The 66350-nt window shown below is 41.3% G+C and overlaps 2 protein-coding genes across 2 annotated transcripts; one reads left to right on the top strand and one right to left on the bottom strand.

Moving 5' to 3' along the window:
• Positions 1-6519: 6519 nt before the first annotated feature.
• On the top strand, positions 6520-9281 carry igfbp1a (insulin-like growth factor binding protein 1a). Its single transcript, XM_029430432.1, has 4 exons — positions 6520-7058; positions 7205-7374; positions 7676-7804; positions 8087-9281. The coding sequence occupies exons 1-4, from the start codon at positions 6689-6691 to the stop codon at positions 8195-8197; spliced, it is 780 nt and encodes a 259-aa protein (XP_029286292.1). The 5' UTR covers positions 6520-6688; the 3' UTR covers positions 8198-9281.
• A 531-nt stretch (positions 9282-9812) lies between these two features.
• On the bottom strand, positions 9813-29796 carry igfbp3 (insulin-like growth factor binding protein 3). The gene is made up of 4 exons (XM_029430208.1): positions 29318-29796; positions 25597-25847; positions 23359-23478; positions 9813-13155 (listed from the first exon to the last, which is right to left on the bottom strand). The coding sequence occupies exons 1-4, from the start codon at positions 29679-29681 to the stop codon at positions 13030-13032; spliced, it is 861 nt and encodes a 286-aa protein (XP_029286068.1). The 5' UTR covers positions 29682-29796; the 3' UTR covers positions 9813-13029.
• Between the last annotated feature and the right edge of the window lie 36554 nt (positions 29797-66350).

The following is a 66350-nucleotide window of genomic DNA, read 5'->3' as shown; positions in this document are numbered from 1 at the left end:
AGCCACAACGAGAGAGAGAAACATTGCAGCTAAACACAGATCCACTCACACACACAGAGAGAGAGAGCGAGAGAGAGAGAGAGAGAGCGAGAGAGAGAGAGAGAGAGAGGAGAGAGAGAGAGAGAGAGAGAGAGAGAGAGAGAGAGAGAGAGAGAGAGAGAGGAGAGAGAGAGAGAGAGAGAGAAGGAGAGGGGAGAGAGAAGGAGAGGGGGAGAGAGAAGGAGAGAGAGGGAGAGAGAGAAGGGGGAGAGAGAGAGAGAGAGAGAGAGAGAGAGGAGGAAACTAAGCACAATGGATGCTTGCGCATGGGAGACTGGATTTCCTGGGTTTCCCACACACAAATGTACAATCACAAGCATGCAAACATTTACACTTATTCCAAAAACACACAGACGCTCACATGTGAACCGTCATGTAACATGCAAAGACGCTGGGCTCTAACAAATAAATCCATTTCACAATATCAAAGGGGTGAGAGTGTCCCGAGACTCCTCTGCTGTGATTGACCCCCCGGCCCTGTTTCAGTGTTTTTCTCCCAGACCTCAATCTGTGTTCTGCGTTGCCTGTTTAATAAGACATGGATTATCCGATTAAGGAAATCTTGTGAGGAGGAGAGGAGGAGAAAAAGAACAACTTTGCTGGGGATTAGCGTCATTGTGCCCACTCACATCACATTCCTGGCCGCTGATTCTTAGCCCTGGGAGAGGACAATAACAGACCACGCCACTGACGTGTCCTGGGACCAGAGACAACACTGGTTCACTCAACTGCAGTACATCAATCCCACTCATCTACATGATGCGTTTTAATGTCAATTAAATTAAATTAAAACCCTTAACCTTAGCTAAGTACAACTGAACACTGAACAAGATATTTTAAGGCAACCGAAATGTTACAATTAACTTTCATGAACTGAAAACTAACTGTGAAAGGGTTAAAGTTCTGAGACGAAAACACGGACAACACTCAAACTGAGCAATGCCATGGTAGGGATTTATCAATCAGAAGGTAGTCATGCCCTAAAGCATACCCTGCTTTGTCGTCTATTTTACTCTAAATTGGACCAGCATTTACAAAAACATCATGTTTACTGAGGTAATACATCAAGTTAGAAGTTATGGTAATTTTCTCCTAGACTTCTGTACAATATGACTTCTTTTTGTAACCCGAGAAGTAGCCCCCTGCAGGATATTAGAGAGAATGCAAGTTTAAGGGACTAACATTGGCTTTGGCATCTCTTTTTAGGTATAGAGGTTACTTGGTGTAGCCTGCAGTCTGTGGCTACAGATAACACACTCGACCCCTCTGCCCAGCTGGTTTCATAGTTTCCTCGACATCACCTGGATTATGAAACTGCTGGATTACACTGTTTCTGACCCCTCTACCACCAAACTCATCAAACGTTTCACATGGATTGCTCTTTGTTTTGTGTCTACACTTTATCTCTTGTTTTGTTTGTCTGCTCTCCCTTTCATTGTTTTGCTGTTTTTATCTCCTGTAGTCTGTACGGTGTCCTTGGGTGTCTTGAAAGGCGCCTCCAAATAAAATGTATTATTATTATTATTATTATTATTATTATTATTATTATTATTATTATTACTTGCTAGCAGTCTTTTTGGAGTATTTCTACGTTTACTGCCACCAAATGTGGATCAGTGGAGAAACATGAAATGTTAATTGTGCATGTGCACAATATAAACACATTAACACTTAAAAAGGGGTTACCCTTAAAATTATTCTTTTAATGAAAATGTGTTTTCTTTTAAGGTGTGTGGCTTACAAATTATTATTATTATTGTTCTGTCATTTTACTCCAAAAAATATTAACTTTAATGGTTTATTTACCAAGTCTCAGGCAAAATCAAGTCTTCAGGGTTCCATTCAGCCACATTTCTACTTTCCACTTTATTGCCATTCTCTACCTGTCCACCAGATGCCTTCAGACTTTTCCACCTGTCCCAATCACCTGACTCCCACCTCCAGCCACTCCCTGCCCTACTTTAACCTCCTTTCCTGCCATAGGCACTTTTCCAAAATACCTCTTTGACTTGTCACAGTAGGAAAAGCACAGGGGTTAATAATGAAACTAATGATGGGTAAATTCCATTTAGCTGCTTTGATACAATGACTGTCACCTGACTCATCACAGTCAGGTGTAGTATTAGAAGTTGAACCCCTCCTTACTAGTGATGGAGGCCCACATACATACGTTAACCTCAGAAAGCCTCTGGGCCTGTGTAGTATTAACACAGGTGTGCATTCTTTCTGTGGGCGTGATTTCAAACAACCCTGTTTTTCTGAGCTCATCTGTCGTAGATACCCCACTTTTGACGCCCTCCAAAGGGCAAGGTTTAAATCACCATACATGGAACCTGGAGGGTGTGTATTTGTGTGAGTGTGTTTGTGTGCAGGAGTGAGCAGCTCCTGAGACAACAAGACTGTTTTCCCCGGTGCTCTTGTCAAAGGTAAACATTCCAGTCTTGGGACGTTCAATGCCAAGCGCTGTTTGATCTCAATCACGTGACATCTGTAAGAGATGGAACCCCCTGGGTCTTGAGGCTGTGATTGATCCCGCTGTGTACATGTTTTTTTTTTTAAAAGTAGGTCTGTCCCTGACCTGAGATAACTCTGCCTCTCTGATCTGTGAGCAGAACATGTGGCTCTTCGATGTTTTAACGTCTCACGTCTTCTCGCCTTAAGTCAACCTGCTAATTACACAGATGATCCCGTGCTGTGCTTTACATCAGCATTCAGCCTTAGCCATATGAGGCCTTATCATAAGATACTTTACACAAGAGTGGAGATCAAAGTATATGTCCTGCCATGCAGCGTCCAATCCACGGTCCTCAAATCAGAGTTCAACTGAGGATAGACTGAGACAAAGCTACTGCATGTACATCAGGAAACACGTAAATGTAGTTGGAAAATTTGAACTTTAACTCTTCAATGACTCACTTCAATTCAGAATCAGAATCTGGAATGTGCTTTGGTGTATTAGTGCATAACAAAAACACAGAGAAAATAAAATTAATAATAATAATAAAGTCAGGTACAAAAATCATGAAACATTAACATAGAATAGGAAAAGAATTACAATAAAAAATGAAAGAAATACTATAAAAATATGTACAATATATCTGAATTAACATGACACTCCTTTACAGGTAAAAGTACTTGTGGATAAGTATTAACAGTAATATTAATTTCAATATTTTGTAAAAGTATGTAAACTACAGAGCACAGTGGTGGAAACTAACTTATGACATTTACTCAAGTACGGTTCCAACTAAAACTTAAGGCTACTTTCACTTTAATGGAGTATTACTATACAACTACATCACAATATTTCAGTGGGAAAATAATAGTACTATAAAATAATACTTCTTACTCAACTTCATTTGACAGCTCTAGTAATTTGCAAATTAAGATTTTACAAACAAAATGTATGATATAAGGATTGAACTATCCGATCATACATAAATGTATCAGTGATGAAATGATATCATACGTAATATTATAACACTCACGTGGGCTCTATTCTGCTGCATTACAAATACTTTTACTTTGAAATCTTTACGTAATATTTTGCTGTTACTACTTCCAAACTTTAACTTAACACAAATATTTTGAATGCAACCTTTTACTTTACTTTAACTTGAAATGGAGTATTTTTACACTGTTCTATTGCTACTTTTACTCAAGTAAAGGATCTTAATACTTCATCCACCACTGTCATAGAGTTATAACATTAATTTATACTAGAATGTAAGAAATTGTCTTATAAATTCAGTAAAAGGTACAATATTTCCATCCTTTTTTTAAATGTAATGGAGTATTTAAGTGAAATATAAGTACCTCTTCCTCCAGCTAAACTAGTGTTTTCATGATGAGAATGAGGCCGTTGTGGACTTCCTGTATAGTGAGAGTGAGGAAACATCCTGTTGGACATGTTATATTGGCTGCACGTGAGCATGCATCACATGCATCATTGAAAGAATGGATTAAATAAAACCCTTAAACCTCAGTTGGTAGGTCGGTCTTTCAAATTTGCATAAAAGGACATATGTATGTAGTAATAATTACCCAATGTGCAGAGTGCATATGGCAGAAAGTAGCAGGAAGTAAATGATAATCAAGTACTATACTTTTATATATATATTTTTACTTCACTTTCCATTTCCATTTTATGCATCCGTACAATTGTACTTCAGAGTTGTACACTACATTGTAATTCCTACTATATGTTTACCTGAGAGTTAGTTATTTGCTAAAGCATAAGTACTTATAATGCAGATTATTTGATTATGTCCATTGTATGCTACTTTACACTTCTACACTACTTAGTTTCAGAAGTAAATAGTGCAGTTTCTACTCCACTACATTTATCTGACAGCTAGTTATTTGCTGATTAAGTTTTCACAAACTAAAAGTATGATGAGCTTTTGAATATGAGATTGAACTGCCCAGCAGTAGTTATACCACCACTTTAAGGTACTTAAAGTATCGAATAAAAGGACTCCTTATGCAGAATGACTAATTATACTATATTATTTTATTATTATAATTATTGATGCATTGCATCATGCATGTAAGCAACATTTTAATGTTGTCTTTGATGCAGGTGGAATTCATTTGAACTACTATCGTTGGGTAGACATAGCTATAAAAATGTATTACATTTTATTTATCCATTTGTGCCCAAAGACTATATTTAGTATGATATAAAACAAATGTCACAACATTTGTTTTGATTAGTGGAAAGTCTTGAAATCTGGTAGGGACACACTCTGGGCACGTACCTAACAGTACCATTTAGACATTTTTAGATCACCTGAAAAATCCCACTTTTAGTCAGGATTCTTTTTTTTTTTAAATGTGGAAAAACGCTAACATTGTGTTTATTAAATGGCTTCCATATATAATATTTTTTTACACTGCATATGTGAGGATATCTTCGATGTTCAACTTGTTATGAGTCCATACAAATACTTGATTGTGCTCCTTGTAGAACACTTCCACCAAAAGAAATTCCATTTGAAATTAAAAGCATAATCTACAAAGTATCTGTAGCTGTCAGATACATGTGAAGACAATATATCCCTCTGAACTGTAATGAAATAGAAGTACAAAGTGGCAGAACATGGGAATACTCAAGTTACATTGGTATCTTAATGACACTACACCACCGTGAGTAACCTGCACAACCTGCACTAGTGTTGAGTATAATGGACTGAATTCACCTTAATGCACTAATGAAGATGTCAGCGTGCCATGGGGGGAGGGAAGGGGGGGCATTGTGCTTAGAAAACGCTCTCACGCCACATCAGATTACACTATAGGCTTGATTTAGCCCGGGGCTTTGACGAATACAAATCTTGGCATCACTTGAGAGTGACTGTTAACACCAGTTGACAGATGATGCAATACTATAAGGCAATTGCATGGAGTCGACCACACAGTATGCAGCATTATATCAGAAAAAAAAGTAGAGGTAATTAATGAAAATGTTTGAATAGAAGGAGGGGTTTGCAGTGAGATCAGAGTTTTCTGTCGGTTTTGAGTGATTTTGCAATTGAATGGATGGGGTCAGCAATGACAGGACACCAAATGCCTTGCAGCAAGCCGTAAAATCTTGCACGTTGTCCAGCGTGGGGGGACCATTAAAGCCCCCAGAGAGTGACGAGGCAGAGGGACGTGTCTGTGGCCATGTCCGCGAAGCCCCCATTCAAAGCTTTGGTATATTATTACCCCCGGAAATGGGTAATTACAACAGGACATCTCCTGGACTGAGCCCAAAGCCGGCTTCACTGCGCGCGCGGGGTACAGAGAGGCATCACTTACTACAGAGTTCAGATTGAGACCAGAGCCCTTTGACTCAATGGCGACCTTCATTTGAGCAGCCTTTTCTTAAAAAGTTGGTTTTATTCTCCCACTGCAATGCACGGATGCGTTCTCATGTCAAATCAGAGGCGCCGGTTTTGCTCACAGCGGACCCGCGCTGCGTGCGTAATTTGCGCTCATTACTAGTTTCCCCCAAAGTTGTGTAAGAAGTTCGGGAAGGACAAAACCCGTTATGAATAGACAACGTTGTTCCAAAAGAGAGGAGCTCGTTTGTGTCAGCACAGAAAAAAAGGAACTGCTTCACCTCTGAAATCGATTAAATCTCTCAATTGACGCTGTGTGGACGTATTCTCATTTCAACTGGTGAAAACAAACATAATTAAACTCTCAGTCTCAGTTGTTACTGTAAACTGGTAGTGCAGGGTAACGTAGTTTTGTGTAGCACCCGGGTGAGAAAAGGGGGGTCCTTGATTGCAACATCAAACACTGGTGTCGTCACTCGCCAGCGATACTTACAAGCACTGCCTGTTCCAAAATAAATATTGACGTGAGTGTTGTATTCAAATGAGCTGTCTGACCAGACATATGCAGGCCAATCAGAGCCCTTCGTATCATCACACCTTCTTTTCAGAAATCATTCATAACGCCGATGCGTCAAACACTCACAGAGGACCCGGCTATAAATACGGCTGCACGCAACGCACAGTTAGACATTTTCCCAAAATCAAACGAAAGACACAACTGAGCAAGAACCGTGGGAATCCGGCTTCTTTACCTTTGATTCATTTATCTATCTTGCTCTATATTTTTATATTCTATATTTAGTATCCAGCTCACTGTGTTGACCATGGGAGGATTATATTTGAAGCACGTCGTGGTGGCAGCGGTGTGCTCCGTGCTGGCCACAGGGACGCTGGGGTCCCCGGTGGGGCCAGAGCCGATTCGATGCGCCCCGTGTTCTCCGGAGAAGCTGAGCCAGTGTCCAGTGGTGGCGCCCGGATGCGCCGAGGTGTTGCGGGAACCCGGCTGTGGATGCTGCCTCGCCTGCGCCCTGAAGGCTGAGGAGCTGTGCGGGATCTACACGGCGCCGTGCGGCTCCGGACTGAGGTGCACCCCGAGACCCGGCGACCCCCGGCCTCTGCACTCCCTCACCAGGGGACAAGCCGTGTGCACGGAGAGCACTGAGCAGGAGCCGACCCCCGAGCCCCAGACACAAGGTAGGCCTATAAGATCCACATGTATACATCTGTAAACCACCACATCCAGCAAAATCCTCATTCTTACAACCCCCAAAACACTTGACCGGTCTAATTACAGTTACATCCAGTCAGTCCCGCTTCATTCATTCAATTTCCTTCCCCAGATCAGGGAGAGCCAGAGGCTGAGATGGAGAACACAGCCATCGTCTCGGACCTCGGCTCCAGCCACTACCTCCCCGGCCACAGTAAGCCCTTCGACCCGAGGGCTGCTGCCGACGCTCAGGAGAGCATGAAAGCCAAACTTGTCGCCATCCGCAAGAAACTGGTGGAACAGGTGAGACCCAAACAGTGTACCAGTATCATTGTGTGGATTCTGTGAAATCCTTCTGTGTGCAATATGTTGCTAAAAGTTTTTGGGGAGGTCTGGGGAGGGTGGGGGGTAGGACTCGTGCACCACAAGGGGGAGCTCGTGTGCTGTTTGAGTAGATGATGGAGACCGAGAGAATGGGGGATGCTTGTTATTACAAGTTTTATATTGATGTCAGCCCACGTGTTTGCTGATAATAAAGCAGAGTTCTTTATTATTTATGTGTGTTGGCACAGAGCTCAGTTAACCCTTTCCTTCCTCTTTACAGGGGCCCTGTCATGTTGAGCTGCAGAGAGCCTTGGATAAAATTGCCAAATCCCAGCAGAAATTAGGAGACAAATTAACCAGATTCTACCTCCCCAACTGTGACAAACACGGGCTTTACAAACCCAAACAGGTTGGTACATTCAGCAAAATGTGCTCTGAGCGTGTATGACTCCACTCAGCGTGAAATAATCTTACCAAGTTGTGTGTGTGTGTGTGAGAGCTAAGATTATGTCAACCAGTTTTATAAATGATTCTATGTGTGAGTGTGTGTTGCAGGTAGGGATTTGTTCAGCACCTCCACAATGTATGTTTTATTGGAGTGTGATGTCACCCAGTTAGTGCTGCATGTGTGTGTACATGTGTGTAAGACATATAGGCAGTTGAATAAGAGCATTTTGTGTTTCTCTTGCAGTGTGAATCCTCTCTAGACGGACAGAGGGGTCAATGCTGGTGTGTGAACTCCTGGAACGGCAAGAAGATTTTAGGTTCTACTGACCTGCCTGCAGACGCCGAGTGCCCTTAAAGAGATCCACCACTGATGCAGATCTAAAAAAAAAAAAACATAAAAGAAGAAGCAAGCCACTGATTTTTTTCCTTTTTTGAAAGCTGTTTATTTATTGATCTTGTCCATGGTGGTGTTTAATTCAGGTACACTGTCATTGCGGGGTTTTTGGGTTCAAGCCACCCGGAACCCCTCCCTCCCTCCTCTACACCCGTCCCAAAGAGAAAAAAAAAATCTATTTTTGTTTTTCTGTAAAAGAAGATTTTAATATTGATGCATTTACTTCTACTCTTCAGCCTTATTTATTTCAACTTTATTTCATTTTATTTGTAATTATTTTATGAGTATTTATATAATTTTGTTTGCCTTATTGTTATTATAATATTATTTTTATGGGTGTATAAAGTGTATATATGTATCTTGGCCCTGAGTAACTCCACTGCTGAGTTGAGCTCGCTCTACCCTTAAAGGAGTTGTCTGGAGGTTTGGTTTATGAAAAACCAAGCAAGAACAAAAGCACTGAGTGACCAAATGTCATTTAGAAGTATTTCTAAATGTTGTTTTTATGATTCTTTTTCACATTGTTGCCATTGTTATGGACTCTTTTTGTTAATGTCTTTTATTTTCTGATGTGACACATGATTAGCTCTTGTCAGTGAATGCAAAACTCTCAGTCCAGAATCCTTAAACAGTACTCAGAAAACATTTCCCATGGTTCCATGGGGTTGCAGTTAGCATGACAGACGGTGCTTCCCTGCGCCGCCTCTCAGACGGGTATTTCTACATTTACCTACCTCCAATATTTATGTGTCTGCCGTCAGTTGTGTTGATGTAAATGTAAAAAAAAAAGACTTGCTAATTATCTTTATATGTTGCTGTTCTCTCTGACCAAGAACACATGACCACAAAGAGCAAGTCTCACAGTGAACCACAATGTGCGACGCCTCTGCTCTATCTACATGCTGCTGTTGGAGAGAGAATAATTGTTTATGTGAGTCTATTCCAAAGTGACTAACTGCTCACACATGTGTATGTACACTTTTGTAATTGAGATGTAATGTAAGAAGAAAAAAAGGTGATATATTTAATAAAAACATTAACCTCAGCTATGCGCTCCTGGCCTCTCTTTCACATCAGGAAAGTTTACTTTGTGCACAAACATCCATCAACATAGGTGGCAAAACATCAGCATCATAACAGTTTCATCAGGACATGATTATGAAAGTCTGTGTGTAGATGCACCCCTGCACCACATTTTCTATATTGGGTGTGTGCAGTGTTATCACTGTGATCTAAAGTGGAGGTCCTTGTCTAACTTTAGACAGTTCGCGGGGACATGCAGCTCTACGCTGCCTTTTGACCCGCTCTCTGTTTACATTGGTCGGGCACAGGAATTCGCCTCAACCTCTCGTGCCCACTGCCAGCCTGCATGGCACCACCAGATTTATTTTTATTCTTTACAAATTGAACCTTTGCTTTATCCTTATTGACACATTCCAAGACTGAGGGGAGCCTGATTGCATTCAAGGACTTTCAACAGCAGCAAATGTGTGTCCTGATAATCGGGCTATTAGCAATTAGCCTGTTCTTTCCCAGAGAGAAAAAAGTCACAAAAGAGACATAAACAAACATCGGAGACGATATCTTAAAATGTGTTCACTTTTTATTTAAAAAAAGACATTAAATACAAATTATATTTTGAATCAAAATAATTTCCTTTCTCAGAGTGTGTGTGTGTGTGTGTGATTACTAGTTTAGTATCATGAAAAGCTTACACAAAAAAAACTCTTTGAAGGATAAACTTGAAATGAAAAACAAAAATACATTTACCCGTGAACAGAGAGATTCTTAACGTGACCAGCAGGGAAACAAAAAATGATGAAGAAATAAAAAGTGACATTACAGATGTGTGACCCTGGCTCTGCACTAACAGACTGCATGATGGCTGGGTGTGCATGGAGAGAATTGACTTACTGAGAAGTGAGAGGTTCACTGGCCTTAAGAAGCCGTGAACTAAGATGACCAGAGACCTGAGTGCCTGACTGAAACAGATTTCGCCCGAGGCTGAAACTCGCCTGCTGGGCACAGAGCTTACAAATGACCCTGCTGAGCAACAGAAGGAAAAGGTTCATTTAAAAATAAAACATTCATTAGTGATTATATTCCCCAAAATACACTGAATCAAATAGACTTTGCTGTGCAATCGGTGAGTCACTGAATTGTTCATAAGAAAACCTAGTTTGGATCAGCTTATAATTCTTTCTTAGATAAATAATTTTAATTTTTAAGTACTGTACATGATGTCTAGTCAGACACATAGCTGGTCAGGAAATAATAATAATAATAATAATAATAATATATGTGTATATATATATATACATATATATATATATATATATACATATAAAGACACACTTACAAATATTAGGGAGGGAATAGCTTAAACATATTTTATGTATGTTCCTCCCCTACATCAAGTCTTGAATAGATGGGATATAGCACCAACTGGTTGGTTGTTAAGTTGCTGCTCTCTATTAAAGGAAGTGTACAACCGATTTCATGCTACCAAGCTACTGGGCAAGCATTCTTTGTCGGCACTCTCTCCACTTTTCAAGTCTTTACACAGGATGTGGGAGAGCATCGGTCAGGAAGCTCCTCGGGGAGGACCCCGCCTCCTCCCTCAGACCCCCTTCCACTTGTGTGAATGCATATTTGGTGCTGTGTCCACCTTGTGGAGATTTGTTGGCATACGATCATACAAGCATTTTTCAAAGAAACAAAAACAACAACAACACAAAAAGAAAAATAGTTGCATTGAATGGAAAATGTCTGAGGGGTGTTCGCTAAGTTTGCTGTCAGAAGTCCTGGTGTAGCTTTTCCCCCATTCTTTCTTTTTTTCTCCCTCCTCCCTGGGTTATTATTGTTTTCTTACAGTATCACACATTTCATCTGACATTACCTCGAGGGAAAGGTATGCAGATACAGATAGGTCCAATTGTCTTTAACTGCATGCATTGACGAGTAACGGCGCAGCTAAAGTGCTTTAAGTGCTTGTGCTTGAAGCGTAGGGGCAGCTGGCACCTGCGGCTGGGCGGGCCGGTCACACCGGGCTCGTCCCGTTCAAACAAGCCTACACCAGGTTGCACCACTGACAGGAAGAGGACCGGAGGTAGGGCAGGGACTAACAGCTCGGGTTAGTGGGTTGGAGACGGGATCAGGCACACATGCAAGGAAAAAAATGTTACATAGGGGGTAAAGACATGTAGGATCGGAGGACGTCAGCACCGGAGCTGCATGACGGACATGGGAAAAGGACGTGCATGAGGACACAGCAGGTTAGAGCTACATTAGAATAGGGACATTGACAGTAAGTGGTGGGAAAGAGACAGAAGACTATTTAACTAAACTGATCTCTAAGAAAAAATCTATCCTTTGAGTTTTAAATATCGACAGCAGTTACAATGGATTCCAGTAAAACAAAGGTATCACAATGTCCATGGAAACTTCTCAAGCCACTGCAGAAGTATAATCCACCGCTCCACTGTCCGTTTATATGATTATGATGATCCATACTTTCATACTGTTGCCGAAAATGGCTAAGCAGTTAGCTTTTTTTAGCTGTTTGTCACTTGCAACTACACATGCTTCCACAGTAAAATTGAACAGCTAACCGTGCTAGCAACAATGAAAGCTGTGCCTCTTATAGTCAGGCTGAATTGACATATATTATATTCGCTATATTATTCAGTCTGATCTGTTCATGTTAGCTGCTATTTGAGGTTATTTTGCACTAACCAATGAGTAGCAACGGACGTATCTGCAGCATCAACGCGCTTCATTTAGTTGACACGGAAGATGAGCGAGTGGTTTCAGAAGTTTCGATTGATGTTTTAATGCAGGATTAACCTTTAAAACTATTGTAGCTGTTGTGAATCCAAGCTAACTGCAGCTTCTGTCCTCCACAAAGGTGTAAGAAATATATTTTTCAGAGCCACATTTCAATCCTGCGGGGGACGAGTATTTGATACTCAAAAGGTAGATTTTCAGTGAAGATTTCCTTTATTGGAGGACTACAGGCGGTGAAAGGGAGGGAAGGCATGGGAAGGTCTGTTTTTAAGGCACTGTAACTGCTTGGCAGCAAGGAGGGCCCTTGGTGCAGGATGAGAAGCCAAAGCCCTGCCATCCCATAATCTTTCACTTCAAAATGGACCCTGAGCCAGAGAGCGGTTTTTTTTTCTGCATTGTTTAATGGAGCAGGGGGGCTGGGCAGTCTGACATCTCTAAACTGAGCTTAGTGACACACGGTATTTACACAAATAAAACACTTTTGGGAAAGCACACACTCACATGCCATCTTGCACAGACATGCAGCTGTGCACATGTATGTTATGCAGGTGATCACACATTAAGACACACACTGACTCACGCTCACAGACAATGGAAACGGTGGTGGTGCGGTTTTTCGGGTCACAGTCACAAACAAGTCTTCTTTAAAGTGAGTGGAAAAGTCCCTCCTTCCTCTCTCTCTCTCTCTCTAAAAGAATAGTGCAGACGGTAGGATTCTCTCTTTCTTCCCCTACTCTCTCAGCTTTCAACTTGTTTTGTTTTGTTTGTTTAAAGAAAAGTAAAGGTTCCCTAAGCACAGGACAGATAGCTGTGATGGACAGGAGGGTTGTGCTCCACCCTTTCCCCCTCCCCCCATCTCTGGCAGAAATAGGACCTGAAATCAAAGGTCCCGAGCCCCTTCAAATGTTTACATAAAACTACATGCAAGAGCAAAGTCGGCTCCTTCTCCCCCTCCCCACCTATTCTCTGTCTTCATCCCTCCGTCCACTTGTCCTCCCTCCGTGCTCTCATTTGCTCTCCAGGTTGTAGCACTGTGTCTCGCCCCGCTCCCTGCCGTCGTAGCCGGGAAGAGGCTGACCGTATTTGTCCACGCACCAGCAGTAGCCCCGCCTCCTGCCTTTGGATGGACGGCACTGCAAAAAGAGGTTGGGAAAAATAATTAGTATACTGCTTGTTTGCTTCTTATAAACACTTTGCAAAGGATAACGTGTGCAGCCTTCGACAAAAAGGTTTGCACAGACAGGTGGCACCAGCATGGGCAAACATCACTCGACTAGCTCTAACTTTTATCTTTAGTTTAGAGAGCGCTGGAAAGAAAAGACTGGAAAGTAGCGGAGGATTTATCACTTTGAGACACATTGTGAAAACAGTTTAGCGTTTCCAAGGTGAGGAATTACCCTGACGCAGCTTTATCAAGGCAACCTTTAACGTGGTACGAGTGTGTATTATATAAGAGTCTATCTCTCTCTGTTGGCTTTTAGGTTTTGGATGCTTGTCCGGGGGCCAAGTCATACCTCAGCAGAACTGTAATAAAACAAACATCTCATCGATCATGGAGAGGAATGCCCTGCTGTCTGGAGCTCCCTTCCAGTTTTATGTGCAGAAAATATCGGAGAGAAATACTGCAGATAATGCAGCTGCTCGCATTGTGAAAGACGATAATAAATGTATCAAGACTCAGAGCGATAGAGCCTCGCTCAGGCATCCACGTGCAACCAGCGCACCGTTTTGTCCATTCTATGAGCTGTTTATTTATCAGGCCTATGTGCTCCTGACCCGTGGGGGTAAACGATGAAAAAGCAGATTCTTTTCGATAGAGAGGCGCAGGGAATGAGGAACGCATTGAGTGAGTGAGAGTAAAGGAGTGTGAAGGTAAACATGGAGTTGCTAAAATATTTGCCAAGGCCAGTTGGAGGGCTGCAAGGAAACCAGCGCTGCTATTCCGGGAAACTGGCAGACGCTCAAAATCATCTGGTGCTGATTATGGGTTGCGCGTGCACGAGCGCGGGGGTGCATGTGTGCGCGTAAACACACATCACCAAACATGTAGGCGCACACAAACAAGAGGTGTATCTACTGTATGTATACATACCTCCCAGGTACACATGTATACACATACTCAGTAATATCAGATGTCCCACAGGGGGCAGTCCATAAGTATGTATACAGTATATATATACTGTTCGGTATATTTGGCGCTGTACAACAGAACACTGGATTTAAATTTAAACAATGTCTCTGAGGTTTAACTGCTTACTTTGAGCATGAAAGGACCGAACCAGTGGTTTTGCATTTTCTTTTTTGCCCATTTTTTGCCCATTTGCTACAAACCGCTTGCCTTACCAATCAATTAGCAGACTCCTGAAACTTACTTGAGTTCTACAATCCATAAAACTGAACATTCACACTCTACATTCGTCTTCACAACGTTACACTATTGCTGTGAGTAAATGTAGTGCAGCCTTCTTAAATGAACCTTAACTTAATATAGCGTACCATGCGATGAAAATCTAACACTGACAAGAACTAATCCATACTTGATGTTCAATGTGATGGATCAGTTCAAGCTAGTTTCATGAGAGGACTTCATTTTCATATCCGACAGAAATTAAGGAAAATCAATGGCTGCCATTGACGGCGGGAAAAATACATTAAGAAAAATCTGTAAACATGATTTTCAAGGAATGATCTAAAACCTGCAAACACACTTTTATGCATTGTCCTATTTAAATGAGTTCAAATCCATATCGAGACTATCGAGTCGGTTGTTAACAAACAATATTGGTCCTTTGTTGAAGCTTAAAACACCCTGTATTCACGTTGTCCTGTAAAGCAACCCCTTGTGGATGTGCGACTGATTACAGTTCTCTCTCATTACATTGGATGGCCAAGACATGATGAGTTGAGAAGTAAAGGTGTTAGAAAAGTTGCTTTTTTGAAGAGCTGATGCACATTGACACTGGTAAATAGGACAGTGGTTTATAACGATATGCAGCAACTTGTGGTGACGTGTCAAGACGCATCTAGTGTGTTGGCTAACATTGATAACTATGATGACTTCAACATTGGAGACTGAAATTTGTGTTAAATCTTCTACCAACAGTCAACATCGGTTTCTATTCACGTCCTTTCAAAGAGTTGCACAAGAAGATCGTTACTACGTTCATGTTTGTACGCTCAATAAACGTGCTTACTTAAAGCCGTAGCCGTAGCGGTTTCTTGGCACACAAACAGAGCAGTAACTTCCCTGAGTATCGTCGTCGTCAGTCTTCACTGCACCGTACACCCAAGATGTTACATCTTGGGTGTATTGTTAAGATTAGTAGCACTTTTTGCCTGCAGAAGATGGCGAAAAAAGGACTATAATATCATTCGTCCAAAACAAGTATAGGCCTGGATTACTGCAACTCATTGTTATCAGGTTGTCTCAAAAAGTCGCTTAAGACTCTTCAGTTGATCCAAAATGCAGCGGCACGTGTATTGACAAGAACAAGGAAACTGGATCATATTATTCCTGTATTAGCTGCTCTGTACTGGCTCCCGGTAAAATACAGAATAGAATTCAAAATCCTTCTCCTGACTTACAAAGCAATTAATGGTCAGGCTCCAGCATATCTTAAAGATCTCATAGTACCTTATAAACCAACTAGAGCATTACGCTCCCAGACTGCAGGGTTACTTGTGGTTCCTAGAGTCTCTAAGAGTACAATGGGAGCCAGAGCCTTCAGCTATCAAGCTCCTCTCCAGTGGAACCAGCTTCCAGTTTGTGTTCGTGAGGCAGACACACTCTCCACATTTAAGAGTAGGCTAAAGACTTTCCTTTTTGATAAAGCTTATAGTTAGGGCTGGCTCAGGCTTGCCTTGGATCAGCCCTTAGTTATGCTGCTATAGGCTTAGACTGCCGGGGCACACCTCCCTGCTCTCCTCCTTCTCTTCCTCTCTCCTCCCCTCCCTCTCTCTTCTTCTCCCTCTCTATCTGTATGCATTTATGTAAATGTATGTTACTAACTCATCATTTAGTTTCTATGTCTCTCATGTGGCAGGTTGCCTCTCATAAAGTTTACGTCAGGATCATGAATCGTGGCTGCGCCTGCTGACCTGGTCCTGCTGGACACCGGGAAGCCTTTTTTTGACATTTTCCTGGATTCATCCAAACTTTTTCTTTTTCAACACAACATAATTTCTGTCAAATGTTGTATTTGTACTATGTTGATTATCCTGTACACACGACATCTATTGCACGTCTGTCCGTCCTGGGAGAGGGATCCTCCTCAGTTGCTCTCCCTGAGGTTTCTTCCATTTTTCCCCCTTTAATTATGGAGTTTCTTTTAGGAAGTTTTTCCTTGTGCGATACGAGGGTCTAAGGACAGAGGGTGTTGTATCCTGTACAGTCTGTAAAGCACACTGAGACAAATGTATAATTTGTGATATTGGGCTATATAAATACATTTGATTTTATTTTATTTGATGTAAACAGCATCCAATTAATTCAAAATCACAACTTTCATTTCAAAGTAACTTACTTTCATTTAAGTTCCAACACTCAGGAGTGCCAAGTCCCAACTAAACTCCTAATACGTATGGATTGCATTGTAATGACACAGAGGCCGACAGAGTGTGACCAGGTGTCTGTTTCCTGCACAGTCAACATCCACATGCAGCCTGAGTGCATGATCAAAGGCAGCTCTATAGAGACAGAGGCCTATTAAAATAGCTCGCCAACAACTACTGCAGCAGTCTGGGGGCAAGTACGCAGACCAACACGCCCCATTCTCACACACTAACATCAATCGAGAGATTTTTTTTGGTTTTCCTCCTCCTCTTCTTCTTCTGTCTTACTCTGTTTCCTGTCTCTCTCTCCTCTCCTCCCTCGATTCCCCCTCACAGTGACATCGACTAAGTCTGCGGCCAGTTTCTATTTTAGCCCTGACCCAGTGGACGAGACTGCGGAGAGGAGCTTAACATTGTGTTCCTCGGCTCTGGTAATGATGATGGAGTCCTGTATGTGCCTGGTTTGTGTGTGTGTGTGTATGGCAGGGTTGAAAAGCCAAAGGAGAGGCAGAAAGGAGAGGAAGAGCAAAATGTGTGCATTCCTCTGTTGCTTGGCTACCTTCGAATTTCCGCTCAGTCTCTCTTTCATCTGTGAACTATTAGCAGTCATCTCAAGCAATCCTTTCTTTACTGCTTCAATGTGCACACACACGCACACGCACACACACACACACACACACACACACACACACACACACACACACACACACACACACACACTGGAGGAGAATGCCAAAGACAGCAGAACGCCTGCTTGGGGTCTGGTTGTCACTTTACAGCTACCTAAGACAGATAGAAGATTTTCTGTTTTTTACACAACTTTTTGTTGCAAACATTATTGTTGTACTGGTTTCTAAAATACATACTAGGCTCGAAAGGTGGCGCTGATAAGTTTGAAGCTTGCTTTGATTCATAACGCTGACAATGGATTCCAACAGTGATCCAATTTAATAGTAAAAAATATATATAAAACAACTAAACTTTAAAAATAACAATCATGCAGCATATTTCACTCCCCCTTTGTTTATGTGTTTATTCAGTGTGCAGTTTTTTAAAGTTTCTATGGACAGTTTGATACTGTTTTTCTTTTTGCTATAAAACTTGGTTTTGGAATCTGCTGCAACCATTTTGAATCCAAGCAGACTTGGTGTCCTCCGTGAAGAACCAAGCTGCAAACCTTTCTGAGCACCTTCCAAGCACAGCAAGGTGAGTAGTGATACTCAAAACAAAGTTTATGAGAGGGATAGTTTACTTATCTTAGCACTCTGAACCACAGAGTCTAAACCTCAGCTCAGCGGTCAGCTCAGGCTTGTGCCCCATATTCTCATCTTTACAGCCCCAACACTGGCCCTGCGTGGTCCGCATGGCCGTCACTAAAAAAAAACATTTCATCCCCCCTGCACATTCATAATGCTACCTTTATGGGGTGTGTGTGCGGGTGTGTTGTGCATATGAATGCGTGCTCTTGTGATGCCGGCCTTTATAGCTAATAGCAGCGCCGCTGGGCTTCACGGACATTAAAAAGAGCCTGGTCTGACCACAGGATAAACACAAGCGCATAACATGCAATGTGTGTGTGTGTGTGTGTGTGTGTGTGTGTGTGTGTGTGTGTGTGTGTGTGTGTATAGGGGCGCACGCATATATGTATTTGTGTAAAAAATGGAGCATCTGTGTGTGTTTGCAAGTGCATTGGGAGTAGCTGGAGGTTATTGCTTTTTCTAAAAATATATATATATAGTTTAATGAGAGTCCCAGTGAATTTAACTCCAGAATAAAGTGTTTGTTTTAGAAGAATGGAGCCAAACAAAATAGGAGCCTAAAGAATCAATATATTTTTAAAAGGGACATATTTAGTCAATTCTCTCTTAAGAGAAAATTAATCAATGGCAAATCTGATTACCACCTAAGTCATTTATCAATTTAAACTACCAACTTTCAATAATTTGCATGTTAAAGCTTCTCTGATTTAAGATGCATTTGATACATACTACACTGGGTACCTGCATAAACGGACGTGTTCACACGGTTGTCCCGTTTAGTGAAAACCCCAGCGGACATTACTTTCCATGAACCCTCGCAGACAGAAAGGTCAGGTTTGATCTTCAATCAAATGATTGTAAGAAAAAAAAAGAATCAATAACGAGAGTGATCATTAGCTGAAGCTATTAACGAGTCACGATGGCGTATCAAATCTCAATACTTTCAATACACACTAAAATATGTTTGTAAAATCAGGAATTGAAAAAAAGGTTTATTAAAAACATGATATAATTTTGTTATCAGTACTAAAACCCAGGAGCCATATTGAAACTTGAATTGATAAATAATACTCTACATCAGGGGTTTTCAACGTTTTTCGGGCCAAGGACCCCCAAACTGGTGTAGCGTGGTGCAGGGACCCCCTACTGTATATATTATACACAAGAGGCTTGAGGAGGTCTGTGCGACAGGGGGGAATTTATTTTAGTTCACCCCTCTCCTTTCCTCCACTCTGTCTCTGACTGTAGGTGTGTGTCGCCGCCCTTCAAGAAGTACAGTGGAGGAGGGAATGTGAATGGCAAAGCAAAAAAAAGAAAATCTATCTACAAACAATTTCGCGACCCCCCTGCAGTACCTCCACGGACCCCCTGTTGAAGACCTATGCTCTACAAATTATGCAACAGCCATGGCAAAAAAAAAATAAGACTCAAGTGAGAAGGAAAGCGAGGTGGATTAGAAATCCAGGGAGGGAACAGCACGAGGGAAAGAGACAGAGTGAAAATAGCTGTCTGGGTCCCCGAAGGTTGGCCAGTTATTATAAAGCCATTGTGGTTGGTGTGTACGTTTCCACAGATCCTTCTGAGTCACGCTCAATAAGTCAGTCCTTATGGGCTGGCACTGACAGCACCCAGTAAGGGAGGAGGGATGAGGGTATGCAGGCACCTGGCTCACATCCTTAACCCACTGCCTCTTCCTCTTCCTACTCCTCCTCTCAACACACACTAAACTCTGAAAGAGACACAGAAGGACGCAGACACTGGCGTCCCATTCACAACCCTGTGCGGGGTGATTCCTGGTCAAACAAGGAAGGAAAAGCCAGGTGGGCGGAAGGGCAGGATGGACAGAATGATGGAGCGGGCAGGCAGAACAAAAGACGGGTGGATGACTGTAGGCAGGGCACAATGGGGGCAATGATGGGTGGGTGAAATGATGAATAAGAGAGGGAGCGAGCCTGAGAGTGACAGTGAGAGGGAGAGAGGAAAAGTGCGAGTGAGTGTGAGACTTTGAGGGGTGTAATGAGTGGGTCAGTGTTAGGCATGCATGGCCTGAACTGGGATACTGGGCCAATTCATATAACTGCTGCTAAAAATAGTTTTCTCTGTAGCCGAGGTAGGGCTAACACTGCTCAACCTTCTCCTACAGTGCTGGGGCACTCATATTACCAGCTACATATACACTGAACCACACACATACATGCTTGAGACTTTTTCGTTGTGATCTTAAAACAATATTCCACCCCTAATCAATCTTTCTAGTATCAAAACTCACCCACTGTAGTCTTAAAAAAGTGGTTGTTCAAAGTTGATACTTGTCCTCTATGTAGATTATGATGGATTCCAATAGTGATAAGGATTCTTATGGATGTACCATATCGGAACGTCCTCTGTTTCGGCAGATACATGCTTTAAAATGAAATATGGACATCGCCAGAAATTAACAATTCCTTCGATATGACAAAGTAACTATTTTTTGTACTAAGATTATCCTTTCATATCATATCGTAATATGTACTTTTAGCTCCTGAAACGGATAGCAGCTTGCTATTTGCAATGATTGCTGAGCGAGAGTCATGTGAGGAGGAGCCAAATCGTATTCCTTCAACACTACAAATTAATTACAGAGGTCAAATTTGCCCTGGTTGTGCCCATTTTCAGGATTGTTTCAGTGACAGCATCGTCCAAGCCTGTTAACCCTCTGAGAACCGCGGGATCCCCGGACGATGTTACTGTCGTTTACTCTGTAGCAGGCTCAGCAGTGTTGGAATTGCATACATTGGATATGACTGGAAACTCTTGTTGATTCAATGAGCCCAATTGTATTCATGTGTAATGATGTTAGACCCCATAGTAGCCATTTCATTGTAGTGAGACCATTTTTTAGAAACTTGACCTTGATAAAATTAGCTGTTGTGACCTCTTGGAAAATCACAGCCTCATGAAGCTTTACAATCACAAACGTAAGACTGAGGGCTTTCAGAGGATGTATGACTTTCCTAGTTCAACAATACTGGGGTTTATGAGCAGTTTCTACAACAGAAGTGCTCGCCATCCAATCGCTGAAGAGAAATCTCCAAATGTCAAAAGTTTTTGATGGCAAATCACAGCATGAGTTTTTCTATGGTGTATCTCAAGGTTTTGGGGTCTTAATGTGGTACTTTGGAGGGATTCCTTTCAATTTTTATGAATTCTATGAATTAAAAACAGTAAGACATAATATAGCACGGGAAGAGTCATCCCATACCTCGATCATAATGTTCTAAGCCCTTACATACTCTAAACTTTCAAATTTAAATAGGCGACTAACCAAAACACAATGCTTATTACAGATTTATGACTAGAATAACTGCATCTCAAAAAAAATCTTCCGGTTCCCAGCTTTCACATAATGTACAGCACTTCTATGAGGCATATACTGTTGACCTGCGATCTCCTCCTAAAGATTCCCAGTCCCCCTATAAAGGACAACAATGGGCCTATGTGGGTCTCTAAGGGTTAAAGTAGGATGAATGTTTCAGTTTTGTTCGAACATTTTACAGAAAATCACAACTGGAAGCCACAAATCTAATCTGATGACAGTTGCTTTTCAGTTTGTTTCTTAGGAACTCATGACCGTTTTCTGGATTTCGACCAAATGAACCTGTTTCTCGTGTTTGTCATCTCATCAAACATCATCTGTCTGGTGTTAGTACTGGCTGGAGGCCTTGCTTCAACATCTGTATTCATTCAAAGTAAAAGCAAGAAGTGGCTGTTGCTACTATCACCATGTGGAGTAAGGATTACAATAGTAATAGTAATGTAACTGAATTCCTCACTGTAACCTAAAAACAAGCAAGAAATGTTTCCCTTCTGCAGGTCTCCCCCAATGACTCTATGTTATTGTTTCTTATCTTATGTTATCTACTGGTATCTAATCCGTTATCAGTAAGGCACAAAAGGGACTTATGTATAGTCCTACAGATCCTTCCTTCCTGGAACTACTTGGTTAGTTTCCAGTTTAATTCCTGGTACTATTTGGTGGAAGAGGTCCACATGAAAGATGAAACTACCATCTCTAACCAGCCACCTTCCAACAGTTTGTGAGTATTTAATATAAAAATATTTCGGGTGGGGCATCATTTTAAGATACCGAGACATCTTGTGTATCATGTGTATGGTTATGCCCCTTTTTGTCCTTCACCCATCCACCCCCTCACTCCTCCCTCCCCCCCCCCCCTTCTTTTCACAGTATTGTCACTCTAGACGGTTCACATGGTCTCCTCTTTGCTGTGTTTCCGGTCATAAATCTCTGCAACACACCGTGAAGGCACATCCCCTCGGATGGATTTAACACAACACCCACCGGCCATCTGAGAAAAGGGCGACAAGGGCTGGCACACTACTGCACACACACTAAACACACACACACACACACACACACACACACACACACACACACACACACACACACACACACACACACACACACACACACCCTTTCCTGTAAGGTATTTGTTGATGAAATACAGGAAAATAACCAGGAAGAGTCTGATTTTAATAAAAGTAACAATGGAACATTACTTTGGAGACTTTAGGGAAAGTGTGAAGATGATTTTATTATGTGTGTGTGTGTGTGTGTGTGTGTGTGTGTGTGTGTGTGTGTGTGTGTGTGTGTGTGTGTGTGTGTGTGTGTGTGTGTGTGTGTTATGGCTCAAGTAGGTCTCTGAATCATGGCGCTTGTGGTGACTCATGCGTTTCTCAGAACATGCTCTATCTCGTGGAATCCCTCTGATAAAGCCCCCAACCTCAGGAAATAGGATGGTGGTATTTATTTGATCCTACCCTAAGGTCAGCACATCACCAATCAAAATTCTTCAAATGAATTGTAGCTTCCTTGTCCCCCCCCCCCCCGCAGCTTTACAAATGAACGGGGCCATGGGTGGCCCGAGTCTGCTGTACCACGGACAAGAAAAACTAAACCAGTGACAGCCTGTTTGTTTTTTTTACCTCACCAACAGCACCCCACACCTACACACCCTCACCAAAACTACCGCCATCAAACAAGCGCCATACATACACTCCCCTGCCGCCACATCTACCGTGCCACACACACTCCCAGACCACATTCTTACATCCCTACCCCCCACACTCTCCCACACCACACACCCACAAACACACCTGACCGACTTCATTTCCTGTGAGGCATGAGTCAGACGGCTGCAGTGCATTTACCGGAGAGTAATACATGGTTATTAGCCATTCTGATAATATAGTGTTGATGTGGCTGTCAAGGCAACCCGAGCTGCAAAAAAAAAAAGGGGGGATTGTGCATGTGTGGGTGGGTGGGATGAGTCGCTGAGGATTGTTTGGAAGTGTTCAGGCATGCGGTGGGTCTACTTCCATGTCCGCAGGTGTGTGTGTGTGTGTGTGTGTGTGTGTGTGTGTGTGTGTGTGTGTGTGTGTGTGTGTGTGTGTGTGTGTGTGTGCTTAAGTATTTGAGACAGTGTGTGAGTGAAAAAGAGAGATGAAACAGTAGGGAGAGTCATTTACCTGTTTTTTCTTGTAGAAGCCCTTTCTGTCACAGTTGGGTATACGGAAGCCTCTCGGGTTGAGCACGTTGCTGATTTTAAGACCACTCAGGATGCTCTCCATCTCCCTCCGACATGGCCCCTAGTAATATGGCAAACACACACCGGCGACGCCACTGTTACACACTCATCCTTACACAATCACAAACATGAAGAACATGAGGATTGTTCATGCAATTATTAGTTCATGGTGAACATCAGAGTCTATCAAAGTGAACCTCCTGAATCCTGAATGTCCAATTAACTTTCCCCTTAAGTAGTTTTAAAGTTAGAATAAAACATAATAATAATTAATAATAATAAAAGAATAAAATAATTTTCCCACACGGTTTGATAACCTATTTTTGGTATATCCCATCAAAATTAAATCATTTTTAATGTCTTGTACTTCTTTTTTAAGACCCCAAACCTTTTGGAAACTATTTGCAGCAACATTGAGTTGCAGTGATGATCCTATAGTTAGGTCTAGGTTGAAGTGGTTAAATCCCAAAATAATGTTTCAAATTTCTGAAATCGTGGTACCTTCTCTTGCAAAATGTTTGATAGCATATAACCAAAATGATGTTGTTTAAATTATAGTTGATAACTTAAAGGACCCTGTGGAGTGTTTGACCACAAATTGCTCAGCAGAGCAACGTTTTGTTGAGTGATTCCCCATTCTGTTTGTATGCGTTTCCTTCACATGCATGAGGCTGCATGCACACACCCTACCACAGGTTGACAGCGATATGCATTCTTGCCAACTACATCCATGTGCCATGGAGAGCAAGTAGTCAGTAGGGTTGAATTCCAATAAATTACATCAGCAGGTGATTTCACTCATGAGTTCTTCCTTTTTAACCGGCTGTGAAAAAGTTGCAGACTACTATCTTTCCATGGCATACCGTGCCAACAACTTCACAAAATCACTTTAAAAATAAATTTTTCCTCCAAAAGAACCAAAGTATTGCTACTTCTGGACAGTAATCCTACACACCAAGTCAAAGCTGTGTCATTTTTCAACAAATCACACAATAATGCTTGACACAACTTTATACCAGTTGTACAGTGTTTATTTACGTTTAGTATGATTAAATGCTACCTTTTGTCTTAGGTTTGCCTTTGTGTGTTAACATTATTGCAATCAGTTGATAAAACCTTTTAAAATATAAAAACTGCATAATCTTATACACACTTATACTCTGTTTTCAAGACATAATTTGCCTCACAGCCTTTATTAGCGCACATCATACTGTAGTAAATTCTGTAATTAGCACCATTATGTACTGAATCGGTTTGAACTGAATCGTGAGTTAACAAAAGATTAACACCCTTACTGGTCTTTCACAGAAGACATTTTGACTTGTCACCATAGAAAAAGCCCAGGTGTAAATATTTAAATGAATGATAACTGAGTTCCATTTAGCTGCTTTAATTTCGGGGTCCTGGTATTGTGCATGTTTGTTCACTGTCACTGGAACTCTTAACAGAACAGAACCATCGTTAGTGTGTTTAGCTACACCTGGGCTTTTCTTACTATATTATTACAAGTCGAAAAGGTTAATTGAAATAGTTTAATCTTGGAATACAAATAACTCTCACAAAGTGCAGTGTATGGATTATCATCAATTTATGTTAGTTCAAAAAGAACGGTGGTGTCTCTGTAGACACACATGCCACACAAACACGAGGCTGCACTCTAACAGCCAGCCGTTGTGAAAATGCCAGCCAAAACAAACTAGAACTTCTTTAGAAAGTGTATAGCTACAGAGTAGGCTAAAAGTTAGCCAACAAGCAAACTAGGTAGCAATTGAAGAAGCAATATAATTAGATAGCTGGCTGGCTTTGACTGAATTAGTATTTGGAGAATTACTGCGAGCAAACTACAAAGCAAGCAAATGATTTTCAGCCACTCAAGGACAATTTTAAATTTGTCAAGAGATAAATATTGCTACACGGTAGCTAGAGTGCTAATGTTAACTACCTAGCAAAAAATCTTCTTCTTTCAGCCTCTCAACGACTCTCTTCTATTTGCGTAACGTAAAATGTCAGTTTTCACATGACGAACTTTAACAATTCTCAATGTTACTTTGTCCAAAGTTAATTATTGGTACACAACCTCTAATAACATATTTAAAAAAAATAGAAAGCAGGTAATTTATTTTATTTCCCAGTCAGCAACGGTCTTTAGAAATCTCTACCACTACTATTACATACTTACATACTCGGTCTCCCTCTTGTTCTCCAGGGAGAAGTTGTGCATGTCCATGTTAGCTCCTCCTGACACAGATTCCACCTTGTAGCTCTGAGTCTTCCTGTTCTGATCTTTCTGGATCAGCTTGTTGTGGAGCGGAGGCCTGGTGTCCATCGACCCCCGACTGTGCCCACCTTTCACGGTCGCCACGCCAGGCAACACCGTCATCATCGCAGTCACATTGGTACAGCCTTCTTCTAATTGATTTCCAGCGTTATCTGAAGGGGTAAAGTCATCAGCTTTCAGATATTTTATTCTTATTGAACAATGCTGAAGTAAACATCCGATTGAATTTGGCAGCTGATTCGCTCTTTTGCACCACAAATAGTACTGAAAATGTGTTTTATATGAGTTTTACCTCTTTGTTCTACTTTGAGACTACATAAAACCAGGTCTAGATCAAAGCAACTATACTTACACTTGTCAAATCTAGACTAGATTAGACTCCAGAGACTGCTTAAATACTCGTATCTGTCCTATGTGAGCTGAATGCAGAAAAAGCAGTGGAATCAGCATTTTTAACAAAAAGAATAAAAGTTTTACAAATCTGAAACAGTGTTTTAAACAGTCTATGGAGTTTAAGTTTAAGTATAGTGGTTTTTAAGCTTGACCTGGTCTTATGTGGGCTTGATGCTGAAAAAGCAATACAATCGCCTTCTTTTTTTCATAGATAAAACAAAGGTTTTACAAATCCTAAAATGGGTTCTAAACAGCTGTAAGGCTTTTATTACAATATATTACAATAAAACTCTGTGATGCAAAAACGAGGACTAGGCTCCTAAATATCGTCATTAACTTTTCCCTCAGCAACAATTTTACTTTACTATTAGGATAAAACATTATTGTACGGCATTGTGAATGCCTGCTTTTCTTAATCCAACAGAGAAGTATTGACTGCCTAAGAGAGGCCTGTTTAAAAGAGACAAAATAAAGTTAGTCATTGCCTTGTGGGCTGTTTGGAGCCAGAGCTGAAGCCAAGTAATAAACAGAAACATGACGATTTCATATCCACAAATTTCCACATCATGCAGACCAAGGGTTAGAGTCACAGAGACAAAATGAGTGTAAACAAGACTTTTTAAGGACGCTGTGAGGAAGAAAATGTTGAGCATGTGTTCATATGTGTAGGGTGGGAGAATAGGGTATAGTGGGCTACAAGAGGAGGTTAGGGCAGTAAGAGTTAAAGTGGGAGATGAGGGAGCAGATATATTAATAGTCTGTGGTGCTGGCAAAGATTCCTGTCAAATCGTTAAAGACAGAGTGGGGACCATCTGACGGCTAGGAAGAGAGGAGGGGGCTCCAAACACTCCTCCCTAATATAGGAGAGGACCAAACTACCCGCCATGTGCCACCCGGTCGGCCACACCACCACAAGGCCTCAGTCAGAGGAGCTAACTGAGCTTAAAGACGTCCCAAAGAGGCAGAGGGACGATGGGAACACACATGCAGCGGCTAACACACACCCAAACACAATTTTATACCGTTAACTCAAAGCAGATTTTGTGTTTGAGAGCTGCGGTGAGGGCGGCGTACGGACATTTAGGGGTGTAGCTCGTGTGGGCAGGCAGGCTGGCAGCCCACCCTTTCTCTGTGACCACCTGATCAATTAGTGACGTGGTGGGGCTCCACAGTCTCCCAGGCTCTCCAGAATTTAGAATAACAACATGGATGTCAACAACAACATCAACTGAAACATGACGGCGTCAGAAACCAACAAATGCTTTTTAACCTGAAACATCCTTCACACGTTTTTTTGGAACTCTGCAAAAAAAATGTCCATAAACGTCCATAACCAAGGACACAAATATTGAGCCCTTTTTAAGATTCCTGCTAGCATAACTTTTTATTGTCAATATAAATTTTTATATAACCTTTCTAGGAAGTCTGGGGCGTTTTAGATAAACACATTACGCAATTTGTTTGTATAATGGCACAAGGGTAAACAGCACAAACTGCGGTGAGGAGAGCTTGTTAATGTCTGGGAGGAGAGGCTGCTCTGGAGCTGGGGACTGATGGTGGTGGAAACCACTGGTCTGCACTTACACACTCTCACCAACAGGGGCGCTTGGGATCATTTCCCACATTTCTCCAATAATAGAGATACTGTAAATAAGCATGCATTGATATCTGTCTTACTACGGTTATTTATTGTGTTCTGCTTGACAATCCTGAGAAGTGCTATAATATGCATCTTTTTGCTCTCACATTGGAAATAATTTTAGTTTTGTCTTACATGAGAGATTGCAAGAGAGAAATAAGTACATATAAAATGACACAGAAAGAGAGGAAGAGAAAAGAGAGAATATACAGTCTATGTGACAGGAAATGAAAAAGTAAGACTGTAAGTTCCTGCTGTGGATACCATGTTAGTAATCTAAGTTACTGTAGGTAATACACTGTGGTGTGTGTGTGTGTGTGTGTGTGTATGTGTGTGTGAGTGTGTGTGTGTGTGTGTGTGTGTGTGTGTGTGTATGTGTGTGTGTGTGTGTGCGCACTGGTGGATGCATAAGCATTTGTGTGTGTGTATGACAATGTACTGCTGAGTGCTTGCACACTGCATGCTACTGTGGCCAAACCAAATAACCAGGAAGAAGAAAACACACACAGAGGCTCCTGGAGGCCTGACGTCAGCAGTGCCTAAAGACACAACAGTGTGTATTCACATGTAGGTGGCATGTGTGCCGTTTCACCAGTGTGAGCAGCATGCATAAACACAAAATACCATGCAGATATAAGGTCTCTCAATGTTAGCAGAGATACTAACATGCAATAAGGAAATATGCAGTTCTCAATGATAAAGACTTGTGTGAGTGTGTGTGTTGGTTGTTTATAGGGAATTCAGTTTGCCACACACCCAATATGTTTTGGCCAACATCCTGGACCAGGAAAGCAGTAGCAGATTTTTGCATGCTGTTTTCAAAAATCCATGAGCTTTCCCTGAAGGAAAATAAGGACATTACAGAAGACAAGGACATGATCTGCACTCAGCCTCAGCTAAATACTGTATACTTACAGTATGTATGTATGTGGCATTCCATAACTATTGGTTGAGAGAGCCAGGGTGTGTGTGTGTGTGTGTGTGTGTGTGTGTGTGTGTGTGTGTGTGTGTGTGTGTGTGTGTGTGTGTGTGTGTGTGCGTGTGTGTGTGTGTGTGTCAGGGAGAAAGAGAAAAGAAGTAATGTTATCTTTTCGGTAAAACAAACAATCTGCAAACCCCAGACGACACTCTTTTAATTACTCAATTTTATTTTTCATTTTACGCATGATAGTCCAAGTCTGTGCACATATGGGAAAAAAAGTGTCCGCCTGGTGGGAAAGCATCGATTAATTGCTGCGTAAACCTCCAATCCATAGCTGGTGTTTTCCACTCAAACTTTCAGGAGCCTATGGGATTTTAACCCACGCGAACACATCACTGTGCAATGTCAAGCCTCCCTTCTAAAACCTAACGACTAAAACCTGCAAAACATCCCGCAGAATACATTTTGCGCATGTTTGTGCCTTATATCTTCAGTAGGTCAGTCTTTATCACATCCACTATCAGTAGCCTACTACGCACTTATTTTATCACATGCGCAGGGAACTCCGCACAGAGTCACATCTCATGTATAGAGCGCCTGTCAAAGCCGCTAAATAAGAACGCACGCACAAAAAAAGATTATCTACACATTATAAAAAGCAGTCTTACCTTGTTTTTGCACAGGTATGAGAATGCTGTTCAGTTTTTTGGACGCTGCGTTGGAGCACAGTCCCCGTCCCTCCAGCAGAGCTTGCAGGGGTCGGCTCTCCCCCAGCTGAGGCTGGCAGGTCAAGCCGGAGCCACAGCGCGCCGTGTACACTCCACACGCCAGTCCCTCACCGAGGGCGCACGTCATGCAGCAGCCACAGCCGGGCTCCTTCACCCGCTCCGTGCAGTCCTTCGACAGCGGCTTGCACTGCAGGAGCGCCCCGGCGTCGCACGGCTCGCATCGGACCACCGGCCCCACGGTGCCGGCAAGCCGGGTGAACGCAGCTAGTGCAGCGGCGAGACAAAGCACACAGAGACCGGGCATTCTGCCGATTAAGCTGGTCACAAAGGGACAGTATGTGAGTTGTCACGTAGGCTTAAGGGGACTCTCTGTGACACAGCGATCCGGCTAGCCTTCTCCATCTGTATTTTCTTTTACGCACACTTCTCGTTTTATACAGACGGAAAAAAGAGCCAACAAGTCACACCCTCCTCCGTATGAATAATGTAAACGGAGAGCCCCGATATGAGGGTCCGCTACATCCAGTCTGAGGAGAGAGAGAGAGAGAGAGAGAGAGAGAGAGAGAGAGAGAGAGAGAGAGAGAGACAGAGAGACAGAGAGAGAGAGAGAGAGAGAGAGAGAGAGAGAGAGAGAGAGAGAGAGAGAGAGAGAGAGAGAGAGAGAGAGAGAGAGAGAGAGAGAGAGAGAGAGAGACAGACAGAGAGACAGAGAGAGAGAAAGCTGTTTATATGTTCAACACTTAATCCCTTATAATAATTTACTGAGGACTGTTCATCTTTCATGCTCACCCTGTTCTGACAAAAAAAAAGCAAAGGTGTTAATCTCCATCTGGAGGTTCTTGTCAAAAGACAGTCAAGTGATGTGAGCTGCAGATAACATGAAGGCTAGCATTAGTTGTTTACATTTCTCTCTTTACTTTTTCAGTAATATTAATATTTTTCATGTTACAGATAAAATGCACAGATGCAGATTTCCACAAGGACAGAAATATGCTGCACCAAGGAAGATTTCTTCTGTGTTGACTGTTCCCTAACCTATGGAGGTTTCCACACCACTGGCCACATCCCCTGCTGGCATCAAAGGTATGTGAGTGAATGCCATTGGTAGTACCCCCCACATGCAATACTGATAAAACATTCCTCTGGGCAGGTGTGTAGGTGGCCTCCATATTAACCCACTAAAACAATAATTTCTTTGCATATACCTTGTGTGACCACATGCTCAGTTGTGGAGGCAGCCAAAGAGGTTTGCTTTACTGTTCAGGGTTGAAGAAGCTGCAGTGTTGGGATGCACATGTCCAACACCAGCCACAGTTACTGTGCACGTGCAGGCCGTACTGCATACCTGACCCTTTCAGCCAAGTGGTTTCAGGAGCAGTGCTCACCTTTCACATACCCTAAGCAGACCTGGTGATCTGGCACTTTGCAATGCCCCCCTCCCCTCCTTCAAGTCCCATCGGCAAGCATCCAGAACCCCTGAACCTTCCCTCCTGTATGCCCCCCCTCGACCCCACAGGATTGCTAATTATTAGGAAAAAAAAATTCAGATTCTGCAGGCTCAGCATCTGTCCAGCATATCCTCCTGTTCTGCAATAACAAACTTGAGAGGGGGGTACACACTGAGAAAATAAAGCAATCAGTATCGGCCATTGTGTGATTTCCACTACAGAAGCAGAAAAAGTGTTGAGACTGCATTATGAAAAACAAGCAGAGGGTAAGGAAACACCCCCGGAAAAGCAAGAAAACGACTAGGCTAAGATTAGTTTTCTTATTACTTGACTTTTTTTTTCTTTCTGTATTTTTTCACGCATGAAATATTCAGCTTCTGACCTTTGGCTTGTTTATTGTCTGCCCGTCCGTCCAAGGTATGATTTACCTAAATCGCACTTACTGTTTAAACTAATTCAGCAAAAAGACACTTTTGAGAAACTGTGCACCCTTTGTGTGAATACAGTACGATCACAGTTTATTTTGTCATACTGTAAAGGCGATAGGTTTCATCCTGATGTGCTGTTATTGCTGAATAACTGGCTAAAGATACATGCTAAACCAGTCTTCAGACAATATATAAACAGCCTAAATGGATTTGACATTCTCAAGTTTTATGACATTTTTACTTGATCAGAAGAGATAGCATGTGGTAAAAGTCAACCAATGGGGCGATAACATAACAATAATCTTGTCCTGCACATCCATTGGGATCCTCCAGATTTCAGTCAGAACTGAGTGTGTTGTAATTTGCCTCGGGACAGTTTAAAGATAAAATTAAATGAGACAACTGTTGGCACAAACCTGCATGTCTCATTTCCCGAAACCACATGTTCAACTCGTTTGTGTTGCTGTCTTAGCGAACTGCAATAAGAGGTTTCTCAAATGATCTGGTCTTCATCTTGCGTATGTACCTTTGTCTTTCGGTCTCTCTGTCTTCTCTTGATATTATCTAGTCTCGCTCCCAATCAACATTCATCCGCGTGACATTCCCACAATGCAGCACATTTTAGGCCGTAAATCATTAATTGGAAACTCAAAGTCGATGACGGTCCTCAGTAACACTGGCATAATGAAATTCATAATTTGAGAACAAAAGGATCTGGACAGATTTATTTGTTTCCTTCCTCCACAAGTGATTCGAGCAGCAATTTCCTTGCTGTCAACATAGGCTGTATTCATATGTGAGCTATACCATCAGCACGCACCACACTCGCTGACCACGTTATGACCTGCATATCCTTTCATACAAAAAACAGGCATTTTACATTCTATGCACCATGCATCATCTTCACAGCACGGTTATGTAATGTTTTGTCATATGGACGACTTCACCACAAACAGTAACAGTTATTAACTCAGCGCAAGGGTTGAAACTCTAAGTCGGTCAATATCTGACAGAAAATGACCCAAAAATATTTTAGCTTTTGAGAATTGATTCATTTCTTCTCTTGTCCTACGTGTAATCGACGAAGCAGTTTAATGACAATTCCAGTTTGTTACAACTTGGATCTTGTTTTTGTAGTTTTGGCCATCATTACTATCTTTGAGCACAAACAAATCTTAGCTCAAGGTCTTGTATAATTTTCCAGAGCTTTCAACCACATTTTACGGTCTACATCGGTGGACAAAGCTTTCTCTGTTGTCATGGAAATAGATTAGATGTCATCAGGTGGCCTACGTGAGACCTAGGACACAGCCAAGCAAACTCCCTCTGCTGATGAACACTGTGACATGAGGTTGTAAACTCAAGAAACTTCTCTCACTTATGATAAGTAATTAATATAGAGTTGCCGAAACATGGTGGGTAGAAGGAAGTTTGATGAACCTTCATCTGGAGGTAGAGCTGAAAGCAATGCATCCAAAAAGTTTCATTCATTAATTAACCCCTGCACAGGAAAACTGTGTGCACAACTACGGTAGTAGTAGATACAGTTGAAGCAGGAAGTAGCTCTGGAAACTTTGATAGATGTTTACCGTCAACAAGCTTGTTGTTTGTTGACTGCTTCCTCACATGTGTTCTTTTAAAAAATATTTTCGTACAGGATTCAGCACATTCCAAAGGGCTGACAGATTTTAAATTAATTAAACATTCCTTGAAGCAGCCAAAAGAAAGCCTTTCTTATCAACAGAATCCATTTCAACTTTGTAAACATCCTCACAAGGCAGCCCAATTGTGTCTCACTGATTGTATTGTACACAGTTGGGTTGCTTTTCCTATCAGGAGAATGATTCAAATGTAATTCTGTTGAATGATGTTGGCTGTGGCTTACAGGGAAAAAAAAGGCATAAATAATATGTACTGGCAGTTTCGTGTTGAGGAAAATAATTTGGTGCTCCTTAACTCAGCCGGGGTGCTGACAGCAAGGACAGGCCTCGTCCGTCATGGGGGAACATGAAGATAGACTAATAAAGCTGCTTCATTTCTAAAGGCTGATAATCGCATTTGGGATGTTTTGGGGTCTTTAAACGACAAGACTGTACAACATGTTGTAACATCTGGTAAACTTGCAGTACAAAAATGTGAGGATTAGTTCATTGATATTGAAAATCTGCTAGTCCTATCATAATCAGAATTGACATCTAGCATTACCACCTAATGATTGCTTTGTTTTACTTTAGTAGAGCAAAGAAGATGGGATTTAACTGTATGTAGGATGCCAACTTGGGTGGTAGACATCTGCCTTGTTAACCACCATCCTCAGACCCCATTCATTTGGCTGTTTTGAGGTTAGGACTGACAGTTGATTCCTTTTCCAGAAAGTTCAAGGCCTATAGTTATTGTTGTAACGGTGTCTGAAATGGTTAGAATTCCCCTTTAGGTTTTCTGTGGCTATAAAACAGGTAAACAACTGTGCCAATACAGTCCTGTTACGTTTTTATGTGTTTTCCCACTCAGATAACGCTGAAAGTTTCCACATCGACCATCATAGTGACTTGTACTTTCTTGGAAAGCAAAGGATTGACTATTGAGTAAATGTTCCAGAAATTATAAGAGTTCTCTGTTTATAATATTTGAGAGTTATACATTCCAAGTTGTCACCATTTTTCTAGAGATAATGATGCAGCTTTTATTGAAATATATTAAATGTCACGCATGCTTTTAAAACAAGCTGTTCTTTATTGATTGCTGTAATGGGGGCTGCTCTACAGGAATGAACTCTTCGTGTTAGATCTGTTTTCCATAAATCAATGGAATGAACATGGCCTGACCGCTCTCTGTCAGTGTCTGCATGACATGGTTAGAGAAACATCTGGAGGCAAGAAGAGGAAGACAGAAAGAGGACTGTGTAGAGCTAGAAAGGTGAAGAGAGTTAAAAAAAAAAAGTTAACTAGCCGTTGGTTTTTAATCAAGACAGCTGCATGTGGGAGCAAAGAGAAGCAAAGAGGTTAGGGTTCGACCATGTGTTATGATGTGTTTGTGGTAAAGTATGTGCTGTTTGTTTGGGCTGCAGTTAGATATGCCTGGCAGCTCTCAGCAGGAGGTCTGGGTCCTGCCCAGCAGAGGCTCACTCTAATTGGTCCAAAAGGCAGTGTGGCACCTTGGATTGAACTCATGCCTGGAAGCCAGGTATGGCATACTTAGCAGCATACTGAGGAGTCACTGACTGTCTTTAGGTCAGCAGTCCTCCCACGGCTGGCCGGGCGGAGGAGGAGAAGGAGATACGAGGCTAGACAATCTCGACTGGCGCTCTCAGGTTGACCAACTCAAGTGACACTTTCCTGAGAGCCGGCCAATTCCTGTCCTGACACACATACCCAGCTAGCGCCATTTAGGAGTCTTCAGGCTTGTTGCTCACCAGGCACTGCCGCTTCAGACACTCTTCCACGCTTCCTAAAAGCCAATGCAGCGTGGAAGGGTCAGAGAGTGTGTCGCTGCAAAGACAAAGTCCTTACTAAGAGGATTGAGATCCTAAACGTAACTCTCACAGTCTAACTGTAACCACAGGTAGGTAAAAGGAAAAGGCCAGCAGGTGAAGACTCTGGTGAGTGTTGTCTAATCTTGGCTTGCACCACGTAGTCACGTGTAGTGATGTCACCTCCGGAGAGCTGGGCGTGTGCTCCAAGTCAAACCGATGCTGTATTGGGGTAGTGGCAAACATCTCAACAGACAGACAAAGACTTGGACTTGAGTCAGACTGCTTAGCTGCTCTAATCAATATTCTTATATTAACAATGGATAATATTACTTTGTCTAATGTGAAAGGTGTCGCTCCACTGCGATTCTGCTTTACCCCTCAGCTCTTAGCATCTTACAGCTCTGTTTAGGTTTTACGGCTCCCAACTTTATTGTACTGGTCATTTTCGGTTCTTTCCAATCATCAAATGGCAAGTAGACAAAGTGAACAACTGGCTGGTGGACATAGTGGAGCAGTTAGAACCTGAAGAGGTAGATTTTCCCCTCAGGATTTGGCAGAGACCAACACAGGGATAAACGCAGAGTGACTATTGATTGCAATTCATTGGGTGGACAAATGAATGCTTATGTTGCGGCATGTCTGCTGGATGTGTAAAGAGGGAACAGTTTGCTAACACACTCAACCAAAACTTTAGATGATAATATGTCAATGTTGTGTTTACAGTTTGTAACCCAAGTGGCAAAAATAAATAAATAAAGTAAAGTAAAGTTATCAAACTCACTATATTTTAGGGTTGTATCCACATGGTTGAATGCACTTATTGTAGGTTGCTTTGGATAAAAGAGTCAGCTCAATAAATCTAATGCAGTGTAGTGTAAAAAATGTTATTACAGGGATTTGATGAAAAGCAACGGGAGCTCACAGATTTGAAATCAAAAGATGAAAGCTAAAAAACAATATCTCTCTCTTTCTCCCTGATGAAGGGACAGGTGTTAGCACTGCAGAGAGTTCTGCCAAAAAGGCTGGAGTAAAGCCTGTTATGTATGAATGTAACCCCTGTATCTTTTGACACATGTTGGAGCCTGACCTGACACTGAGCAGGTGTGTGCCAGAATGGGCTAAAAGGCAGCATGTCCTGCACACCAGCTGCAGAGTGGCTCTGGCTGAACCCTGCTGCCTGCTAAACCTGCGTGCCTGACGTGCTGTTTGGATTGCGGGTGACTGATTAGGTCGAGATGTAGAGCCCTTCAACCACAACGCGTCTGAGCTGCTGCACTCAGGCGGCTAACAGCTGCACAGAGCAGCACCTAGCTGTAGCCTAATGGATGGCTTCCGCGTCGTACATGTGGAGGGGCTGACAGGCTGTATAGGAAAATGTAGGTGTGGCAATGATGTTCGACGTGTCAGATTGTGTACTGAGCTACCTCTCAGGCCCCCAATCTATCAGATCCTGCTGTTAAGGCTATGTTATGAACAGGGCTGCAACCAACATTTTCCTTATTGGTTAATCCATAAATTGTCAATGGTGGACGCCCATAACAAGTTACAAGGGCCTGAGATTTCTTGTTTTACACAACTAACAGCACAAAACCCAAAGCAGCAGAAACTCTCATTTGAGTTTTGCTTTTCTGCTTGATAAGATTATCAAAATCGTCAGTTGACCTTTGACACATCTCCAGCAGAGTAGTCTATTCTTCACCGCCTCTCTAAATGTCCAGTATGTTCCAAACACTAAACGGCTTTGTCACCAGCATTAGATAGTTGCAACTATCTTTGTTCGAAAAGCAAAAACATTTTAAGTTTATATGGACATTTTGATTAATTTTGCCATAAAACTGGAATGCCTCTTGAATCCATCATATCTGCTGTCGGCTGTTATAATCGCCATCCTCCGTGAAGGATCAAGGAGCTACAGACTTTTCAGAGACACCTTTTGATTATTAAATGACCCAACGTATGTGTGTGCTTATTGTATGTGCATACTCGCACACATGCAACTGTGCTCCTCACATCAGTGATTCTGTAAAGGCCATGTCGAGCTCTGCAGATTGTTTAAGTGAACGGTGTGTAGGGGGAGAAATTAATGGCTCCCCCCTGCTTATTGCTTAACAGAGTGAGGCGGCAGTGGTGTGGTGGTGGTGGGGGGAGTGGCAGTAAAATAGGTTGGTAAAGTAAATACACAGTGCTCCTCTTTTAGCAGAATGAAAATGTAATCTCACCCCAGTTTTTAAATCTGTCTCCCCTGCGAGACCTTGAGAACAACACGTTTCCCATCAAACGACAGATTAATCTTGTGTAACTCATGCGTGGTCACATCCCATTTCTCTGGCAGTGCTGGGAAAGCTGTGTGGGAGTCCAGCGGCAGAGGGATGTCAGGGGGAGACGAGAGGAAGGGCTTATTGCGTGCATCATATCATCTGATTTGTGAGGAGGGGGGAGCAATAATAAAGATGCCAGAAGTGAAAGCAATATCACCGTCTGGGCCAACATCTCTCTGGCTGCCTCCTATAGGTCGTGTTTTCTGCATTACATTACAAGGCTGCAGAGCCGCTGACAAGGAAGTCTGTTGGCTGGTGGAAACTAAAACAATTTCTGTTGGAGATGTCAATGCATAAAGCTCAATGAACAAGCTATACTGCTTCACATTAGTTTACAGTGAAAAGGAGAATAAACCTGTGCAGATTAGACTTAAAGTAGTAGCAAGACTACACATCTGGGAGTTGGTTGTACTAAGCTCACATTACAGTGTGAGTGTTATTCAGTTACATTTCATTTAACCGTGTTTAAAGTGCAAACAATCATGAGGATACAACTCTGAACGGACTGAGTCTTGCAAGTAGATTAACTTCAAATAGGTGAAATCATTTTAAGTGCAGTTTGCAATAATTTCAAATAAGACAAAACCATTTAGTGGAATACACAGACTTTTTATTATTATTATTATTTATTTTTTTGCCGAGGTGCAGTCGAAACAGGTGAGTTTTCAGTCTGCTACGGAAGATGTGAAGACTGTCTGCTGTCCTGACATCAATGAGGAGCTCGTTCTACCATTTTGGGCCAAACCAAATTGTACGATAGTGATGCAGTTATAACCGCTGTCATGCCGTTAATCTGCAGATCAGGCGGGGCGGGGGAATCATAAAAACATCTGAGGAAAAGCAGTAAAATAGTGGCTTACAAGATATCTTAAAAACAATCATTTTGGGCTTTGGAGGTAAATTAACCTCATGTGTGCGTAATGTGTCACTAGTAGCCTGTAAGTTCAAATAGGGGTGAGCGGAGTGCAGCAGCACGTCTGGCCGCCACACGCCGTGGGATACTTAGAACATTGTGCCTTTTGCGTGTCTTTGTAGTCATTGTGTTGTACAATTGGGGATAATGGCGCACCCTCCGAGACAGTCAAACCCTTGAAGGACTTCATGGTGTTCCCTTCTGAAGTAGACAAGAAAAGTGACGGGAGTAGTTGTGTGAAGGATAAAAATGAAAGCTTGAGGACAAAACCTTCGGAAAGCATCCCCACAACCTCTTTTGAAAGGGCTTTTTCAGACGCTTTGATGATTCAACAAGTACTTAATTTGAAGCACTGCGGGCTTTACAGCAATACCTGTGTTTACGGCTCCCAGTAATACTAAAGTCACATGCCCAGTGTCAGCTGTCACCTTCCACATTACGTGAAATACATACGCATGTGATCTGGCTTCATTGCCAGTATGTGTGTGCATTAAGTTTACTTAAGTCGACTTGAAATATCTTGAAACGAAGAAAGTAAGATCCAGGTAAAACAAATGCAAAATAAAAAGTCTTGTTTACAAATGCATTTGCAGATGACCTTGCAAGCAGATAACTACTTTGCACTCAGAAAACCTTAGCTTCTGTTGGTGCTGAACAACTGGTACATGTTGTGATTCACATTTCCTGACCATATAGTCTAATGTATTTTTGCCACGACCACCTGTGAAATTCCTCATGAGAACTTTATTTCTGACACAAAATATTTGGGAGCTACTTGACATAATGTAGAAGAGAACGTGAGTGAGAGAGAGAAAAGAACGCTGTCATGCACGCTTACACACACACGCGCACACACATACACACATATGCACACACATATACACACACACACATGCACACACATACATATCCTTTCTTGGAAAGCCACAAGTTTCTAATTATATCCTGGGTTTCAAATAAAAAGCGTTTACAGCCAATTCGTTTGCGTAAATGCCATTCCTGTCTGTGTGGAGCGATGTAACCATTTCTACCCCCGAGACAATAAATAGTTTATTGCTTTTATTTGTCATGGCTTTATGTTGTATTGCCAAGCCCTCAAAAGAATAGAAAAAAAGCATATTTTCCCACTAATGACTGTGTGTGATTTATAGAGTCTGCCTTTGACATGGGGGTGTCTGTGCTTTCAAACCGAGCATAATTAGACCTCTGGAGCTGCATGCAGCGCAAAACACATTGGACAGAAATGCTGTGCTTCCCAGAGAGACTGTGCAGTGTGGTTTGGGTATGATGCTGAACGGTCGGTGCATGAGAAAAACGCCTGGAGGTTTCCCTTCCAAACGCACACATGCACGGATTCGCGCACGCACACAGAGGTCAATGATATCTGAAACAAACATAATGATTGGCTTTGACACACTTTCCGAATCAGATACACGGGGAGAAGAAAGAGCATATAGATTGGCTCAGTGGGGATCTAAAGAGTCATTCAAGCTACGAGCTGTTCCCTGCCGAGCAAAGAAAGAACGGATTCCCCTCCCTCCTTCGTCCTCACTGACCCTAAATGCTCACTGAGTGATTTTAACAGGTCACAAAGGAACAGGAGTTCACACTTTTCTTAACACCCCTCACCCCCTCTCACTCCTCCTCCTCTTCTCTCCTTCTTCCTGTCTCTCTTTCCCTCTCTGTGTGGATGAGAAGAAAAAGAGTCAAGAGGTGTTTCTGTTTCGGGTGCCCCCGCCAAGTGATTTCTAATGACACACTGCTCCCGTCCCCACAACATGTATTTTAGAGTAAATGAATCAGGCAGTACATGGCCTCAATGAGTTGAAAGTGCCGCTCTCTGCCACATAAGTACATGGTGCTTGGGAGCCGGGCCGTTCACACCTAGAGCTGCAACGTCAACATAGCACACGTGCAAATAGAGATTGTCTGTGTGTGTGTGTTTTTGGCGGTGTTCTCGCTGAAGAGGCTGGAAGTGTGTGTGAGTATTGAGCAATAGGGTAAATCAACCGAGGAGTAACTTGAGATTTTCACTTTGTTTCCACATTTGTTTATGGGCTGCATTCAGGAGCTCAAACACTTCAGCTCCCAGTTCAAAACCAAAGTGAGTTGACTTGATTAGTTTAGGGGCCTGTACACCAAGCTGAGTCGGTCCGCCGTCGAGCGTCTGTGACCGTCAACGGTCCCTTAAAGTTCTTGCGGTGTCTCTGACGACATTGGCTGTAGCTGGCCCTCACCACTTGCTGATTTACACATTTTGTGCGGTTTCTATTTTGTTCCTCTGATGTTTTTTTTCTTTTTTCTGCAAGCAAAAAGACAGTGGGCTGAAAATAAAAAACACAAAGCAAACAATGCAAAAACCTCCAGTATCAGTTGAAAGTTTTTATCAAACATATTCTTAAATCAACATTTTAAACAAATTCATAGAGGTTTCAAAAAGTTTCCTAATGTTTCTTGGATTGCAAAGACAGGACATCTCAACCTTCATCTCATTGGCTGTAGTCTGTGAAGCTTTTAACAGAAAACATGAGACATTTGATCTACTTTGGTCAACTTTTGTCAGCGCTTCGCCTTTGAGTTGTGTCGCGGTTCTTACAGGGATCTAATGATTGCCATATTAAGGGAAAAGTTTAGGTTTTTTTTAATGCAGAACTTATTTTTCTGTTTCTGTTGTTGATTACAGTTTACATACTGACTTAGACTGGAATTATGGTTCACCGAAGACACTCGTAAACATCTTAATAGATTCTGTGCAGACACGAACAGAGGACTGAAGCTGCTGCTGGTGCTCTGCCAACCTGCTGCTTTCGTTATGTAGGCTGTGTAGACATCTTGTAAATGTCAAGCAAGCTGATTGACTGACTCCTTTCAGAAGGCGAGCTCGTAATGGAAAAAGAATATATATATTTTAATTCAGTACAAGTACAATATAAACTAAATAGTCAAGCGGATATTTCACAATGGCCCTGGTTCACGATCCCTTGCAGCCTACAGAAACATGTTCCAGCCTTTTACTCTTCATTGTTAATTATGTGATGGATCCACAGTTTGACCATATGTCAAATTGGCTTCAAAGTCCAGCATTGTGCCTGAGGGCTTGGTCTAGGACTGTACGATATTGGAAAACAATTACATTGCGATATGTTTTACCTGCTATATTAATTGCAATAGGAAAAACATTTGTTTTTGATCAACATCATCCTTTCTGGAGCCAAAATATTTCTATACTGCTGACGTTGCGTTTATTTTTGCAACCAGATCTTTTCCTGTGTTTTTCTCTTGTTCCGCGCTCATTTTCAGTTTGTGGTCATTGACTTGCAGGGCCTTTTCCTTTTGTATCAAGCGGCAAAAAAGTTTCAGCATTACCCGTTTGAAACAATGTGCCTTACTTGATATCGTACGTCCTGTGATGTGAATATTGCGCATGTGCATATTACATACATACATACTGACAGTATACATACATACTTACAGTATACATACATACAGACAGTATACATACATACTGACAGTATACATACATACTTACAGTATACATACATACAGACAGTATACATACATACATACTGACAGTATACATACATACATACTGACAGTATACATACAGACAGTAAACATACATACACACTGACAGTATACATACATACTGACAGTATACATACATACATACTGACAGTATACATACATACTGACACTATACATACATACTGACAGTATACATACATACTTACAGTATACATACATACAGACAGTATACATACATACATACTGACAGTATACATACATACATACTGACAGTATACATACAGACAGTAAACATACATACACACTGACAGTATACATACATACTGACAGTATACATACATACATACTGACAGTATACATACATACTGACAGTATACATACATACTGACACTATACATACATACTGACAGTATACATACATACTAACAGTATACATACATAATGACAGTATACATACATACTGACAGTATACATACATACAGACAGTATACATACATACTAACAGTACACATACATAATGACAGTATACATACATACATACTGACAGTATACATACATACAGACAGTATACATAAATAATGACAGTATACATACATACGGACAGTATACACACATACAGACAGTATACATACATACAGACAGTATACATAAATAATGACAGTATACATACATACGGACAGTATACACACATACAGACAGTATACATACATACTGACAGTATACATACATACATACAGACAGTATACATACATACTTACAGTATACATATAAACAGACAGTATACATACATACGGACAGTATACATAAATACATACAGACAGTATACATACATACTGACAGTATACATACATACATAAATACAGACAGTATACATTCATACTGACAGTATACATACATACTGACAGTATACATACATACAGACACTATACATACATACAGTCAGTATACATACATACTGACAGTATACATACATACAGATCCTATACATACATACTGACAGTATACATACATACAGACAGTATACATAATAATGACAGTATACATACATACGGACAGTATACACACATACAGACAGTATACATACATACTGACAGTATACATACATACATACAGACAGTATACATACATACTTACAGTATACATATATAAAGACAGTATACATACATACGGATAGTATACATACATACATACATACAGACAGTATACATACATACTGACAGTATACATACATACAAACATACATACAGACAGTATACATACATACTGACAGTATACATACATACAGATCCTATACATACATACTGACAGTGTACATACATACAGACACTATACATACATACAGACACGATACATACATACTGACAGTATACATACATACTGACAGTATACATACATACAGACACTATACATACATACAGACAGTATACATACATACTGACAGTATACATACATACAGACAGTATACATACATACTGACAGTATACATACATACTGACAGTATACATACATACTGACAGTATACATACATACATACTGACAGTATACATACATACTGACAGTATACATACATACAGACACTATACATACATACAGACACGATACATACATACTGACAGTATACATACATACTGACAGTATACATACATACAGACACTATACATACATACAGACAGTATACATACATACTGACAGTATACATACATATAGACAGTATACATACATACTGACAGTATACATACATACTGACACTATACATACATACTGACAGTATACATACATACATACTGACAGTATACATACATACTGACAGTATACCTACATACTGACAGTATAAATACATACTGACACTATACATACATACAGACAGTATACATACATACAGACATTATACATACATACTGACAGTATACATACATACAGACAGTATACATACATACTGACAGTATACATACATACATACATACATACTGACAGTATACATACATACAGATAGTATACATACATACAGACGGTATACATACATACTGACAGTATACATACATACAGACAGTATACAGACATACAGACAGACAGTATACATACATACAGACAGTATACATACATACTGACACTATACATACATACGGACAGTATACATACATACATACAGACAGTATACATACATAATGACAGTATACATACATAATGACAGTATACATACATACTGACAGTATACATACATACAGACAGTATACATACATACTGACAGTATACATACATACGGACAGTATACATACATACAGACAGTATACATACATACATACTGACAGTATACGAACATACAGACAGTATACATACATACTTACAGTATACATACATACAGACAGTTTACATACATACGGACAGTATACATACATACATACTGACAGTATACGAACATACAGACAGTATACATACATACTTATAGTATACATACATACATACATACATACATACAGACAGTATATATTCATACTGACATTATACATACATACTGACAGTATACATACATACAGACACTATACATACATACAGCAAGTATACATACATACTGACAGTATACATACATACTGACAGTATACATACATACAGACACTATACATACATACATACAGACACTATACATACATACTGACAGTATACACACATACTGACAGTATACATACATAGAGACAGTATACATACATACTGACAGTATACATACATATAGACAGTATACATACATACTGACAGTATGCATACATACAGACACTATACATACATACAGACACTATACATACATACAGACACTATACATACATACTGACAGTATACATACATACTGACACTATACATACATACTGACAGTATACATACATACTGACAGTATACATACATACAGACACTATACATACATACTGACACTATAGATACATACTGACAGTATACATACATACAGACACTATACATACATACATACATACAGACACTATACATACATACAGACACTATACATACATACTGACAGTATGCATACATACTGACAGTATACATACATACTGACAGTATACATACATACGGACAGTATACATACATACATACATACATACATACATACATACATACATACATACATACATACATACATACAGACACTATACATACATACAGACACTATACATACATACAGACACTATACATACATACTGACAGTATGCATACATACTGACAGTATACATACATACTGACAGTATACATACATACGGACAGTATACATACATACATACATACATACATACATACATACATACATACATACATACATACATACATACTGACAGTATGCATACATACTGACAGTATACATACATACAGACAGTATACATACATACAGACAGTATTCATACATACTGCCAGAATACATACATACATACAGACAGTATACATACATACTTACAGTATACATACATACAGACAGTATACATACATACGGACAGTATACATACATACATACAGACAGTATACATACATACTGACAGTATACATACTGACAGTATACATACATACTGACAGTATACATACATTTAGACAGTATACATACATACTGACAGTATACATACATACTGACACTATTCATACATGCTGACAGTATACATACATACAGACAGTATACATACATGCTGACAGTATACATACATACAGACAGTATACATACATACATACATACATACATACTGACAGTATACATGCATACAGACAGTATACATACATACTGACAGTAGACATACATACAGACAGTATACATACATAATGACAGTATACATACATACAGACAGTATACATACATACAGACAGTATACATACATACTGACAGTATACATACATACAGACAGTATTCATACATACTGACAGTATACATACATACAGACAGTATTCATACATACTGACAGTATACATACATGCAGACAGTATACATACATACTGACACTATAGATACATACTGACAGTATACATACATACAGACACTATACATACATACATACATACATACAGACACTATACATACATACAGACACTATACATACATACTGACAGTATGCATACATACTGACAGTATACATACATACTGACAGTATACATACATACGGACAGTATACATACATACATACATACATACATACATACATACATACATACATACATACATACATACAGACACTATACATACATACAGACACTATACATACATACTGACAGTATGCATACATACTGACAGTATACATACATACTGACAGTATACATACATACGGACAGTATACATACATACATACATACATACATACATACATACATACATACATACATACATACATACATACATACATACATACAGACAGACAGTATACATACATACTGACAGTATACATACATACAGACAGTATACATACATACAGACAGTATTCATACATACTGCCAGAATACATACATACATACAGACAGTATTTATACATACTTACAGTATACATACATACAGACAGTATACATACATACGGACAGTATACATACATACATACAGACAGTATACATACATACTGACAGTATACATACTGACAGTATACATACATACTGACAGTATACATACATTTAGACAGTATACATACATACTGACAGTATACATACATACTGACACTATTCATACATGCTGACAGTATACATACATACAGACAGTATACATACATGCTGACAGTATACATACATACAGACAGTATACATACATACATACATACATACATACATACTGACAGTATACATGCATACAGACAGTATACATACATACTGACAGTAGACATACATACAGACAGTATACATACATAATGACAGTATACATACATACAGACAGTATACATACATACAGACAGTATACATACATACTGACAGTATACATACATACAGACAGTATTCATACATACTGACAGTATACATACATACAGACAGTATTCATACATACTGACAGTATACATACATGCAGACAGTATACATACATACAGACACTATACATACATACTGACAGTATACATACATACTGACAGTATACATACATACTGACACTATGCATACATGCTGACAGTATACATACATACAGACAGTATACATACATACATACATACTGACAGTATACATGCATACAGACAGTATACATACATACTGACAGTATACATACATACAGACAGTATACATACATACTGACAGTATACATACATACTGACACTATGCATACATGCTGACACTATACATACATACAGACACTATACATACATACTGACAGTATACATACATACATACATACTGACAGTATACATACATACTGACACTATGCATACATGCTGACACTTTGCATACATACAGACACTATACATACATACTGACAGTATACATACATACAGACAGCATACATACATACTGACAGTATACATACATACTGACACTATACATACATACAGACAATATAAATACATACAGACACTATACATACATACGGACAGTATACATACATACTGACAGTGTACATACATACAGACACTATACATACATACTGACAGTATACATACATACATACAGACAGTATACATACATACATACTGACAGTATACATACATACTGACAGTATACATACATACATACTGACACTATGCATACATGCTGACACTATACATACATACAGACACTATACATACATACTGACAGTATACATACATACTGACATTATACATACATACTGACACTATACATACATACAGACAATATACATACATACAGACACTATACATACATACTGACAGTATACATACATACAGACAGTATACATACATACTGACAGTATACATACATACTGACACTATGCATACATTCTTACACTATACATACATACAGACACTATACATACATACTGACAGTATACATACATACAGACAGTATACATACATACTGACAGTTTACATACATACTGACACTATACATACATACAGACAATATACATACATACAGACAGTATACATACATACTGACAGTATACATACATACTGACACTATGCATACATGCTGACACTATACATACATACAGACACTATACATACATACTGACAGTATACATACATACAGACAGAGAATATTTTAGATAGTTGTGTTAGTGCTGCTGCTGCATCCTTCTATCACTACAATAAAGCTGGTGACATTCCATTACTTTCAGGACTGTAATTAGATCACCTTATATAACATGAAAATAATGTGAAAACCTTTAAAAATATTAGTAATTAATATTCCATACTCCGAGTATAGTTTAAGTTTTATAATTTGATGATGTTATCCGAGAACTGAGGTGACATCAGGCACACAGGTGTGTTTGTGTGTGTGTGTATGCGTGTGTGTGTGTGTGTCTGCGAGTGTGTGCGAGTGTGTGCGTCAGAGCAGAGGAGGTTAACCAATACATTTGGTCTGACTAACAAAGATCTCTAAATGTGATAAAACATTGTCTACGTTGTGCAAGTAACCACAAATCCTGCAGAATCAGGATGTGATAAAAGACACCCCCCATTGTCTTCATTTCCCATCATCTTGTGTCAAAACAACATTATTTACAAGGTACTTTTTTTTTGTTAGGCTTAATTTTACTTACAGTAAATCCAGAGAGAGCAGGAAGGACGTCATATGATGACGTCTGTGAGCCAGATTGAAACCACAGACGTCACAAACCTGCAGTTTGTGTATCAGCACTGCTTTGTAATGAATATATCTGTCCAATAAGGATTTTGTGTTTATGAGGCCAAGCATTAAAAGGCAACGGAAACAGTTCTTTTTGCCCCCCTTTGACCCCCAAACTGCCTCATAATAAATCTAATCTGCAATAAATCACACATAGGCTAGAGGAGGTGAAATAAGGCTATTTTATAAAGGACAAGGAAGGGGAACAATTTATTGCATTGATAAGTTTCAACGCTCCACGGTCCTGCGGTCCCATGGTCCTGCTGATTGTGAGGACAGATTGATAACATTGATTTTGCAGTGTGTCACAGTCACCTGACTGGCGAGGACTGGTGGAGACATATCAGGAGGTTTCAGCAGCCAATAACAGCTCAGCCAAGCTCTCTGTCAATCATCGTACCGCAACCTATTGCTTGCTCTGCAGCTGGGCTGAAGCCCTGCCTCCTGAGCTGTGCAGTCAAAGGGTTAAAAAAAAATATTCATTATGGTCAAATGATCTGTTTTCTTGATCGAACAGAAAACAACCAGGCTTATTGTATACCTCTGTTTTGTCTCCCAACATGCAACACAGAGGATGGACGAAAGACTGATGTTTCAACTGTCACCGTGTATATATTAGGTTTAGCTTTTTTTCATTATTATTCATTCATTTGACCTTTTATTTAACCAGGATTGTCACATGAGTGTTTCTCGAGACAGTCCAGCCCACCACAGTGATATTACATGAACCAATACACTAAATAATGAAGAGGGAGAAGAAAATAGTTTTTTGGATGATAAGATGAAAAGATGATATCAAATGTTCTAAAACACAGTAGCATGTATATATTTAACAGTACATGTTCACCAGGATACTCTGTTAGGTCTAAATGTCTTGACATAAAATGATATAGAGACAATGTGAAAGAGGAAGAGAAAGCAAAAAAAGAGGAAAAGCCTTGGAGAGAATTAAATGGAAACCAACGGCTGCATGAACTGTAAGAAATTCAAGTTTATTTATTTGACCAAAAACTGAATGTAATGGTCTAAGAACCAACAACAAACAATAATACACAGATGATTTAACACATGTTAGCCACGCATGAAGTTACTTCACATCCCTCCCAATCCTGCAGCCTTCTCTACATGTCTATATTTTAATACCCCCCCCCCCCCCCCCCTCTGTACTCTCTGCCCCCCCCCCCCCCCCACCTCCAGCCTAAGTAGCAGGTGGGACATAAAATGTTGGGAGGTCTCGAGCTCAGGACATCAAAAGGATGCATCATGGGTGAGTCACCCAGATCGCTGCCCTGCATCATGAAAACAGAGCGGCTGTGCATAAAACACTCGTTGGCGGCGAGGGGAATGGAAAGTGGGACACGACCGGTCACAGAGGAATGTAATCAAAGTGCGTTTTATTATGTTCCGCAGCAGGACCGCAGGACACTGCAGCCCTTACCTCACACGTCATTCCACTCAGTCACTGTATGCGTGATGCATGCCTGCTTTGATTTTTAGTGTGTTGAGATGAGTGTGCATGCATTCCTCTCGTTTGTTACATGAGTGCGCTGCATGCCTGCATACTTTTGAGGGTTTTTCGGTGAGAGAATGCCTGGACCGTTGTTTGTAGTGTTTGTCAAACCCAAAGGACCATACAAGCGTGTTTTCAAGTTTAAACTCTTACTCTGCTACATGTTTAGCTGAAGTTAAAGGGAAACCTCTGGGTTCTGTAACTCAAATTAGATGTCTGTAATAGCGCAAATGAATACAAATACTTAAATTATACAACCATGCTCAAGATTATTTAATGTGGTTCACACAAAAGAGAAATGGTAAATATTTTTAGGTGTCTTTAAGAAACACCATTTCCCACAAGCACAAGACTGTAAGCCCAAGGTTAAAAGTCAGTCAGGGTATGCCTGAAGAGAACTAGTTCTAATGTAATACAGTCGTATGTTCGTAAGTGTCGTCCAACCACATCTAATGGGAAAGTATCACCGGTTCTGCATTGCCACACTAGTTTTTGGGGACGAGACATGATGATTGTTTAAATGGGGGTAATAGTGAACAATCTTTCCTCAAAGGTATTCGTGGTTTTGCATTAGTTGTGTGACTTTCACACCTCCACTCACCTGGCTAATCCCCGTATAAAATGGCAATACTTGTCGGATTGTTTGTTTCATAGATTACAAAAATTGTCAGATGCCCCCCTTTTCTGACAATAGGAATAGGTTTTGACAAACTGAGGTCAGTCAAGAGTCAAGTTTGAGAATGGGTTTGTCCATCTCCTTAGTCCAGATATGGCAATAACAATAGTACAAAGACTTACCTTATATAACTTAATGGGCACATAGAATTTGGATTAGAAACCTCAGAAAAACTTATGGAGAAAGACCAATGAAAGAAACGACATTGAGTTATAGAAGCTGATAGAACAGTGGCTAACCCAAAAGTGACGTCAGGACTTTAGTTTTCTTAAGTGTGTGTGTGTGTTTTAGCTGAGTAACTGTACATTTATGTATACTTTCCATTTTGTGCATGGTACAGCTATTAAAAATCTATTGGCATCCTACTAAATCTTTAGTTTACCAAGTTTTGTGTGTTTTAATGAGCCCTTTAAGTGTTGTTTTCTTTCAAATATATATATATATTTATACTATATATATCGGTATTCAGTATTTTACTGTATTTCCATTACAAATCAAAAGCAAAACGAGTGGCTATAAGAAATGGCTAAAATGATCACAGCACTTTTTAGACTTTTAACAGAATTAAGTAAATGGTGATTATAAAAGTCTGCAGTCATGTCATGTACATACAATATATAGCAATGATATACAGTATATCTCAAAAGTGAGTACACCCTTTAGATTTTTGCAAATATTCTGTTATATCCTTTCAGGGGATAACATTATCCTACTGAAACTTTGATATAACTTAAAGTAGTCAGTGTGCTGCTTGAATAACAGTATAGATTTATTGTCCTTTGAAAATTACTCAGTACACAGCTGTTAATGTCTAAACAGCTGGCAACAAAAGTGAGTACACCCCATAGTGAACATGTCCTAATTGTGCCCAATGATGTTGTTTTCCCGCCCTGGTGTCATGTGACTCGTTAGTGTTACAAGGATTCAGGTGTAAATGATAAGCAGGGCTGTTAAATTTGGTGTTTTGGGCACAATTCTCTCTGAATGCTGGACAACATGGCACCTCATGGCAAGGAACTCTCTGAGCGGCTGAAAAAAAGGATTATTGCGCTTCACAAAGATGGCCTTGGCTATAAGAAGATTGCCAACACCATGAAAATGAGTTGCAGCACAGTGGCTAAGATCATACAGCGGTTTTCCAGGACAGGTTCCACTCGGAACAGGCCTCGCCAGGGTCGACCAAAGAAGTTGAGTCCATGTGCTCAGCGTCATATCCAGAGGTTGGTTTCCAAAAATAGACGTGCGAGTGCTTCCAGCATTGCTGCAGAGGTTGCAGAAGTGGGATGTCAGCCTGTCAGTGCCCAGACCATACGCCGCACACTGCATCAAATCGGTTTGTATGGCCGTCGCCCCAGACAGAAGCCCCTTCTGAAACCGATGCATAAGAAAGCCCGCAAACAGTTTGCTGAAGACAATGAATCCAAGAACATGAGTTACTGGAACCATGTCCTGTGGTCTGATGAGACCAAAATAAACCTGTTTGGGTCAGATGGTGTCCGGCGTGTGTGGCGGCACCCTGGTGAGGAGTACCAAGACAAATGTGTTTTGCCTACAGTCAAGCATGGTGGTGGCAGCATCATGGTCTGGGGCTGCATGAGTGCTGCCGGCACTGGGGAGCTGCATTTCATTGAGGGACACATGAATTCCAATATATACTGTGACATCCTGCAGCAGAGCATGATCCCCTCTCTTCGGAAACTGGGCCGTAGGGCAGTTTTCCAACATGATAATGACCCTAAACACACCTCCAAGATGACAACGGCCTTGCTGAAGAAGCTGAAGGTTAAGGTGATGGACTGGCCAAGTATGTCTCCAGACCTAAACCCAATTGAGCACATGTGGGGCATCCTCAAGAGGAAGGTGGAGGAGTGCAAGGTGTCCAACATCCGTGCGCTCCGTGATGTCGTCGTGGAGGAGTGGAAGAAGATTCCAGAAGAATAACAATGGTGGTCACACAAAATATTGACACTTTGGGCACAATTTAGACATGTTCACTATGGGGTGTACTCACTTTTGTTGCCAGCTGTTTAGACATTAACAGCTGTGTACTGAGTAATTTTCAAAGGACAATAAATCTATACTGTTATTCAAGCAGCACACTGACTACTTTAAGTTATATCAAAGTTTCAGTAGGATAATGTTATCCCCTGAAAGGATATAACAGAATATTTGCAAAAATCTAAAGGGTGTACTCACTTTTGAGATATACTGTACATGTACATGTGTACTTGATGTTCACTGTGACTGATCCTACACCTAAAGTAAGTTTAAAGAGTCTGCTTAATTATTTCTACACCATACAGTATTGAATGTAAACCACCAAATAGAAAAAGGTGGAAATAAAGAAATAGCTGCATGTTTTTCCTTTGCAGAATGATTAGTGATGAATAAGAATAGTCTACATGATTTGTAATAAAAGGACTGCAGAACCTAAATGCGGTGCGCTGTCACATGGGTGGCAGTGATGGTCAGGGACCTCGACGGACCAGACCCGGGCAGCAGAGGCTGGCTCTGGGGACGTGGAACGTCACCTCTCTGTGGGGGAAGGAGCCGGAACTAGTGCGGGAGGTGGAGCGCTACCAGTTGGATCTGGTGGGGCTTACCTCCACGCACAGTCTTGGCTCTGGAACCGTACTCCTGGATAGGGGTTGGACTCTATTCTTCTCCGGAGTTGCCCAAGGTGTGAGGCGTCGGGCCGGGGTGGGGATACTCACTAGCCCCCGGCTGAGCACCGCTATGTTGGAGTTTATCCCGGTGGACGAGAGGGTCGCCTCCCTACGCCTTCGGGTTATGGGGGGGAAAACTCTGACTGTTGTTTGTGCCTATGCCCCAAACCGCAGTTCTGAGTATTCGGCCTTCTTGGAGACCCTGAATGGAGCCCTGCAGGGGGCTCCAGTAGGGGACTCCGTAGTCTTGCTGTGAGACTTCAACGCACACGTGGGAAACGATGGAGACACCTGGAGAGGCGTGATTGGGAGGAAGGGCCTCCCTGATCTAAACCCGAACGGTCGTTTGTTATTGGACTTCTGTGCTAGCCATGGAATGGCCATAACAAACACCATGTTCGAACATAAGGATGCTCATAAGTGCACGTGGTACCAGAGCACCCTAGGCCAAAGGTCAATGATCGATTTCGTAATCGTATCATCTGACCTGAGGCCGCATGTTTTGGACACTCGGGTGAAGAGAGGGGCGGAGCTGTCGACTGATCACCATCTGGTGGTGAGTTGGATCAAGGGGTGGGGGAAGACTCTGGACAGACCTGGTAAACCCAAACGGGTAGTGCGGGTGAACTGGGAACGTCTGGAGGAAGCCCCTGTCCTGGGGATCTTTAACTCACACCTCCGGCGGAGCTTTTCAGCCATCCCTGTGGAGGTTGGGGGCATTGAACCTGAGTGGGCGATGTTCAAAACCTCTATTGCTGAAGCTGCGGTGATGAGCTGTGGTCTCAAGGTCTTAGGTGCCTCAAGGGGCGGTAACCCTCGAACACCGTGGTGGACCCCGGTGGTCAGGGAAGCCGTCCGACTGAAGAAGGAGTCCTTCCGGGTTATGTTATCCGGGAGGACTCCGGAAACAGTTGCAGGGTATCGAAGGACTAGAAGGGCGGCAGCTTCTGCCGTATCAGAGGCAAAGCAGCGGGTGTGGGAGAAGTTCGGAGAAGCTATGGAGAAGGACTTTCGGTCGGCACCAAGGTGCTTCTGGAAAACCATCCGGCACCTCAGGAGGGGGAAGCGAGGAACCATCCAAGCTGTGTACAGCAAGGGTGGGACCCTGCTGACTTCAACTGAGAAGGTTATCGGCCGGTGGAAGGAGCACTTTGAGGAACTCCTGAATCCGACTAACACGCCCTCTATGGTTGAGGCAGAGCTGGAAGCTGATGGGGGATCATCGTCAATTTCCCTGATGGAAGTCACTGAGGTAGTCAAACAACTCCACAGTGGCAAAGCCGCAGGGGTTGATGAGATCCGTCCAGAAATGCTGAAGGCTTTGGGTGTTGAGGGGCTGTCTTGGTTAACACGCCTCGTCAACATTGCGTGGAAGTCTGGGACAGTGCCTAGGGGTTGGCAGACCGGGGTGGTGGTTCCCCTATTTAAAAAGGGGGACCAGAGAGTGTGTGCCAACTACAGGGGTATCACACTTCTCAGCCTCCCTGGTAAAGTCTACTCCAAGGTACTGGAAAGGAAGGTTCGGCCGGTAGTCGAACCTCTGATTGAAGAGGAACAATGCGGATTCCGTCCTGGTCGTGGAACAACGGACCAACTCTTCACTCTCGCAAGGATCCTGGAGGGGGCCTGGGAGTACGCCCATCCGGTCTACATGTGTTTTGTGGATCTGGAGAAGGCATATGACCGGGTCCCCCGGGTGATACTGTGGGAGGTGCTGCGGGAGTATGGGGTGAGGGGGTCACTTTTGAGGGCCATCCAATCCCTGTACGCCCAAAGCGAGAGTTGTGTCCGAATACTCGGCAGTAAGTCGGACTCGTTTCCAGTGAATGTTGGCCTCCGCCAGGGCTGCGCTTTATCACCAATCCTGTTCGTGATTTTCATGGATAGGATATCGAGGCGTAGTCGTGGAGGAGAGGGGTTGCAGTTCGGTGACCTGAGGATCTCATCGCTGCTCTTTGCAGATGATGTGGTCCTTATGGCATCATCGGTCTGTGACCTTCAACAGTCACTGGATCGGTTCGCAGCCGAGTGTGAAGCGGTTGGGATGAGGATCAGCACCTCCAAATCTGAGGCCATGGCTCTCAGCAGGAAACCGGTGGATTGCCTACTCCGGGTAGGGAATGAGCCATTACCCCAAGTGAAGGAGTTTAAGTACCTCGGGGTCTTGTTTGCGAGTGAGGGGACAATGGAGCGAGAGATTGGCCGGAGAATCGGAGCAGCGGGGGCGGTATTACAGTCACTTTACCGCACCGTTGTGACGAAAAGAGAGCTGAGCCAGAAGGCAAAGCTCTCAATCTACCGGTCGATCTTTGTTCCTACCCTCACCTATGGTCATGAAGGCTGGGTCATGACCGAAAGAACGAGATCACGGGTACAAGCGGCCGAAATGGGTTTTCTCAGACGGGTGGCTGGCGTCTCCCTTAGAGATAGGGTGAGAAGCTCAGCCATCCGTGAGAGACTCGGAGTAGAGCCGCTGCTCCTTTACGTTGAAAGGAGCCAGTTGAGGTGGTTCGGGCATCTAGTAAGGATGCCACCTGGGCGCCTCCCTAGGGAGGTGTTCCAGGCACGTCCAGCTGGGAGGAGACCCCGGGGAAGACCCAGGACTCGGTGGAGAGATTATATCTCCTCTCTGGCCTGGGAACGCCTCGGGATCCCCCAGTCGGAGCTGGAGAATGTGGCCCGGAGAAGGGAAGATTGGGGTTCCTTACTGGAGCTGCTGCCCCCGCGACCCGATCCCGGATAAGCGGTAGACGATGGATGGATGGATGGATGGAGAACCTAAATGCACTCTTTTAGGGTGTACATTTGAGTAAGACATGTTTTAGATTAGTACAGTTTAAACTAATTATCCCTGTCACATCAATTGTGTCAAGCTGAATAATGTTTTGTTCAGTTCTTCCAACTTGACAAAAGGTCCTCCTGGCCAAACCTTGCACAATCCTTCTTTAATTTTTCCTTATCCTGTTCAGGATCCATGTAATGTTTAAAAGAGCCTTTGAGATAACAGAGGATATGAATCACAAACATGTGACACATCCGTCTCTGATATTCATTAAGGGCATTTTTTCCACCATCATTCTCCAAGATGTTAGTCACCCAACAAAGACGAGAGAGTTTAGAAGGAGAAAAGAAAAGAAAGGGTGAGAACTGAGTGAAGTCAGTAAAACTGAGGCTCTGAGTAAGACGAGACAGAGGTCGCCTGAAGATTTGCCACCTCAAGTGTTTCAAGGGAGCATTTAAGGAGTAGAGGGTGACAACTTGCTTGTCACCTTTCACCGCAAGCTGAGTGGGATGAGCGTGTGACAGTGACAGTTCTACCATGTGAAGAAGTGAAGGGAAGGGGGAGGTTAAAGTGATAGGAAAGCCAAAAATGCCCACAAATGTTAAAGGTCCACAATGACTGCAGGTTCCACTTTGACACAACAACTCCCTGCTTCTGCATATCCACAGTGGACAGACTGTTTCAGGCATGCACACGAATGCCATGAAGTACTATGGAGAGTGGAGGAGGGCAACAGAGCGGGGGAGAGAGAGCACAGGGGTTTAAACAGTGCCATTTATAAAGCATGGCCCTCTGCCTGCCTCATAAACTGTGCATTATTCTGGGAAAAGCAGAAAACCGGCTGGACTTCAGGAGAGAGGGAGAAAGAGTAAGAAAAAAAGAAAAAAAAAATATAGCCCTCTTTTCTCTGTTTGGGCTGTTTCCGTCTCTCCCTTTCTCACCCACTTTAATGGCATCATCATTTTTATACTAAACCTTCACAGGAAACATATGTTTGACACAAGAGTATTGCCACAGCCTGTGATTGCAATCCAGAGAATATGCACATTGACAAAAATATTGCGCCATTCAGAGCAATTGCAGGGATCAAACAAACACATGGGCCAATGGGATGAGCAATAATGACTTGACACAATATTTTGAACTGGATTATACAATATAAATGGCGAAACAACTTCATAGATTCAAAATAAAGTTAGAGTAAAGCCACTGCTCCTTAGCATCGAAAGGAAACAATTGAGGTGTTTTGGGTATCTGATAAAGACTGATAAAGGTACAGTATGTTTCAAACAAAGTCCTTGCTGGATCTTCAAACCACATCTTAAACCCTCTCCCCAGAATACTTCGTCTGTCGGGATTGCAGGAACTGCTTCCGACAATTTCTGTAACTTGGTTAGACCTGATTGGACAACACTTCGTACAAACTAGTTTTTCAAGTACATAAAAACCTTAAGGATGCTTCCCTTTAGAGGTTTTCAGGGCATGTCCTGATGGAAAGACACCGCAAAACACGCTGCAGAGATTACATGTCGCATCTGGGCTGAGGACATCTAGGGATTCCCTAAAATAATACAATGGCTTCCAACTGCTCCAATACTAGGATTAATTAATTGCAGAGTAATTGTAATTAACCTGTGCTGTGTACATGTGTATGACCATTAAAAGAGGATTGCATTTCAAACAGTTTTAAACAACACTTTTGCTTTCAGACATTGAGGGACGTCCAGTTCATTTTTGACCCTAAGCTGTTTGCCACCACAACCAAGACCCGAATAATTGTCTCAAAAAGGATGGATGGTTGGATGAACTGCCCTTTTTGCAAAGCAGGACATTCTCTTACAAATAGCAGCAAAACAAAAATCCATCTTGTCAAACAAATAATGTCGACTGATAACTCCTAAAGGCTATGTTTTCTTTAAACTTGGACTGGGTATAAGGGGTGTAATGATTCATCGTGTTATTGTTTCGTCCTTCACGTTGAAATATAATTGCTTCCCAGCGGAGCTTAATGGTTGAAGTTTAAATCTTACACATTGCACCTTTAAAGTGAAAGGGGGTTAGCCCAAAGTTAGCAACAACAACAATTCAGGCTTACTAAAGGGGTAACAGTGTTGACATTATGTCAAATACGTCTACATATTGTGTTGCAGAGATATCTACTGAAGTTAGCATGCTAACAGCTAGCTCTGCTCCGTCCTGCATGTAATACCACTTGGTCGAATAGAGGTGATAGTGAGACACTGTAGCTCCAGTCTGCCCTCAGTACAGAGGGAGAAGAAGTAAAGCTGCCTGACTCGCTTGTAACTATAGATCGTGTGCATGTGACGTCACGCTTATTTCCCAACTCGTAAGTCAACCATGTTGGATGACCAAGACGGCACCCGTTCACGTGTGAGTTGCTGCAACGCTTCGTAATTTTCTTTGTATTTAAACGTCTAAGATTGAAAGAAAATGCCAACCTTGTGCGCATTTGTGCTTATGATATACCCGAACACTGTAAGACCTTACTTCTTCATATCGCTGACTGGTAAATAAGGCACTTTCTTTACATGTGATGGCAGCCATTTGCTCTTTTCTTCTGTGCATGTTTTTGTTTGGCTTATTCTTGAGCCTACTTCACTTGCGAAAAGCAAAGCACCAATGTGAGAACATGCTTCGCTTACTCCAGCCATACAATCACAGTGTGCAAGGATAACATCGCCGCTCTTCTCACTCACAAACCACGGCTTGAGCGGTGTATCTCGAGCTCTTTGAGAATGATTTATACGGGAATGGACGAGCACCCTGTCAACTTTCACTGGTTTGGTAAGAAGACTACTAACCCAGCCAGAAACAAAGAAATTATAAGCATCTAAGCTCTTGTATGCCTTCATTTGTGCGTTGGTTGCCCACGACGTTTGTAGCACAAGGTAGTTCACAATATCCGGATATTCAACTGGCGGTAATGAATCTAAATCCTCAATATAATCCGACGGCTTTTGCATGTACGGGTCACGGCCGCAAATTTGGACTTTTTCTCTGAATCTTGCCTTTGCAGAGGACTCCGGAGAGTCAAAATACTTTGAAGAAGTCGGAGTTGTTGTTCGCTTTAGACGCCATTGTTGATTTGTTTTTCATCCAAAATGACGTCGCACGCATACGTCACACAGTTTTGTCGCGTGTTTGCACACTACCTATTACAGACATTTTCCATGTCTGTTTTATAATTTAAATAATTGAATCATTTAAATTAACTAAAGTGGCAGAAACAAGAAAACCACCCGCATCACCTTGCTTCGTCCTCACAGCTGCCAGTAGGCTGTTTCTCTGAGTGTATAGCTGTCGGCAGCCGTGGGAAACAGCGTAGCTTCAGTTAGCAGTTAGCTTGAGTTCAGCCACAGCACCGGGGAACTGCAGACTTCTTGTTGCTGCTGTTACACAGGTTGCTTTTGTGAAGCACTGAACCACTTCAACCAATTGTTTCGGAAATGGGTTCATTACTCGAAGCTTCAGGTACAGTGACCTCTACTGGCGAAGTGCAAGGCTACAGTGGATTTAAAGTATCTTTGCCTTGAAAATTCTTTGACACACACATCTAAGACTGAATATCATGTTCTATTTAAAAATTAAGATTGATGAATGTGTGTATGTGTTATTGAGAAGAGAGTTATGGGGGAAAATGTGGGCTTATTAGGCTTTAAATGATAATACAGTTTAAGATTGGATAGTGAAATGAAACGCAACAGATCGACACTGGTCGGATTTGAACCTTTAATTGAGGGAACGCCTGCTCTACGAGCTGCGCAACTGGGGCTGCGCATTTTTATGTGGAATGTACATTATTCTTTCAACAGATTTAGATCTGGTTTCTTTACTTGCACACAAGGAACAGATGATGCTGGCATGCATAAAAATTGTTTCGCTAGTTGGTTGGCTCCATAATGATCAAATACAAATGCAATACCAACAACTCAACAGCAATAACGCATACTACTACGACAACAACCCACAAATTGTGCATTATTTAGAGCGGTTATAAAGTGTTGAGGCGCTCAAATTCAAAACTGTCTTAACCTGTCAGAATCGAGACGAGGCAGTGGCAGCGAATTACTTGATTGGACCGCGAACCAGTCCGGTGATTCATTCAGGAAATTAAGCATTTATTGCTTCGGACGTCATATGTCACGTGATTTAACTTACAATACAATAAATATGCCAAACTACTACAACTAAAATATAAAAATTAGAGATTGTATGGACCCAGTTTAGAAGTGAAATACTGCCCCCTGTTTTTTTGGAGCAAGTGGCTCAGAATACTCATTGAAACTTTAAGGTGGATCTATTATCATTGTAGTGACTCTGCTCTGAATCTGGTCACCAGCTTTGACCAGTAACCAGACCTCCAACAACAGGTATATTTTTATTATAAAGAATAGATTATTTTTTATTTAAATGTCTGGAAGAGCCCAGTAATAAAATTGTCAACTCATATTTTAGTTGCTTTTTGTGAATTGATATAATTGTAACTGATTGTGTTAACGGGCATATGAATCAAACTAAAAGGCTTCGGCAAAGATTCAACATAGTAATGTACCGTGATGAAAATTGTGATTTACACCCCTACAGGATTTTGTTTTGTATGTTTCTTTAATGATACCTAAAATATGAATCTTACCCATTCTATGCTAATTATCAATATTTCACAGTTTGTGATTGACAGTTTGATATCAAATCTCAGTATTTAGTATTTTTCATTTGTTTTAAGAAAACAAGATTTCAGTGGGAAAAAAGTTGACTTGATAGGATGGAGATTTTTTTCAGTGCTTGGGAAGACTTTTATAAAAAGTCAGAGTATTAAGCTATCAAGTGGGGAATAACGCTGTAAAATGTGCTGTCACAGCCTGATTAATAAGAGCATGTCAGGGAAAGAGAAAGACAGCTGGTCTCCCCTTATTCTTTCTTTCCAACTCTCTTTTTTTCTTTCCATGCCAGTCTCCCTCGTCTTCCCCCAGTGCACCAGGAGGTCTATGTTTAGACAGGATAGAGTTCTCCAGGGCCAACACGGGTAAAGCTCTGTCTCGTCTCTGCATGGTGAATGTGTCAGTGGAGAGAGTTATAAGCCCTGCTCTGCCCACCACCCCCACCTTCCCCTTGGCAAGTGGCAGTCAGTCAGCTGATTTGTGCTGCTGAGGGGATTTGGTGTTCCACGTAGGCTATTTAAAAAGCACCAACACCTCTCTCTCCCTCTCTTTCTCTGTTCCAATCCCTCACTGTTTCACTATGTCAAGCACCGGCTCTCTTACAACCTCATAATATACCCCTCACCCATTCTTCTGTATTGCTCTTTGCACTCCCTTCCCCCATCCCCCTTCTTTTTTTTCTGCTCCCTCCTGCCTCGACGACTATTGCTGCATTTATTCCCTCTACTGTATGTCTCTGTCGGTCCAGTTTCACAACATCTTCTGGGGGGGGGGGGGTGGACAATTTGAAGAGCCAGGTCAAAAGCCAGATTCACGCTTCTCTGCCGTGTGGAGAACTAAGTTATGTTCAGTCTAGGAGTCTAGGATTTTGTCCAAGATGTTATTTTGTCTAAAGGACAATATAGATAGTTTCACAATGCCTTCTGAAGATATTCATCTGACTCTTTCAACTCATATGAACATTTTCTGATCGGCCACCTCCATGATGTCTGGTTGCATTTAAGAAACTAAATCTACTTGGTCAAGGTTAGAGAAGATTGCATTAATGAAATCGTTGGTAGGAAAATGATGGTAAGAAATGACACATGAACCACTTGTCAAAGTCTCACGTTTATCCACACCAAAGTGCGTCATACATCGTCCATGTTGCAGAGTTCTGACACACATAAAGCAGACTGCCTTTGGCAATTAATATGAGTGAGTCTGGTTATTAACAAATATTAATGATAATTAATATCAATTTAATTATTAATAGGGAATGATAATAATGTGGCACTACAATTATATAGGTGCAGTTAAGCAAAAGGCAATTACAATCATAAGAATCACTAATCATTAATAATTATATTAATTAGTATGATTTAATTTACATTATATCATCAAATGATAGCTAGATAGGAACTCTCATTAATAATTAAATGACTATAAGCAATATAACCATATCAATAGCTAGTAAAGTAATAGTAATAGTGTTAGTAATAGTAGAGGTTGGCAGTAATCACTCTTATACAACATTAAACAGGTCAGCACGTATATCCAGCATTAATTGAACATTTTAATTCAACTAAATATCTAACTAGAGAAAAACAAAGTAAAAATGTTTGTATTTTTCTGTTTATGTGTGAAAGAGATCACAAGTGTGTGTTTGTCAGTGTTAGCTCATTACAACAGATAACATTTTAAAGCTCATTGAAAGAAAACACAAATCAACACATGTAGCCTACAAATTTTACCACAGTAAAGTATTTATCTGCTTACTGTGTAGCCGTATAAAGTTACTGTGTGCTTCAGGCTATGCCCGGTGAAAGTCTATGAATGGAGAGAGGTTACTTAGCTTGCTAGCTTAGCTTGCTAGCTTAGCTTGATAGCTTAGCTTGCTAGATTAGCTTGCTAGTTAAGCTTGCTAGTTTAGCTTGCTAGCTTAGCTGGCGAATCCGTTGAGATGAAGAGAAGCCGGGCCTGGTTGAGTCTTTGTTGTGCTGTTAACAGCTTGAACAGCTGATTATAATAATTATAAATATTAGCATCATGATAACTTTCCAGTGTATTATAAATCTCTGTGCAGAGAAATTCACAGATCTATTACTCAAATCCTCCTCACACCCTGAATCGTATCTACAGTAATCTCCACCTTCATTTATGCCCACACTTGATGCTGGTGTGGGCAACATGCCCACACCAGCATAATTGCATACCATAAGCATAGCATTGGTACTATTTTTGGTCCGACCATCTGCCAACAACATAACATTATTTCCGCTTTTGTTACTGTTAGATGATAATCAATCACATGACCACAAGATGTTGCTTGTTAGAAATATGTAAGCCGAGGTTTTAAGCTTTTGAACAACTGAAGCCGTAATCTTTATGAAAAGAAATGTAAATGTTGTACTATCCCAACACTAGATGAATATGTCGTACATTATCAAGCGATGTCTTGTACAGGGTCATCAACTTTACATTTGTTCAGTCACTCCGTCATATACAGTAGAGCATGTGATGTTAAACTTTGCTATATCACAAAATGAACATGTGTCAAGTGTTACAAAAACATAAAACCTCAAATGGCATGTTTTGCACTATTAACAATTTCTACCTCATTTGGAGACATGTTGGAGAAAACAAGAAGCCCCAGCTCATGTATGAACGTTTCTATGGGCTCTATGTAGTATCTTCATTGTCCTAACACATAGTTATATTTTTGAGGAGGTGCATGTCAGCTCCTGTAGCCTCCGTCCAGAAATGTAGATCTGTTTTCATGCACTTGCCCAATTGATGCTGAAATCTTAATAACTTTCCTAATTTGAATGTGTTTCAAATGACATATCACACATACTGTATATGCATGCACACAGAGAAACTGACAAACACACACACACACACACACATATATATATATATATATATATATATATATATATATATATATTACACACAATGTAACACATATCCTTTCCTAGTGAGTGTAAACATTCAATACTGCAGGCTTTACATTCTGGGAGTGTCATCGCCGCCTGGACTCCTCTGTCTGCAGCGGCTGCATTTACCCTGTTACATTTACAACGGAAACAAAAACATGGCCTTGGGACTTCATGGCAAGATTTAATGCAGGAGTGTGTGTTTCAGTGTGTGTGTGTGTGTGTGTGTGTGTGTGTGTGTGTGTGTGTGTGTGTGTGTGTGTGTGTGTGTGTGTGTGTGTGTTCGTTCTCTGGATGCATGTTTATAGGTGTGTGTGTCTGTGTGAAATTTAAGGGAAAAGACAGTGGGAGAGTTATCTGTTATTTCTAAAAGTTAGCGCAGATTCCTTAGAGCGAGACATGTTGAAAACTAGGCCGGGGAATAAAATGAGATACCAAAAATGTACTAAGTAAACAAGAGAGAAAATGAGTGGCAGAGGTAGAGATTATCAACATGAACCAGGGAATGATTAATACACATTGCCCTGTTATTAGTCCCCTGAGTTTCAAACATTAGACTTAAAATACCAAATAAGCTCATTAATAGAAAATAGCTGTCAACAAATGATCCTTCTTCAATGCATTGAAACCTCAGCATTATGAGCTCTGTGTCCTTATAAGGTGTGGAGCTGTGCAGGGGTGTGACGAGGTTTATCAGCTTGTGTTTTGGCAAAAGCTTTCTGACTCAAGTCACAAATTTGCTGACGTCAGACTTGACAGAATAAAAAGAAGAGACTTATTGACTCACTTGGATGTAAGTCTCATGACTTGAAAGATGTGATATACTGCCCGAGCCCAAAGAAGAAGAATCATGGACCATGCACAGAAGATTTGCACATACAACAATGCAATGTTTGGCTTAAAATGATGATTTCTCATAAATGTGTACTCCTTCAGTATGTACATATAGACATGTACCGGATTAAGTCCTGACACATGACCAAAGTTCACCTATTACTCATTTTCTCACACTCCAACACATACCTGTGTGTAAGTGGGTCAAATCTGTGTTCCCTCCCCCCTCATGGCAGGACTCGTCTATGCTCTTTTACGCTTTTCTATTCTTCTCTTCCATTCTTCCCCTTCTCTCTTTCTTCCACTCCAACCCTCTTCCCATTTTCACCCACTATAGTCTACTTTATTTCTTCCCCTTTTCTTTGACTTTTTCTTCCACTTTTCTCTTGACTTGTCTTCTCTACTCTTGTCTTCTTTCTTCCCCCTTTCTTCCTTTTTAATTTTTCCCATTTTCAATCCCCTCCACTCGTCTTTTTCCCCTTTTCTTCCAGTATTCTCATCTTTCCATTTTCTCTTCTTTGTTTCTTCCTTTCCCCAACTTTTCTCTTCTACTTTCCATTTTCCCTACACTTCTCCTATCTTCTCTTCTTTCTCAGCTTTCCTTTACTTCCTTTTTCTGATTTCTATCTATCTCTCTTATTCTCTGTTCCCCTTTTCTTACAGTTATCTCTTCTCTTCTATCTCTCCCCCTTCCTCCCCCTTACTTCCACCTTTCTCTCATTCACATTTTTGTCCACTAGGCAAGGCAAGAATGGAAAGAGAGAAGCCTTTACCATTCTTGCCTTTATCTTCCACTCTTCTACATTTCTCTTTTCATTTTTCTTTATTTTCTTATCCTTTGTATCAGTCTTCTTCCCCTTTTTCTTCATCTCTTCTTCCCATTTAAAAAAAAGAATTCTCTCCATTTCCTCCTTTTACAAAGGAATCTAAACATTTATTGCAGAGAACAATACATTAATAGCCACTTCTCTTTAAGATGTAAAGATACAGTCTTGGTCACTCCTTCCCTCCCTCTGTCTCACTTTTATTTCTGCCTCGCTCTGTTTAACCATATATATATATAGTGTGTGTGTGTGTGTGTGTGTGTGTGTGTGTGTGTGTGTGTGTGTGTGTGTGTGTGTGTGTGTGTGTGTGTGTGTGTGTGTGAGTCTGTGTGTCTGTTCGTGTCTCTGGTCGGGGCTGTGGGACAGTCACTGCCTCCTTTCTCCATCGTTGTGCTGGGCAGAGCAGCTGAATAAGCTCATTGTCAGCCTGTGGAGAGTGCAGGTGCACCTCTTCTTTTCCACCTCTAACCCTCGGCCCTCGACCCCACAAAGCCCTTTGTGAACTCTATTTACTGGCGACGGCAATGAAACTGCTGTCCATTACTAACATCTCCTCTCTCCCTTTCTCTCCCCATTTTCTACTCCTCTCAAGAAACCAATTAGCGACAATACAAGTAGGTTAGACTCTCTATTCAGAGTGGGCATTGTTGAACAAAATACCAGGAAGCATTGTGAGCTAACAATTAGTGGCAATGGGGCAGTGTAGAGTGTCACTGACATTGTTGAGAGTTGCACAAGGCTGGGTTTGTTCCCAAAGAGGGAGTTAGACAGGGGTGGAGGAAAAGAGCGGAGGGGTTCCCAGGTGCTGAATTAGCCCAAACTCAGCCCATGTGTCCCGGTCACACAAGACGCTTATCAGCGCCAGGGCTCAGGATACAGGAATGTGTCCCCAAGAGGGTGTGTTGCTTTCTTTGGGTGTATATGTTTATGTTGGAGGTAACCCTACCTGGATGGGATTGTGTGTGCGTGCATGCATTTTTGTTTTTATGTTTGAATGAGTGTGTGAGTTGAAGTGTGTGAATGTGCCTCAGGTTACCTGTGTTTTTGTGTTCTATTTAGTTTGTTTTGTGTGAGCGGAAATGCAGTTGAGTTGGGTTTGTAAGCAGGTATGTGAGTGCTCAGAAGTGATGTTAGCTCAGGGTCTTCCCCTGATCCGCTGGCCTCGAGTTAGCCCATGCTAATACTAACAGCGGGCTAGTCGCCACGTGAGGCTCGGCCCCCTCT

The sequence above is a fragment of the Cottoperca gobio genome, chromosome 4, assembly GCF_900634415.1.
Source record: "Cottoperca gobio chromosome 4, fCotGob3.1, whole genome shotgun sequence".
Lineage (NCBI taxonomy): Eukaryota > Metazoa > Chordata > Actinopteri > Perciformes > Bovichtidae > Cottoperca > Cottoperca gobio.
The sequence above is the reverse complement of the archived record's forward strand: the minus strand, read 5'-3'. Positions and strand labels throughout refer to the sequence as shown.

Bases quoted from the DNA above. Each gene is read 5' to 3' on its own strand.
- igfbp1a (XM_029430432.1), top strand. From the start codon at position 6,689: ATGGGAGGATTATATTTGAAGCACGTCGTGGTGGCAGCGGTGTGCTCC. The intron at 7,375-7,675 runs GTGAGACCCAAA...TCCTCTTTACAG, and splicing joins GCAAGAAACTGGTGGAACAG to GGGCCCTGTCATGTTGAGCT. The intron at 7,805-8,086 runs GTTGGTACATTC...TTTCTCTTGCAG, and splicing joins GGCTTTACAAACCCAAACAG to TGTGAATCCTCTCTAGACGG.
- igfbp3 (XM_029430208.1), bottom strand. From the start codon at position 29,681: ATGCCCGGTCTCTGTGTGCTTTGTCTCGCCGCTGCACTAGCTGCGTTC. The intron at 25,848-29,317 runs GTAAGACTGCTT...TTACCCCTTCAG, and splicing joins CATACCTGTGCAAAAACAAG to ATAACGCTGGAAATCAATTA. The intron at 13,156-23,358 runs GTAAATGACTCT...CTCTTTTTGCAG, and splicing joins GCTTCTACAAGAAAAAACAG to TGCCGTCCATCCAAAGGCAG.